This window comes from Corythoichthys intestinalis, chromosome 10, assembly GCF_030265065.1.
Source record: "Corythoichthys intestinalis isolate RoL2023-P3 chromosome 10, ASM3026506v1, whole genome shotgun sequence".
Taxonomy (NCBI): domain Eukaryota; kingdom Metazoa; phylum Chordata; class Actinopteri; order Syngnathiformes; family Syngnathidae; genus Corythoichthys; species Corythoichthys intestinalis.
The window spans coordinates 9,482,862-9,537,620 of NC_080404.1; the positions used below are offsets into that span (position 1 = coordinate 9,482,862).

At 39.0% G+C, this 54,759-nt stretch overlaps 1 protein-coding gene across 2 annotated transcripts; it reads left to right on the top strand.

Moving 5' to 3' along the window:
- Positions 1 to 8,010: 8,010 nt before the first annotated feature.
- fam83b (family with sequence similarity 83 member B) lies at positions 8,011 to 40,925 on the top strand. Of its 2 annotated transcripts, XM_057848975.1 has the most exons (5): positions 8,011 to 8,213; positions 14,083 to 14,556; positions 20,107 to 20,271; positions 29,986 to 30,110; positions 35,542 to 40,925. In XM_057848975.1, exons 1-5 carry the CDS (start codon positions 8,142 to 8,144, stop codon positions 37,439 to 37,441), a joined length of 2,736 nt encoding a protein of 911 aa, XP_057704958.1. In that variant the 5' UTR covers positions 8,011 to 8,141; the 3' UTR covers positions 37,442 to 40,925. The 2 variants fall into 2 exon arrangements, with proteins under 2 accessions (XP_057704958.1, XP_057704959.1); XM_057848976.1 differs by lacking the exon at positions 14,083 to 14,556.
- Positions 40,926 to 54,759: the final 13,834 nt, after the last annotated feature.

The following is a 54,759-nucleotide window of genomic DNA, read 5'->3' on the forward strand; positions in this document are numbered from 1 at the left end:
GATCTGGTGACTGTGGAGGCCATTTGAATACAGTGAACTCATTGTCATGTTCAAGAAACCAGTCTGAGATGATTCCAGCTTTATGACATGGCACATTATCCTGCTGAAAGTAGCCATCAGAAGGTGGGTACATTGTGGTCATAAAGGGATGGACATGGTCAGCAACAATACTCAGGTAGGCTGTGGCGTTCCAACGATGCTCAGTAGGTACCAAGGGGCCCAAAGAGTGCCAAGAAAATATTCCCCACACCATTACACCACCACCACCAGCCTGAACCGTGGATACAAGGTAGGATGGATCCATGCTTTCATGTTGTTGACGCCAAATTCTGACCCTACCATCCGAATGTCGCAGCAGAAATTGAGACTCATCAGACCAGGCAACAATTTTCCAATCTTCTATTGTCCAATTTCAATGAGCTTGTGCAAATTGTAGCCTCAGTTTCCTGTTCTTAGCTGAAAGGAGTGTTACCCGGCGTGGTCTTCTGCCGCTGTAGCCCATCTGCCTCAAAGTTCGACGTACTGTGCGTTCAGAGATGCTCTTCTGCCTACCTTGGTCGTAACGGGTGGTTATTTGAGTCACTGTTGCCTTTCTATCAGCTCGAACCAGTCTGGCCATTCTCCTCTGACCTCTGGCATTAACAAGGCATTTCCGCCCACAGAACTGCCGCTCACTGGATATTTTTTCTTTTTCGGACCATTCTCTGTAAAACCTAGAGATGGTTGTGCGTGAAAATCCCAGTAGATCAGCAGTTTCTGAAATACTCAGACCAGCCCTTCTGGCACCAACAACCATGCCACATTCAAAGTCACTCAAATCACCTTTCTTCCCCTTACTGATGCTCAGTTTGAACTGCAGGATATTGTCTTAAACCATGTCTACATGCCTAAATGCACTGAGTTGCCGCCATGTGATTGGCTGATTAGAAATTAAGTGTTAACGAGCAGTTGGACAGGTGTACCTAATAAAGTGGCCGGTGAGTGTATATATACATATACAGGTATATATCCTTTAATTTTTGTGATTTGGTAAGTTTTACAGCAAGGCTTTTTGTGCTGTCCAACAGCGAACTCTTGTGGTCGCTTTGCGACATGGTTTATTGTTTTCTTGCCAGTTCATTATGGCTGCATGACATCTCGGGCTGATAATGTTGTGCTTATATGATCCTTGGACAAGATTTGTCCGTAAGTATGGTTGTTGTAAAGAATGTACATATTATGTTAGTAAGCGAAATGTTATATTTTTTGTATGAGACGCTTTTTGTTTATGTTTAGTGAACCTGTATAGCGTGCTAAGCTAACGTTGTTGCTAATGCAATGCTTGTGTACTTTTTCTTTGTAGTTTTACGACGGTCTAAAGAGGCCATTTTATTAATAAATCAGATGAAAAAGGAAGAAGTCTGATTATTAAGGCGTCGTTCACTAGCTGTCTAGCTTTGGAAAAAGTAGACGCTTCGGAGTGAGGACAGCATAGACAGATTTAAATGACAGTAGAGTGAAATGCCCACTACAGTCCTTATGTACCGTATGTTGAATGTATATATATCCATCTTGTGTCTTATCTTTCCATTCCAACAATTTATTTTACAGAATATATATATAATTTACAGAAAAATATGGCATATTTTATAGATGGTTTGAATTGCGATTAATTGCGATTAATTCCGATTAATTAATTTGTAAGCTGTAAATAACTCGATTAAAAATTTTAATCGTTTGACAGCCCTAATATATATATATATATATATATATATATATATATATATATATATATATATATATATATATATACAATGCCTTGCAAAAGTATTCGGCCCCATTGAACCTTGCAACCTTTCGCCACATTTCAGGCTTCAAACATAAAGATATAAAATTTTAAGTGGAACAAAATTTATTGGATAATTTAAACTTTTTTAACAAATAAAAAACTGAAAAGTGGGGCGTGCAATATTATTCGGCCCCCTTGCGTTAATACTTTGTAGCGCCACCTTTTGCTCCAATTACAGCTGCAAGTCGCTTGGGGTATGTTTCTATCAGTTTTGCACATCGAGAGACTGACATTCTTGCCCATTCTTCCTTGCAAAACAGCTCGAGCTCAGTGAGGTTGGATGGAGACTGTTTGTGAACAGCAGTCTTCAGCTCTTTCCACAGATTCTCGATTGGATTCAGGTCTGGACTTTGACTTGGCCATTCTAACACCTGGATACTTTTTTTTTGAACCATTCCATTGTAGATTTGGCTTTATGTTTTGGATCATTGTCCTGTTGGAAGATAAATCTCCGTCCCAGTCTCAGGTCTTGTGCAGATACCAACAGGTTTTCTTCCAGAATGTTCCTGTATTTGGCTGCATCCATCTTCCCGTCAATTTTAACCATCTTCCCTGTCCCTGCTGAAGAAAAGCAGGCCCAAACCATGATGCTGCCACCACCATGTTTGACAGGGGGGATGGTGTGTTCAGGGTGATGAGCTGTGTTGCTTTTACGCCAAACATATCGTTTTGCATTGTGGCCAAAAAGTTCAATTTTGGTTTCATCTGACCAGAGCACCTTCTTCCACATGTTTGGTGTGTCTCCCAGGTGGCTTGTGGCAAACTTTAAACGAGACTTTTTATGGATATCTTTGAGAAATGGCTTTCTTCTTGCCACGCTTCCATAAAGGCCAGATTTGTGCAGTGTACCACTGATTGTTGTCCTATGGACAGACTCTCCCACCTCAGCTGTAGATCTCTGCAGTTCATCCAGAGTGATCATGGGCCTCTTGGCTGCATCTCTGATCAGTTTTCTCCTTGTTTGAGAAGAAAGTTTGGAAGGACGGCCGGGTCTTGGTAGATTTGCAGTGGTCTGTTGCTACTTCCATTTCAATATGATGGCTTGCACAGTGCTCCTTGAGATGTTTAAAGCTTGGGAAATCTTTTTGTATCCAAATCCGGCTTTAAACTTCTCCACAACAGTATCTCGGACCTGCCTGGTGTGTACCTTGGTTTTCATAATGCTCCTCTGCACTTTAAACAGAACCCTGAGACTATCACAGAGCAGGTGCATTTATACGGGGACTTGATTACACACAGGTGGATTCTATTTATCATCATCGGTCATTTAGGACAACATTGGATCATTCAGAGATCCTCACTGAACTTCTGGAGTGAGTTTGCTGCACTGAAAGTAAAGGGGCCGAATAATATTGCACGCCCCACTTTTCAGTTTTTTATTTGTTAAAAAAGTTTAAATTATCCAATAAATATTGTTCCACTTCACGATTGTGTCCCACTTGTTGTCGATTCTTGACAAAAAAATTAAATTTCATATCTTTATGTTTGAAGCCTGAAATGTGGCGAAAGGTTGCAAGATTCAAGGGGGCCGAATACTTTTGCAAGGCACTGTATATATATATATATATATATAGATATATATACTGTATATTGGTCCATCAGTTTGTACATTTTCTGGCCAGCAGTGGGTGAACTCATCTACCTACACAGCAACAATAAAACATATTAACATTTATTATTAGGAATTAATTAAAAACAGAAAAAGCACAAATCTTGCCTTTCAAAAAAAAGGCTGAAGGTTGAAGGCTCTTTATCACTGTATTATTTCACTATTTTTCTGTGTGAATTGGATGTCGAGCTCCGTCAATGCCACTGAGAGATGATCATCCATGGCTAGCCCTCCCAGTTTAAATGAATTTCTATCGCCGTCAGTAGCATGAAATACTATGAAAAAAATTCTACTTTGGCTTAGAGGAACATTGCATGTGAATCTTTGTGGCCACACATTTTGCAAATAGCAAAAACTAAAATCCTGTGTGGAGTTTGCATGTTGTCCCTATGAGCTCTGGTTATGTACCTTTGCTATATTCTCATACTTCGGTCAGATGGGAATGGGACAGAATTCTGTGCTCTGCAAACGAAAACAAGAAAATCACAACAATACTGGATAATTCCCATTTGATTTCTGCAGTTGGCAAGCAATGTGCTGACATTTTGCGTGGAAGAATTAGCGTTAGCATGTGGTCTAGGTATGTTGAAGCTATGACTAGTTGACATCATTATTTTCTGACTCCTTTGAACCCGAATCCCCAGCTGTTGTCTGTCTCTTTCTCCTCATTATAACAGCATTGTCTATCTGATGTTTGTATCTATGTTTTCCAGCACACGGTTCAACACCTCACTGTGTGACCCCTGTCTCAATCAGCCGAAAATGTCAAGATGTCCAGAAGGTGCTGAGAAAAAAATGCTTGACCATTGACTAAGGTGTAAATGCAATGTTTTAAATTGTTTTAGAATAAATATAAATAAACAGGTCAAGGTAAGTATTAAGCAGACATACAGTGGTATGAAAAAGTATCTGAACCTTTTGGAATTTCTCACATTTCTGCATAAACTCACCATCAAATGTGATCTGATCTATGTCAAAATCACACAGATGAAAAAAACTGCTTTAACCAAAACCTCCCAAACATTCATAGGTTTTCATATTTTAATGAGGATAGTATGCAAACAATGACAATGTCCGCCCCCCCCCCCCCCCCACCCTTTGGCAGCAATAACTTCAACCAGACCTTTCCTGTAGCTGCATATCAGTCCGGCACATCGATCAGGACTAATCTTAGCCCATTCTTCTCTACAAAACTGCTGCAGTCAGATTCCTGGGATGTCTGGCATGAATTGCCGTCTTTAGGTCATGCCACAGCATTTCAATGGGGTTCAGGTCTGGACATTGACTTGGCCACTCCAGAATGTGTATTTAGTTCTTCTGAAACCATCCTGAAGTTGATTCACTTCTGTGTTTTGGATCATTGCGTTGTTGCAGCATACATACTCTTTTTAGCTTCAACTGTCTGACCTACGGCCTCAGCTTTTCCTGCAAAACATCCTGATAAACTTTTGAAGTCATTCTTCCATCCATGATTGAAAGTTGTCCAGGCCCTGGGGCAGCAAAACAGCCCCAAATCATGATGCTGCCTCCACCATGCTTCATGATGGGGATGAGGTGTTGATGTTTGTGAGCTGTTCCATTATACCTCCACACATGACATTGTGTGTAACTCCCAAACAATTCAACTTTGCTTTCATTTGTCCACAAAACATTTTGCCAAAACTTCAGTGGCCTGTCCAAGTGCCTTTTTGCGAACATTAAATGATTAGACAGCAGTGGCTTCCACTGTGCCACTGATTTTTGTAAGTCTTTAGCAGACACTCTAGGGTTCTTTTTTACCTTTATGAGTATTCTGTGCTGAACTCTTGGCGTCATCTTTGGTGGACAGCCACTCCTTTGGAGAGAAGCAACAGTGCCAAACGCTCTCCATTTGTAGACAACTTCTCTGACTGTTGACTGATGAACATCCAGACTTTTAGAGATGTGTTGTGAGATTTGTTTTTTTTAAATCCTTTCCGGGCTTTATACAAATCAGCAATCCTTGATCGCAGGTCTTCATACAGCTCTTTTGACCGAGCTCTGATGCATATCAGACAATGCTTTCCTTCTAGACAATTCTTACCAAGTGTGTGTTTTATAGTGACCAGGGCAGCTTTAAACCACTCATCAGTGCTTGGGCACATACCTGACTTAAATTGTCTGGTAAACTTTGATTTCAATTGCTCTTTAAGTCTCCTTAGGCAGAGCTTTCACTTACATATTCCCCCCCTTCACTCATTGTTTGCATGTCGGCCTCATTAAACTATGCAGCTGCAGATAATGTGTCTAAATAGATATGTGCTTCAGAAAAATAACATAAAATGATGACATTTTAGTTACACTTCAATAAGAGATCACATTATGGTGACAGGAAGCTTGAGCCACGACATCAAGGTCAAGCTGCTTGTTTACAAACCATGGGGCAGGATGTCGCCATGTGCTACAATCCGGTTACGCCTGTTCTTAAATAAGCGTGTCCGCTGAGGGAAATCTGATCCAGTATTTACTTTTCAGTCTGTAATTTGATTGTGCGGACACCTCTAGTTTGAAATTGTAGATGACCTCTCAACAAGCTCCTCATCAGCTGTAAGGTATAGCTATCAAACTACCTGTGAGAATTTGCCAGCACGACGTTTGCCAAAGTATATAACAGGGAGTGTTAATGAAATGTTAGCCTATACGTATGTCTTTTGAATAATCTGTTTGAGCTGATTACCCATGTCGATTTCTTTTTTATGCCAGTGCACTCAGCAAACAAAACAAATTGTATCTTGCCCACTTTCCGAGCCAGTGATTTTTTTTTTTTTTTTTAATGAAAAGAAAACAAAAGGGCCAGCGTATGTGATGATGCAAAGATTAAGTGCTTGAAATGATGACTCAACGTGTCAGGAAATGAAACTCCCTGTGACTAAATGGACATCACTTGAACTCCTCACACCCAAATAAGCCTGCCCACGAGATGCTGCCTAACTATGGCACAAATATCTTCCTCTTCATGCTTCTTAAGTACAGAAGGTGTTTCATATTTATTAGAGTTGTGCTGTCTAGTGAGATACTAAAATACACATGGTGGAATATCAAAATCATTTCCTTTCCAGATGATATGAGATAGTATAATAATCATAGTAATAATACCCTTGCGCGCTCACTTAGAGAATGAAGTACTTAATTACACCCTGACAATGAGGACTTCAATTCCTGACCTTATTCTAATTAATCAGGTAAAATTCAAATATGTTGCCTAACGAAAGATAAAAATAATGATACTGATCATTTTCTAATTAAAAGACACTTTCGATATACAGTATTAAATTGTTTCTTCAGCTGTCTGAAGCTATTTTTTGTCAGCATTGACTATGCGTCAGCTACAGTATATATATTATATATATATATATATATATATATATATATATATATATATATATATATATATATATATGTGTGTGTGTGTGTGTGTTTTTATATATGTATGTATGTATGTATATATATATATATATATATATGTTTTTATATATATGTATGTATATATATATATGTTTTTATATATGTATGTACGTATGTATGTATGTATGTATATATATATATATATATATATATATATATGAGGAGAAAATACTTGTACTTTTTACTTGTAAAGTAAGCTTGTACTTTTAATTTTGTAATTTTTTGCTCCTGTACCTGTACTTTTACTTAACACTTAATACTTCATTCACCACTGCACTGAAGTTAAGAAATGCACCTTCGGTATTAGCCTGTTGGGGGGCTGCCATCATTTACCCAAATGTAATTAAATGCCTCTGAAAGTTGACATGCAAACTGTGACTGACCTGAGAAGTGCTGGAGGGCTGAATCGTGTACACGCACAGAAATTAGATAAGATCCAAACAAGAAAACAAACATTCCTGCAGGAACATTTGAGCCTTATGGGGACTTTTGACTCTTGTCATTTGGAACATGAGAGGCCTTTGGAACATATAGTATGTAATGCATATTCACCTAGCTTCTGAGTATATGTGTATCAGACAGCCATTTGACCTCTTAGTACATTGAGCCCTAAAGGGAGTACTTGCTTACAGTCTTAGGTAATTGAAGCGTTCACCCCTCCACGCGCACACGCCCCAATGCAAGAATGCAGAGGTTACACAATGGGACAGTTTCTCAAATGGCCTTGTCAGCTCTGACAACCCCCCCCTCCCCAGAGTTGTAAGGACAAGGACAGATGAGTGAATTCTCTTTTTGCATTTGTCTCATTTTTCTAAAGAAACATCGGTGACAACTCTCCTTTTGACGCCAACAGAATATAAAAACAGTTCTTGACCCTCGCATGTATCACACAGTATATTCATGAAAGCAATTACAAAATGGTAATTTTCCTCACAGTGAAGCAATTGAAAAGAATTTTAAACTTAACTTCCTCTGTTTTGACACAGTATCACCATGTTGTGATTTTTTTTGTATTTTTTACAGGGGGCTGAGCTTTGTTCCTAAAAAAAAAAAAAAAAAAAGGGAGAGAGAGCAAATGAGAGATGCAAGAGGAGTGGCTAAAAGTTTCAAACAGGTTTACGGTTGCCTGTGAACATGTTTCCAACCAAAGCGGCCATTTACATGTCAAAACTGGAACTCACACCCTCTGCCAGAACACAGCTTATCATGCTGAGACACCTCCTTGCTCTGTGCCTTCTAGCTGGGGGACAGTAGCGTCCTCAACAATTCAACACATTTAAAATGCAGTTGCCTTTGTATAAACCTCATTGGGATATGTTTGGAAGCAGTCAGAAGGATTTTCATAAGTCAAATGTAAGTTTCTGTCTTATTCTATAAACAATGTTCATATTCAGTATTGTAAATCCAATTGTTGTATTTTCAGGCTTTTATTTATGATGCTCAAATTATTTACCATTTACAGTATGTGTTTTAAGAAATAATGTTACCCCCCCCCCCCCCCCAAAAAAAAACATACAAATACAGTGTACAGTATATACATTATGACAGGAGTTTTTTTTTTTTTTTGTCTACGTGTGCCCAGTGATTGACTGGCAACCAGTTCAGGGTGTACCCAACTTCCTGCCCATAGTCAGCTGAGATAGGCTCCAGCACCCCCAAATCCCTCGTGAAGATAAGCACCATAGATAACGAAGGGATATAAATCCAGAATGATTTTTTTAATTGTTGCCTAAATTATTATTTGTACTCTATAATGATTTTACGATAGCGAGAAGTTAATGTTGAGACAAAAGAATCACATTTTAATGTGAAAGCTATTAAAAAAAAAAAAAATGCTCATCTGATAAAACATGAGTACACACCCTCAATTTTTGTGACATCATCAGGTTGTCCAGGTGGCTGGGCCACAAAGATTCCCTTCAAAAATAAAAAGTGGGTGAAACCACCACTGAAAACCTAATAGATGTTATGCAGAGATATACAGTAATGATAGATATACATACCAACCACCAATCAGGGCTGTCAACAGACTTGCAGGGGCCCGGGGACAAGAGACCATTATAGCCCCCCCCGCCACCGGCTTGTCACGACAACATACGCAGTACTTTAACACTTTACAAGCAATGACAGTGTAAATTTTCAAAATATTTAATTTGAGATGGACAGTCAAATTTAACAGACCGTAATGTGACGTCACACAATACAAACAATTTCCATCTATTGTCCCATGTAAGCTGCAATACAATACAACTGAGAGTACTATGCCTGCCTGCTCAGCGAAAAAAAGGAAAAAAAAATATATTTGAAATATTTAACATGTTTTTAAGTATATATCGAGTAGAACATAATATTTAATCAGACAATGATTAAAATAAAAAAAGCTATATGTGAATATAAAGTAAAATACATTAAGGGTCATTCAGGTTTCCCTATGGCCCTGAGGCCTGGGACAACATACCCGGTTGCCCCCCACCCCCACCCTCCTTCAACAGGCTTGCAACCAATAATAAACAAACAAACAACAACAACAAATACAATAAATATTCAATCTATGGTGCCCAAGTGGATTTTTTTTTTTTGTAAGTAGCCTACCTAGACAAATATTAGAGGTGGTGCATTTCTTTCCCGAAAAGTGGACGATTTGTTTCAGCCTTGTATGTAACCAACAGTAAACCTTCATTAACTGTATTAGCAATGTTTTAAAATGAATTGTTCAAACAGGATTCTGCCATACAAGTGTAAGAAGGGAATTAATCACTCATCATTGAGCTTTTTGGTTAATTTGGCTGTGGAGACAATTGTACACTCAGTAATGTTGTTGTTGTTATTTGATTTGGGATTGTCCACTGTACTTCTTACGCAATGTCTTCATAGCTCTTTCTGGAAATGCAAACAATTCAACTTCATTTGAAGAACTTCAACGATCCCATGTTTGTAAATTGTAGTTTGTTAGCACTAGCATCATCTGAAGAGATATCCAAACAGTGGAGCAAATTTCTACCCAATTTAGGGCGCATTCACGCCAGCACTGTTTGGTCAGTTTTAAAAGCACCAGAGTTCTTTTTCTCAGATAGTCCGCTTCTTTTTGTAAATGTGAACGCGCTTCTGAACTCCAGTTTGGACCAAACAAACGACAACAGACTCCACTTTAAGCGCACCCTGCTTCGCCTGTGAATGCAACCGGACCAGGGTCCGCGTTTGCCCCTTTATGTGCAGCCTCACAGAGTGGACCTGTGATGCTCCAGGCTGTGACGGGACACGCAAGGCATCCTTGGAAGTGGAAGTATAGCGCTCATGCTATTCAAAATCAACAATGGCAAGATGACAGACGATTAGCCATGGCAAAATGTTGTTGTGCTGCACTAAGCAGTTGGATTTGATAGACAGAATCAGGTTCTGAAGTGGCGACAATTTGACAGTCTAAAAACTATCAAAAGTGAGAGCAAACGGGCCTGTGTGACTTGGGGTGGTTTCCTTTCATGGTTTAATTTTCCCCTATACATTTTTTACATACTCCAGTTCATTTAGCATTGAGTCAGGAGGGCGCGACCCCGCCGCTGCCCGAGTGGCGACTTGCTAGGCTATGCTACATTATGTGCAGTGTCATAGCACCCCGCTGTGAGGTTTAAAGCTCCCTCCCCTCCCAGGAGGGAGGTATTTTCTCTTCTATTTGTCAATGAGTGCGCATTTTGTCCACGTGATGCTACTCAGAAAGTTCGGTTGGCGTAGTGTGAATGCAACTTACAATAAAGTATAACTTTGTTAACATTGTTTTGTTTGTAACAGAAAAGTCTTAAAGTCCATCAATTTGCCTGAATAAAAAAGTCACATCCAAACTGTAAAAATACACTCATGTTAAATTTTTTTGACCATTTGATAATAAAAATAAAATTTAATAAAATGAATAAATAATAAATTAAAATTGATTAGTGACATTAACTCATGAGGAAAATATGCCAGACAATTTGACCGAAAAAACAAAAATGAATAGAACAAAAACGACAGTGTCACATAGGAAGTTTTTATTTTTGCTGCTCGCATTATCAGCTCCTTTGCAATGGTGTGAGGTTTAGCACTGAGCATGCTCGCTGGTACTGATATAACACTGACCAAGCGGGACGATTCTTGGCAATATTCGGCACGTTTTCACTGAAAAACAACCAAGCGGCTTATCAATGAGATTAGGCTCTAATATCTTTAAGAGACGTCTTAATCGATTTGGCTTTCTGCCGCCCGCTACTAACTTTTTTAGACACAGTAACAGAGTGTTCTTTGCTCGTCCGTCTCCCACTGTATTAAAAGTCAAAGCCAAACGGCCCGAAAACAGCGCATTCCCGGCGGCCGGGGAAGAACCGGAGGTGAGTGCGATCGTTGTGACGCTCCTAATCAAACATGGCGCTTCTCGGGTGGATACGTGAGAACCGGCGAACAGCGGCTCGCTGCCCGAGCCTGGCCCAATAATGGCACGCAGCTCTTCATATCGCTTTGCTGAGTGCTCTTGTTTGGTTAAAAAATACTGCGCACACTCTGAAAATGAGAACGCCACTGCCACCCACTGAGTGGATGTCCAAGTACACTTCATTCTAGTACGGCAAAAAAAGTATTTTTCCCCGAGGTCACATGCACCACCCCCGGCATTGCTCTGTGCCCCGTCATATAAGACGTACTGGTCTAGTGTGAAAGTGCCCTAAGTCTGCTCTGTCACTGAAGCATGTAAAGATGGCTTTTTAATCACATAGTGTTCCATTGTCTTCTTTTTTTTTGTGTTTAAGTCAAACACAGTTTTCTTTCTTTATTGTATTTATTGAACCTGAGTGACTCACTTTAGACATGCACCTAATTAAATCGCTGAAGAAGTTTTCAATACTTTTTTTCCTTGACAACCAGAAGAGCCAAACATTGTTTGAGTCATGTAATTTGCTTTGCTGTACATGTATTGTGTCATCCATTGATTGAACATGATCTCGGTCCTGGCGGCACAGTGGAGAAAGCCATTAATTTTTGCCCCCAGGGCCCTATGTGTACGTCACCTGGTGAGCAGGTTCTGTGTGTCTTCATCGAGGGAGCTTCTGTGAGTCACATTTTCAACCCACATTAAGTACAACGTCATTACTTCCTCACCATTGGCGTCATTAGATCTAATCCAATACTGGAGCACAGAGAGCAAAAATTTTTTTAGCACTTATCATAAAATGTCAGAAATGGCGGTTTAAACTATACATAATCAAGACAAAATGCAAGTTTCTATATAAAAGTGCTGTTTTTTATTTTGTTTTATTTTCAGCCATCAGTATTCAAAATAAAAATTGGGATTGTCAATTCACCTTTGCTCATGCTCATCAACTTCCATCTTTCCTTCACCTCTTCCTACCCTTTCTTACTCTAATTTGTCTGGACAGAAATAGGGATATATCACTATAACCGTTATGCAATTATCAGTGTTTCTAAACTGGTAGGTTGTGACCTTAAAGTGGTTTATCTTGACTGGGTGGGTTACCTAGCTTACCTCTCTCATTCCTCCTTGCTGATTTATCCTAGCTGCGGGCAAATAACTTTTTGGTATACATTTGCAAGAGCAATTCTGTTTAAGTCAAATAGAAATAAGAAAATTCATTCATCCATTCATTTTCCATGCCGCTTATTCCTCACGAGGGTCGCGGAGGTGCTGGAGCCTATCCCAGCTAACTTCGGGCAGTGGGCAGGGGACACCCTGAATTGGTTGAAATAAGAAAATAAGACATCTTATTACAGATTACAGGGACTGCAGTAACAAAATGCTTTTTAAACAGTTGGAAAACATTATGAGCAGAGATAAAAAAAAGTTTGAGAGGTTATATCCCACACATAGGCAATAGATTCATACAGACTGATTCTATTCATTTTGGTCATATCAACAAATATCAATAAATAGCATCAGTATTGATACAGTACAAATACCACATTCATAATAACACAATATTAGACAAAGCTCTTGAATGAGAGCCTCTCACTCAAATCACATTTTACTGTCATTGTATTCATAGCCAGTTTGTTAAAAGATGGCAGCTAATCTGCTACTTCAGTTTGCAACCAGAGTATTTTACTGCAGTTAGCCGCCTAATACGTAAAGAGTAAAGTTGAACCATTTAAATTCACAGTTCATAAGAATAAGCGGCCAAACAAACATCAATACAGAGGTAAAAATGAACAACACAGTTCAGGTGGAAAAGTGTCATTTACACCATCGACTATGATTGAAAAAAAGATTCCCTATTACATGGTGTCTATACAAAGCCCCAAACAGTCACTCAACTTGTGATGTATCATTGTAGCATTAAAATAGGCTACTCTTATTTGTAGCAACCATGTTTTTATCCCACATTACGACTTTGCAACATATCAGAATGATTTTCCAACTTGGGAACTCATCTCCCGATGCATATGAACGCAACATAACTCCCGAAAATGCTTTGCGGAAGTATCAACTCATATTCCTGTCACAGCCGAAGTTACGTGCCTAAAGTACCATATTAAGGAATCATGTGCAGATTGTGTATATGGCCTCAATAGAGTAATATGACAGTATTAAATAGGTGCATTCTGTAGATTATACTATGTAGACTGAAAACTCCAAAGTATTTTATTTTAATTATTACTACTTTTATACCGCGGCACGTGCCCCAGTGAAATATGTCTGGCAACGCCCATGTTCCTCACAAAGGAGTAGTTGAATGACATATTCACATTGAATGTACTGTAGGTCATTTTTATCTATTAATCAAAACAATAATCAATAAACGTGGGGTTTTGTTCAAATACCGTAGTACACCAGCAGTGATTGTGATGTCTGTGAACGTAGATAACCCTCGTCCACATGTATTTCCTGTTCTGCTCCCTGGGAATTCTCAAACCATCAAACTTGTTTAGTTGTTTTCTGAAACCTGTGATTAAAGCGTAATTAGAGGCTCGTCATATTTACATTTGGATCACGAACAGAATAACGGCAGAGAAAAACTCCTGCTGTGTGCTCATGAATACTAAATGTACCAAATAAGAACTTTATCATTTGTAAAGGAAACAGGCTGGTTCTATATAAACTGTGATTACATTTGCCACTGAATGAATCATGCTGCTTGAGGGATTAAAAACCACATTATAATACCCACTGTACTGTACAGTATAAATCACAATTTATACTCTTCTTGATTCTTGTTTTTTTTTCCTCCTTGATTTTATGTAACAGATCCAAGGGAGGATGACTGAAACAATAGACTCGTCCCAATTTTCTTCGCTGTCATCTTTAAGGGGAGAACATGTATCAGGGGATTTTGTTCATGCCCACTACAAGGAGGCGTATCGTCTAGCCATTGATTGTCTGCTGAGCGGGGGCAGAGACAGTTACGCAGATTTCATCAAAGAAGAACACATTGGAAGTTTCCTGTCCGAGGAGGAGCTTCTCTTCATCACGTCAAATGCAAAAGAGTTACCACCCCAGACCCAGGCAGAGGAAATCAATACTCCTTCTGACAGCCAATCATCCTCCGGGACGTATTGGCCTGTCCTCTCAGATTTGGACGCTCCCACTTTGGAATTGGGATGGCCTGAAGTCATGCATGAACATCTCCAGACCAATATAGATCTTCTCTATCATCCCCCACGACAAAACAGCCCAACCATTAAAGACGTGATTGTGAAACACATCCGGGATGCGAGACAGGTAAAACAATGCTATTTGTGGAAGTATTTGACATGACAAGCTGGTTTTGTTCAAGAGTGCCAGGCTCGACTTGAGGCTCTGCGGACCTCCAGTTTGCAGTGTCAGGGAGTGTCTGCTGACATTTTCATGGCTCAGATCCAGTTTGACAACTTCTGTCAACAAGGCAGTGTGGGAACACTGTGCTGCTACTACGACTACTAGATTAACTCCTTGACATAATGAGGATGACTCATAAATGGTTACCAGTTTGTAATATTTTGCATAGACATGTTCTAGCTGCACCCACTTTTGACTCACAAAACCTTGAAAAAGAAACAACGGCTAGACTGCCTTGCTTCATGCATATACTTCATAATTATATTGACGGGGCCCGGGGCCGATTAATAGGGGGCCTGCATTGTTGGCGTGGCCATCAAAGCTGACTGAGTGGACTCACAGACAAAGAGCTTTTTTCGTTGAAAATTCTTGTGAATAAATGCTTAAATCCCTGAATTCTTTATAGATATGGAGTAAAACAGTCTCGATTCTTGGTTTAGAGAAAAAAAAAAACGTGCAGGTAGCATTTATTTTATGTAAATATTGCCAACTACGAGGCTAGTCAGTAAGGAAATTAGCGGCCCCGATATGTAAACAAAGAGATTTTCCGTTGAAAATTCATGGGAATAAATGCTTAAATCCCTGAATTCTTTATAGATATGGACGTAAAACAGTCTCGATTCTTGGTTAAAAGCAAAAAAAACATCGTGCAGGTAGCATTTGTTTTAAGTAAATATTGTGAAGTGTCATGCCAATGATGTAGCGACAAATTTCTCCCGTTGATTTTTTTTTTCACGTTTAATGCATGCATGGTACGAAAAATGTAATAATTACCTTGAATCCTCGATCAAATCACTCCTGAGACAATCCTTCCTGTTTTGTGCAGTACAGCTTTTGTACTTTTTCAACCTAAATCCGCCGTTGGGTCGCTGCACGTGTCGCTGCAACCAACGGCGAATAACTGAAGTGGATTGTGGGATGGCCCCCTACTTGAAGGCGTGGTGCACTGAAGGTGGAATTTGACCTGTCAATATCAATATGAGGTCTGTACTTCATGTTTAGAGTTTTGACAAACAAATAGAGGAAAATGAGTGACAGTGAAGCATATCCCATTTCAGTAAGGAAGGAGCTAATAAACCAAGGGCTTAGGTTTGCATGGAAACGATACGGACATACCACTACCAACATTTCAGGATGCTCAAATTGTCTTCACCAACTTTTAAGCAAACATATTTGCATTATATAATGCTTTCAGTTATATATGTAATTGATACTGTCTTCCCATATGTTGTGAGGATAGAATTGACCCTACCATTATTAAATGAATTATTTTCATTATGTTCAGACCAGTGTTGTCACCGATTACTTGAAAAAGTAATTAAATTGCTGATTACGCTTCAAAAAAAAGTAATCTCATTACTTTACTGATTACTTTGTTATCAAAGTAACTAAGTTACCTCCTTAAATGTCTGCCATGATTTCAGTATTTAACATAATACAAAACACGTACTTTACTCAGTTCCTCATAAGTCCCACAGTTGTCGGACTTCTTTTGGCCAATCTCTGCGGTGAACAGGAACTTTCTGAAACCCAAAAACTCTCACATGCCTCTCCCTGGTGCAGCAACAAAACCCTGCAGCACATTTGGCTGGCGTGATGTGAGAAATAAATGAATTAATCCGCAAAATCAGCTGAACCCGCAGTCCATCTGCATGCCATAGAGCAATGCTCTATTGTTAGACGCTGACCCGGGTAACGTCACATTCGCATTCCTCCTCAATCCAGGAAGTCACTCATTTTCATGGCGCGGGATTCAGAAAATTGAATATATATATTGATCGCTTCCACACACATCCAAGCGGTCCATTTCATTCAGGAGTAACCCTGAACAATATATTGCTTAAACATCGCCATCGCGACATGCGCATGCACAATAGTCCCATCGCAAGGATGTGCGATAGTTGTTTTTTTTTTTTTTTATTCCACAAACTTCATGCGCTCACACAGCCTCCCTCCCTCCCTCCCTCCCTCCCCTCTCCCAGCTCTTTGTTCCTTACTCACTGTGGCACTCGCTTATTAATGTTAACGATATTCACAGATGGTTGTCTTTGATCTTGCCAGAGAAGCGGACTTCACATGCGCCACATACGTCAATCATTATTTAACTTGTAAATTAGTTCGCAAGGAAGCGCACGCTGGAATGAATGTGTGTGTGTCGAGACGGTCGTGGCAGCCGGACATGTTGTGTCGTGGCAATAAACGCTCGAAGTGATCTTGAGGAGTTTGTAATTTCTACATGTCACTCCAGGATTCACAGCCAAGGTAGGTAAACAGAACCATTCAATAAAGCCAAGCGTTTTTCTACTACGGTACTTTATTCTTGTTTAAAAATGATTCGGTGGGACAGTAATGTTTAAAACCGATCATAATTATTACATTTGAAGTGCTTAAAAACAATTTATTAAAATATATAATAATATATACATTTTTTTCAAATCATACTTTGGGCAAAAAACGTGAATCTCTTTCCAATGCTAAATCTTAATAAATACGTTGATAACACACACAAAAAAAAAAAAAAAAAAAAAAATTGTGGGGGACGCGCTACTTTGCAGTTTTTCCACTTATCGCGGCGGGTTCTGGTCCCCACTAACCGCGAAAAACAAGGGAACACTGTACACTGTGGTCACTGTGAATCATCCAAATTTTTTCCAAACACCTATACAACTCATCAAGTGAAAATTTATTTAAAAAAAAAAAAAAAATATATATATATATATATATATACATATATATATTTATTTATATATATATACTGTATGTATATATATATATATATATATATACATACACACATATACATATATATTTGTTTTAATATCGCAATACAAAATCGCAATATATCGCAAACACCCAAAAAATTGCAACAATAGTTTTTTCCATTATCGTTCAGGGTCTTTGCTGTCATAGGCACTTTAAATGCAGATTCTAAAGCCCAATTTCAGACCTATATCCAGGTAAATTGCCTAGTGGCACCTCCAGAAATTTTTCATAGGGGTGACCAGATGGGGCCACTTAAACTCTTGGGACGGCACAACAAAACTAAAAGCCATAATTTCAGGTTTTTATTTTTTTGTTGCTGTAAAAAGGCCAGAAAATACCCATCAGAAAGACTTAAGGACACGCATGCTGATATATTTTGGTGTATTGTGTTATATTTAATGTTTCTAATAATTAATTAAAAAAATAAAATTAATAACATCTTTACTCCAGTTGTCTTCGGCTTGCTCGTAAGGGTCAACATTGTTCACATCCTTAAGTTTGATCACATATCTGTTCTTTGCCGTAGTAACAAGTTTGTCTCTTTATCGAACTGGCAAGTTAAAGTTTAATGTCCCGCGAGCCAGACCTGCTTCCAATATGGCTGCATTGTTGTCAAATGTCACGTGATCCCCCATTCTGTGAATAGCGCACGTACTTCAGACGTGTGTTTTCACACACAAACCGGAACAGCGCGTGCGGTAAACACACACCGGCAAACCAGATGCAGAGGGATATGATGGCAGAGCATTCAGAGGAAAATTGGTCCTTTACGAGGGGGAGATATAAACACTATTTCAAGTTAGTTGAAATTAAAGAAAAGAACGTGCATGTAAAGTGTAATTTGTGTCCCGGGGCAAAGCTTTTGTCGACATCTGTGGTAAGCGATTCAAATCTCTTTATTTTTGTTGCACTTCAAGTGTAAGATAAATCTGTTGCTGGTGAGGTGCAATAAATATTACAAGGTTCTATAACACAACTACCTATCTGTTCTTCTCTATTCAACTGACTCGAAAACTGCTCCGAAAATTTCAAATTCTTTGACATACAACAACTTATTTTTAAAGTAACAGAAATAGTTAATTTCCCTGGTAATTAGTTACTTTTACTATAGAGTAATTCAGTTATTAACTCAGTTACTTTTTGGAAGAAGTAGTGAGTAACTATAATTACTTTTTTAAAGTAACGTGCCCAACACTGGTGGGGGGAGCGGAGGGCTGGATTTTGTAACCCGGACATTGTTATCTTTGGTCAATGGACCTTTTTCCTCAGCTGAAAGATCCAGCAGCACTTTAATTTCGTTATGTGGATGTATATGAGGAAATGACGATCAACCCGCCATGATATTTACAGTACGTCATCAGCCTTCTCGCTGTGACTCTGGAATTAAATGGCTACTTTCCCACATGCCACGACCCGGGTAAATCCCGGACACTATACTACGACGCGACCCTGTTAATGTCGGTGTCATCGCCGTGTCAGCCGACCCGGGAAACTGCTTTCAGACATAAGGGCTACTTTGATAGCCATCTAAAGTCCGTCACTAAATCTGCTTATTACCACCTAAAAAATATAACCAGAATTAAGGAGCTTCTGACTCAACAAGACATGGAAAAACTTATGCATGCATTCATTTTCCGCAGATTGGACTATTGCAACGGTATATTTATGGGTCTTGATAAAAAATCAGTCAGGAAGCTGCAGCTAGTACAGAATGCTGCAGCCAGAGTCCTCACAAATACAAGGAAGCTGAACCACATTACACCGGTTTTGAAATCGCTACACTGTCTTCCAGTGAGTCAAAGGATAGACTATAAAATACTACTGCTCGTCTACAAAAAACTTAATGGCCTTGGACCAAAATACATGCTTGATTTGTTAGATTACTATAAGACAAATAGACCCGTAAGGTCGTCTGGAACTGGTCTCCTGCATGTTCCAAGAACAAGAACCAAGCAGGGTGAGGCAGCATTTAGTTACTATGCTCCTCACCTCTGGAACAAGTTACCTGAACGTCTGGAGTATGCTCAAACTGATAGCTCTTTTAAATCAGGGCTAAAAACGCTTTTGTTTAGTACTGCATATCCATAACTGTCTATATATTTCAATCTACTTGCTTTCTATTCCTCTTGTGCTTATCTCCATTGCTGATTTCAATTATTATTATTAGTAATAGTTTTTGTTTTATTTTTAGTTATTTATTTTTATTCTATTTGTGATTACATGCGATTTTTATGTCTAATTTTATTTCCGATTTTGATTGTCTCGGTTTTTACGTTGTATTGATTTAAATGTGATTTTTATGATCTTCATGTGATGTAAAGCACTTTGAATTGCCTTGTGTTGAATTGTGCTATATAAATAAATTTGCCTTGCCTACCCGTTTAAATTCTGGGATTTAAACAGAGTTCAGCAAATGTCTGAAACAGGCTTAACTTGCCTACAGGTGTGTTTGTGAATCTGTACGCTTGTTTTGTGTACTTGAACTTTGCAATTGACAGGTGGCTATTCCCAAGACAAATCAAGGCAGGTTCATGTAGACATTGATTTCCAACATCTGTTGTCACTATACACAGACAGTAGTATTTATTCATCTAACGAGGTCAGCTGCACGCGGACTACCTGAACTCTGTAAGGACCACACTTCTGACAAGTAACACGTGCTAATATTATTTATTCACTTTATCTTTACAGGTCATTGCCATAGTGATGGATATGTTCACAGATGTCGATATATTGAAAGAAACTGCTGACGCTTCCATTCGCGGAGTTCCTGTATATGTACTTTTGGATGATTACCACTTGAAAGATTTTCTCACAGCAGCTATGAATCAAGATGTAAATCTACAGCAACTCCGTGTAAGTGATTCCAAAACAACAGATTAGCAACATATATACAGTTTATTTTCTTACCTTCTTCTGACTTTTTTTCTAAGTAGCTCTGACATTTTTTCCTTCCTTGTTTTTGTTGAGTCTTTGTCAGAGCTTTTTATGTGTGACCTTGTCATTTGTTCTGCCCATGTTCTGGCCTTGTCATTATCCTCAAGTACTCTAAAGGGTGTAGCAATATAGCATACTAAGGCACCTACACAGGCTTTCTTTTTGTGCTGTTTAAAAATGCCTGTTAAAGGGTCTCTATAATGCAGCAAACATTGACACGTACCCAAGGGCGTGCATGCTAGCGCGCATGCTTGCGTACAAGGACCTAGGTTTGGTCTCAACATCGGTAGGGACGATATAACAACATTACCTGCATGTACTTTTTGCTGGGGACGGGACATTAATAAGACCAAAAAGATTATTGAACAGGGGTCAGGGCTACATTTCTCACGAATATGAACCTAATTCATTGATAGGCTAAATTAGGGTGACCAAACGTCCTCTTTTGCCCGGACAAGTCCTCTTATTACGTGCCCTCCGGAGTGTCCGGCCGGGTTTCATAAATTCATGAAAATGTATGGTTTTTATGATTTTTCACGGGACCAATTTGAAGAGAATCCCTCCAGCTGCAAGGGGGCAGGGCCTGCCTGCATTAACGTGGCTTCTACTAGTAGGGGTGGGAGAATGAGTAGGTCTTCTTTTTCTTTTTTGTTGGCAGTTTACCCTTTGTTTCATGGGGAATTACTAGTGATGGGATCTGTCGTTCACTTGGGGAAACGAATCCATTCCAGTTCGTTCAGTAGAAAGACTCGTTCAAACAAATCGTTCAACGAATCGTTCACCCTCCTCATCCCCTTCCCCGCCCAAATGAATCGTTCGGTTAGTGAACGGGAAGTGACGTTGCCGAACGAATCACCAAAGCCCGCTTCGCAGTATAACTGAATAGGAAGTGACATGACTTGGTCCCTCCCTCTCTTGCACACAGGCTCCTCATTGACCGCTCGTCGTTGTTTCAGAAATGAGTGACAGACGATATCATTCTGCTTTCCGAGCCTCGTCTCCCTCACGCTGCTGTAAAAGCGAGGGAGAACTTCCGCGTCGTCTGTCGTATTTCTATGGGATCAAAGTCATGGCTCGTGCTTGCATTTCAATTTAGGACACGGTTAAACATTTTCCTTTTGTGGTGGGAGTGGGGGTTTGGGGTCGGGGGCGCACGGACTTTCTTTAGCATGATCTTGATCATATATACAATGCTGCTAGTACCAGCCAACTTGCTTGCTGCCACGAAAATAAAAATAAATCGAGTTTTATTTTTAAGTTTAATTTCTAAATATGGAACGACCAATACATCATGTTTACCTCACGCGCTGTCGTATTTTTGTTTTTATGCTCATCATTATTATTTTTGGTAAATATTGTTAAAGCTAAAGTGTAAATAGCTAGTTGTCAAATGTGTTGCTGTGAAATGAAAACAATACTACATTTTGATATTAGACAGTTTCATTGCAAATCAGTATAAAGATGATCGTATTGAATTTTTGCACTGGTATTAATAAATAAAATAATCCGGTCAGCTCCCCTGTCGTCCGCTCATCTCAAATCGTCAAATGCTGACGAGAAGTAATTGTTTGCGCTTTACAAATTCGTCTTTCTACTCTCATTAGTCTGTTAAGAAAAATGTCGACATATTGCGAGATCTCCCGTGCCCGCGTGCGTTGTTTTTGGGTGCTTGAGTAGCACATGATGGACGGATGGACATAATTTGTCAAACCAACCAACACCCGCGATGCTCTGACACGAAAAAAAAAAAAAACACTCGGAAAAAAAAGACATGCGTATACTGTTTAATTGCAAATCAGTGTTATGGTGATCATACTAAATATTCATTTTCCTGTGCACAGATAAGGTAAATATCGCTGCCATGAAGCCTCCATAGATTGACAGTTCTCTCCCCCATGCGCTGCTGTGACGTGTCCGCTGCTCAGCTTTTGCTTGCCTGCGACTAGCGAAAGAGTTTTATACTACTGTAAATTTGATAGTATGTCGTCATATGTAGTCCCGAGTCTGTCGAAAAAAGTAGTACACTAAACCATGCTCGCTAGGTTTGCGTGGTGTTTTTGTCTGTTTGGGCAACATATGATTGGCTCCACATTAACAAAAATGTGACAAAGTCATTTCCTTTCATGTTTTGACTCGTTCACTGCGTGACTGGCAAGTCTAGTTGGCAACAAGCTCGGTCAGGAGTCGGAGGACCGAGTAAGTGAACGGGAAGTAACATAACTCAGTATTGCCCCCTGCGTGCACGCTGGCTGCTTATTGGCCACACGTGGAAGTGAGACAGACGCCCTGATTCTGTTTCCGTTCCCTCCCCTGCCCGCGATGAGGCTGGCGTCTGATTGGTCGTGTGCGATGTCAGAAGACGCTGCCGCTTAACGCCCTCCCATGCACACAACTAACAAGCACCAACTTCATAGAATGAATCAGTGCAGAAGGTGATTGGTTCGGTCTCGTTCACCCAAACACTTCGTTCAATAAGAACGAATCGTTCATGACCGATACAATACTAGGAATTACCACCATCTACTGACGGTTTGGCAAGAGATCAGACTACAGTAAGGAGTTCAATAAGGAGTTCTAAAAGACTTGGCTACATACACCTTTCTGTAAATTTATCTCCTGTTAATGTCGATCACGTGTCTTCTGTTGTATATAGGGTTATATGTGTATACAGAAATGCAGTATATTGTATGAGTCTTGTAATTATTCAGCGTTATTTTATTTGGTTGAATGCTAGTTAGATTCTAAATAGCTGTGTTCCTAATGATTTTTTTTTTTTTTAACGATAAATACGTACATAATGGCAACTGTTGTTTTCTGTCGGAGATTTGTACTGGTGTAATCTGTAAAATCCCGCATCTTTGCACTGCAGATGATTGTAAACTTTTATAACAAAGTCTGATTTTGCCTCGGTCCCGTACTCGCTAATAGGGTAACAATCAGTCAGGTCAGCAGCGCTAGGTATTATGGGCAATGTAGCTTTGAACTGCTGCGTGCGTTTGGAAACGTGCTGGTTGAATAGCTTGTCAGTTTATTTCGGTTATTGTTTGAGTACAGTCTACAACATTGAATGAGAATAAAAATTGAGTGGGAATAACAATTTGTCAACGACAATTGTCGTGATAGTAATTAAAAAAAATGTTGAGTTGGCACATAGCCTACTGTGTGTGTGTGTGGGGGGGTGTGGGGGTGTGTAATGACTGGACTACATTTCTGCATTATATTATTGTTTTATTCATTATTTTTTAATTTTTTAATTTTTCTTATTGTTTGATTTTTTTGTTTTAGGAAGAATAACGCCTGTTGAGTAACCAGTTGAGTAAAAAAAAAAAAAGTGGGTGATTACGCATCTTTGAGTAGTCTTCGAGTAAAATTCAAGTATCTCGAGGCTAGGCCGAGTGTCCTCTTTTTTGGAAATGAAAATATGGTCGCCCTAGGCTAAATGATAAATGAAGAATACGTCTTACCCTACTTTCACGTGTATTTGGTTCAGTTGATACAACATTTGATTCAAGCCTTTGTTTTAAAAAAATACTAAAGAAACATTTTGAAGTGCAATTTCCTGTATTAAAAAAACGGAGCGCTATCCAAGAATGGGTCCATTTCTGGGGAACACTGGAGCACCCCTAGATTCAAAGTGAAATATTGTAATATAAAAGTGATTTGGGAAAAAAAAAATAATGAAAAAAAAAAGAGATATCCAAGGACCGATCTACATCTGAGGTATACTAGACTGTGAAGCCACCGTGTTGCATTACTGTAATGCAAATAATGCAAACAATGATCTAAATGAGGGACGTTTAGCTTTACTTCGTTGTTCCTTCTGGATGCTGGCCTGATGGCAGTAGCTTTGCAGGTTCACACAGTTTATCGTTATGCCAACGCTTATGCAGCTTGGTCTTTCAGTAGAAAAGTTAGTGTTTTTTTCCCACACCTGCATAACATTAACGTCTTTTTACATTACTTACAGTGGCTACTATTAGCCGAAAAAAACTTCTAATAGCCCTCCTCTTCAAAGGGGGCAGAGGAGGCGGCATGTTGTCGACATAAATATGAGTGCTGCGTGAGTGTGCGTGTGTCTGTGTGGCGGCGGGTCCAAGTCATCATCAGCCAATCAAACTTGAATTTGAGGGGGGGGAAAAATGGACCGGAACATACAGCAAGGAAAAGGGATAAATGTAAGTCTGAACATAATGAAAATAATTTACTTAATAATGGTAGGGTGTATTCTATCCTTACAACATATGGGAAGGCAATCTAAATTACCAATATAACTGAACCCATTATGTAATGCAAATAAGATTTCTTAACATTTGATGGGGACAATTTGAGAATCCTGAAAACTTTGTAGTGTTATGTCCCTTCCGTCTCTATGCAAACCTACGCCCTTGCACGTATCGTATTTTATAGTGATGGACTTTAAAGTTTCTGTAGACAAAAAGGCTCCACCCCCCCCAAACAAGACTTATTATTGATTTTAGCTTGTTTTATCAGTATATATTCGCTGATTTTGGATTTCCCCCTTTCAGCTCGCGTACACATATATTCCGACAGTGTCAGCAGTAGAAGTCGCTAACTCATAACACATTCACCAATTACAAAATATTTTTCAACTGTAGACGTTATCTTTTTTTATTTTAAATGCAATATTAATTACCATAATTTTCGGACTATAAGCCACTACTTTTTTGAAACCTGCGGCTTATAGTACAGTGTGGCTTATTTGTTGATTTATTTGGGTTAATAGGCTACACATGCCTCCTAGGATGCATTACAGCACCACAGATGTAAATAACAATCAAAATTCATGTTCTGAGGTAATTATTTATTCAGTTTCTGTTCCAGTTTTTCATTAATTGCTTGTTATGGCATTTGGTAACACTTTAATTGACAGTGGCATCATAACATGTCATAAGAGGGTCATATATATGACATGACACCATCATGGGCATAACTGAATGCTTATGACCGATGTCATTAAGTGTCATCCAGCAAATTATGTTACAAACTCCAATTATGTCCAGTTCGAATCTTTTACATTCACTCAAAAGTGAGAACATTTGCCGAATAGCACTAAATGACATCTGTTATAATGCTCATGACAGTGTAATGTCATAGTTATGATTGTCTAATGACAGTCTTATGGCGCCACTACCAAATACCATAACTAGCGATTAATGAAACAACTTGAACAGTAACTGAACAAAGCATGCATTTTGATTGTTATTTACATCTGTAGTGCTGCAATGCATGCTAGAGGCATGTTGGACAACAACCGTGTTGACAGCAGTGGCAGAAGAGGTTGACTGTCTCCCCCAAGGGAGCAGTGATGGCCAAATGAAGCTTCGTGAAGCAATAAAGCTTTGCAGCCAAATGATCAAAGCTTCATGGTGGTTCATTTGGTTTTCTGGCACTCGTATGATCCCACTGTCAAATAAAGCGTTTTTGGTGGAAATATTCCATAATACAGTGAAGACAGCTGTGGCTTATAGTCCAGTGCGGCTTATCTATGAACAAATTCCGTTTTCGTGTCACATTTGGTGGGTGGCGGCGTATCGTCAGGTGCGCCTTATAGTGCGAAAATTACGGTAATTGAATTTTTTGGAAACTACTCAATTAATGCTCTTGAATTTTTGGTATTTGTGAACTTTGCCTCCTTCCTTGTTCCCCGGATTTGCAATTTTGGCAATTTGAAAGGGGCTTTAAACAAGCAATTGGTGTATTCGCACCACTATGGGATTATCATAAATACAAATGAATGTCAGTTTGTTTTTCTTGAGAAAAAATATTTAAAATGGTTTTGTTAGATAGGACGGTTTGACAGTTTAATTGTTCAGCTATTTCCAAAAAGATAAACCCTGGAGTGCTTCTTGCATTTTTACTCATCTTTCTAGGCCCACAGAATATCATGTGTTGTTGTAGTTGTATGTTTAACACAGAGGCTAACAATCATAAAACTGGATGCTCTCAGAAAAAAAAAAAAAAATCATGATTGTACCTCATTACTATTAAGAAGAAAAAAGGGAAAAAAGGTAATTTGAGTGAAACCAATATATGGTGAAAACAAGCTTTTTGCGATAAAAAAAAAAAAAAAATTCTGCATAAGACTGTTTTGTTGCTTAGATGAAGCCGCAAACATCTCAACAGTCCTTGCCATCTACAAAACCTTAAACAAAAATAATGAAAATGTGCTTCAAGTGGAAAAGGAAAAGACATAAAATATGTAGAAGTTTGTAATATAATTTGAAAATCCAAGTATAGAACTGCAAATATATATAGCAGATGAAAGAATTCTTACCCAATACATATCCTTTTTAGTCTACAGGCACTGTAAATAAGCGTTCCACTGATCAAAGGATGGACCCCTCCCAAGCATATTGCTTGAATCACAATCTGTCATATCAAATCTCAAACTGAGACTGTTGATACTGCACCACTACTCGACATAATGTGCTTCGCCACTGCAGATAACACTACTATTGTTATCCTGCAGAGAGAAAGGATGACTCTCTGCATGTAAACATAGACGTAAACAAAACCTTCATTGATAACACATCCTTGTTACCACTCCATGTACTTTCTTTCTATAAGGGTATGCCATTGGAAATACATTAGACTTCCATTCTCTGTGTCAAACAGCTGAACAGGACAGGTTTTTAAAAAAAAAAAAAAAAAAAAAAAAAGGAAATACATTGAATCTACTGTACTGTGTGCTGTATTAGCTGGTCCAGAGGCGTCAAACGCGCGACCTGGGGGTCAGAAATGGGCCACCAGGGGGTCAAATCCGGCCTGTGGGGTTGTTCTGCCTCAGGCATGTTGCAGCTCAGTCATACTGTCCATACAGAATCACATTCTTTTATTTTAACATTGGATGTGTGTGTGCATTACTGCACTTGAAATTGATGTCTCGCACTGTCAATGGCAGACAATGAATTAACAAAGAAGTAACCCAAAAACTCAATAGAAAGTCACCTATGAATGTCACCAAATATACAGGAAGTGACCAATGAACAGGAAGTGGCCCAAAAAAGCCTTAAAATAAACAGGAAATGATCCAAAATGTAAAGCAAGTGATATTGAGGAAACTCAATATGTACAGGAAATGATCTGTAAGTACCCTAAAATTACAAGAAAGTGACCCAAAATGAACTCTGGCTCCACTGACAACAATAGACGTCCAGTTGACTTGAATTGGGAGGACTGGCGGTGAACGCTAAACTGGTCCTGCCCACATGAGATAATTGGCATGCATGTGGCCAACTAACCAAAATGAGTTTCACACCCCTGAGCTAGTGGACTACAACTAACTAACTAACTAACTAACTAACTAAATATACCTTACTAACATTATAACCCTGCGGAAAATGGCAATTTTTAAAATATACATACCTGTCAAGTTGTACGGTTTCAGCGTAATTTGTACAAATGAGCACTGATTTTTAAATGTGTACGTCCTACGTTCAAAATCTGTATGTTTTTCGTGCATTATGTTTTTTTTTCTCCGTTCGGACTTTGTCACCGTTTCGGCAACGAGACAACGCACACCAAGCAACAGTGGTAAAAAGAAAAGAACCTCACATGAAATTGCTGGAAAAAAATATGCAAGATTAGTAAATACCACTCTTGGTTCAGAAACAAACTATCATTCAGAATTTATACAATGGTGTAAATATTACATTTAATTTGAAACCAAATTAAATCAAACTGAACTAGTGCTCCACATCTATGAGCATGTGTTGTGGACTCTTCCGTTAGTTACAAGTGTTTGTTTGTTTGCCTAAATTACATTAAATGAAACAAGCTTGATACATCCAAATAATATTCTAACAGCTGATGACCAGTATTATCTACTCTCAATGTGTTTTCTTCAGTCAGAAAAGTAAGAGTTAAAAAAAAATTAATCACGATAAAAAGTGCACTAATTAGGGGTGTAATAAATTTTAAAAAAGGACACCACTAATTGTAATGTTAGTTATTTGTTCATTGTGTTTCTTCATGTGTAATGTTTGTTTTGTTTTTCAGTTTTGCTAAACGCAGAAGTGCACTTAGTGCACTTTTTATCGTCGCTTTTGGTTACGTAACAACTGGCCAAACGGACTTATGACGCACGTGAGTGTGACGGGGTGTCCCAATTCGTAGGGCTGACGTTTCAAGCCCTACCCCTTATTGCTCCGTTTGAAGGGCCAAGGGGTAGGGGGAGAAAAATATAAATGCGATGCGGCCGGCGGTGCATCAGTAATGGCCCCATTTACAAAACAAAGGCTAGGCTAGGCTTGGGGGTGATCCCAGGGTGTCCCAAAAACCCTCGGTAAGATTAGGGAGCACCAAAACCCCGGGTACTTCTAGTGTTATTAAATGACTTCCAAACATAGCTAAGGTTACAATGTTTTTTATTTATTTATTTTTTTTTTGAAAAACAAACAACAACAAAAAACAAAGATGAAAGGTAACACCAGTTACTTTGCCAAGTGACTAATTACTCTTACATTCAGGTAACTGAGTTACTCAATTACTTTTTGGAAGAAGTAATTTGTAACTGTAACTGTTTACTTTTTAAAAGTAAGATTAACAACACTGGTGTGTTGGTGGTGAAGTGTGCAGAATGAAAAGTGACAGAAGCTGAGATTCTGCTCTGCCAATTTGTTGCCGAACACAATTTGCCCGCAAATATTGCTGATCACTTCTCAGAATTAGCCAAAGAAATGTTCCCTGACTCAAATATTGCATCGGTAAGTTAATTCTATTAATTGACTTTTTAAATTTATAATTGGTCACACTATCGAACTACCTTCAAGTCAAATTGAATTGCGAGTTGAAGTGCAGCCATCAAGACATGATCGAAATTGCCAAAAGTGCTACATACAATTATAACAAAAGTCACTGTTAAATTTTAGTAATCATGATGTAGCTGAAGACATTGATTGTTCTTTGATTGCACCAGGTTATTTGTTACAATATTACCAATAAATTCATATTATTTTAAAAATTTAGTTTTATTTTTGTTTCATATTACACACTATATACAACATTGTAAGATTAGTCACCAATTTGTAAGGACATACGTCACTAGTTGTAAGATTGCCAACGGCCTCGGGTTGACAGGTATGAATATACACTATATACTGTATACATACACAGCCAAATCTGTCAGGTATTGTGGGCATCACTTGTCAGGCTCTGCACATTTTAGTATGAATCACTTTCTTATAGAGCCATGTTTTATTGATTTCAATGCCTTTATGATTAATGCCGGTGCTGAATTGAAAAGTACAAATTATCCTTGTCTCTTTATTTTCTCCTTCAAGGTCTGCATTTGTGCTTAAATTGCCTAGCAGCTTCCTGCTGCCTTTTTAATGTATACTTATTGTTATTGTTTTGTTAGACCTAAAGTATAACTAGTAGTAGTATTTAAATGAATATTTATCATAATAATTATAAAACTGATAATAATGATGAAAATAATAACAAAAGAAATAGCCTTTATCGTAAACATTTCCCCCACGTGGTTATTAAACACTCGAAACTCAAACAATATTGTCACACCACCTACAGGTGCGTAGCCAGGGATTTAAGTGTGAGTGATGATGTCTATTGTGATGGCAAGTTGACTCATTGTTTTCATTTCTTTCCCCCCAGAACATGAGGGTTCGCACTGTGAAAGGTGAAGATTATCTGTGTCGTTCTGGGACTAAATTTCATGGAGCAATGGAGCAGAAATTTATCTTGGTCGACTGCCACACAGTGATTTATGGCTCCTACAGGTGAATACAATGGTTGCTTGTGACACAAATCAGACAATGCAGCCCTAAAATACATCACTAAGGTACAACAACTAGCAAAGTAGTTCTACTTTAACATGAGACAATAATCATAATAATAAATTCTGTTGTATGTTGTTTTCAAAGAATTCATCCATCTCCAGTCCAAGTCCGTCTGATGCGATCTCCTTTGCTTTTTCCGGGCAAATGTAACAAGTAGGGCTGTCAAACGATTAAACTTTTTAATCGAGTTAATCACAGCTTAATTAATCGCAAATCAAAACCATCTCTAAAATACAGTGCCTTGCAAAAGTATTCGGCCCCCTTGAATCTTGCAACCTTTCGCCACATTTCAGGCTTCAAACTTAAAGATATGAAATTTAATTTTTTTGTCAAGAATCAACAACAAGTGGGACACAATCGTGAAGTGGAACAACATTTATTGGATAATTTAAACTTTTTTAACAAATAAAAAACTGAAAAGTGGGGCGTGCAATATTATTCGGCCCCTTTACTTTCAGTGCAGCAAACTCACTCCAGAAGTTCAGTGAGGATCTCTGAATGATCCAATGTTGTCCTAAATGACTGATGATGATAAATAGAATCCACCTGTGTGTAATCAAGTCTCCGTATAAATGCACCTGCTCTGTGATAGTCTCAGGGTTCTGTTTAAAGAGCAGAGAGCATTATGAAAACCAAGGAACACATCAGGCAGGTCCGAGATACTGTTGTGGAGAAGTTTAAAGCCGGATTTGGATACAAAAAGATTTCCCAAGCTTTAAACATCTCAAGGAGCACTGTGCAAGCCATCAAATTGAAATGGAAGGAGCATCAGACCACTGCAAATCTACCAAGACCCTGCCGTCCTTCCAAACTTTCTTCTCAAACAAGGAGAAAACTGATCAGAGATGCAGCCAAGAGGCCCATGATCACTCTGGATGAACTTCAGAGATCTACAGCTGAGGTGGGAGAGTCTGTCCATAGGACAACAATCAGTCGTACACTGCACAAATCTGGCCTTTATAGAAGAATGGCAAGAAGAAAGCCATTTCTCAAAGATATCCGTAAAAAGTCTCGTTTAAAGTTTGCCACAAGCCACCTGGGAGACACACCAAACATGTGGAAGAAGGTGCTCTGGTCAGATGAAACCAAAATTGAACTTTTTGGCCACAATGCAAAACGATATGTTTGGCGTAAAAGCAACACAGCTCATCACCCTGAACACACCATCCCCACTGTCAAACATGGTGGTGGCAGCATCATGGTTTGGGCCTGCTTTTCTTCAGCAGGGACAGGGAAGATGGTTAAAATTGACGGGAAGATGGATGCAGCCAAATACAAGAACATTCTGGAAGAAAACCTGTTGGTATCTGCACAAGACCTGAGACTGGGACAGAGATTTATCTTTCAACAGGACAATGATCCAAAACATAAAGCCAAATCTACAATGGAATGGTTAAAAAATAAACGTATCCAGGTGTTAGAATGGCCAAGTCAAAGTCCAGACCTGAATCCAATCGAGAATCTGTGGAAAGAGCTGAAGACTGCTGTTCACAAACACTCTCCATCCAACCTCACTGAGCTCGAGCTGTTTTGCAAGGAAGAATGGGCAAGAATGTCAGTCTCTCGATGTGCAAAACTGATAGAAACATACCCCAAGCGACTTGCAGCTGTAATTGGAGCAAAAGGTGGCGCTACAAAGTATTAACGCAAGGGGGCCGCATAATATTGCACGCCCCACTTTTCAGTTTTTTATTTGTTAAAAAAGTTTAAATTATCCACTAAATTTTGTTCCACTTCACGATTGTGTCCCACTTGTTGTTGATTCTTGACAAAAAATTAAAATTTTATATCTTTATGTTTGAAGCCTGAAATGTGGTGAAAGGTTGCAAGGTTCAAGGGGGCCGAATACTTTTGCAAGGCACTGTATGCCAGATTTTTCTGTAAAATATTGTTGGAATGGAAAGATAAGACAAGACGGATGTATACATTGAACATACTGTACATAAGTACTGTATTTGTTTATAATAACAATAAATCCACAAGATGGCATTAACATTATAAACATTCTTTCTGTGAAAGGGATGCACGGATAGAAAGACTTGTAAGTCTTAAAAGATAAATGTGAGTACAATTTATAGTAATTTTGATAGTTTGTATATTGTGACTAAATATTGCCATTTAGAGTATTTGTTGACCTAAACGAAGAATAGAGTTTGACCAAACTGAGTATTATTTTGCATAGCTATTTTGATTGGGAATGCCAGTTCTCTGGATTGAGCGCTTTTCTTTTTGTGAACATTATTATCATTTTTTTTTTTTTTTGGAGAGAGATAGGAATATTATTTTTGTTGTGCTTTCACTGAATAATATTTTAGCGACTTAACTGTTCCTAACTGTCCAAATGCATGATGGGATGTTGTGCAACCATGACTGTCAGTGGTGGCTGCAAATGGTATATCTTCTGTTCAATACAGGGTGTTAAGAAAAAGCTCATTTCCTGTCATCTTCCCCGCATCGCTCGCCACAACAGTTATAATTGTTGTGGAAGAGATGTCACAGCTCCGTTCTTCTTTGTGTGTAAATGTGCTCTTACTCGCATGCATACTACCTGGTCTATGCTTCCTGCGCCAAGCATCACAAAACAAAAGTAAACATTATAATCAAATACACATTTCGCCAAAGGGCAGTGTGGTCATATCAATAAAATAAAGTAAAAAAATAAGATACCGTGAAGTACAATAAGATACTGTTTACGTGAAAAAAAAAAACCAACAACAACAACAAAAAAACGGGAGACAAAAAGGCGGACGAAACTCCAGCGTCATAAATTCGAAATCACACAAGTCTGGTATGTCTTAATCCGGGGATCTGTAACATACAAACACAATTATGGAGCACAGAGTAGATTGTTTTTGCTCAATACATTTTTCTGTGCTCAAAATCTATTGCTCATTCAGAATTGTGGCACAAATTAAATTCCATAAACTATTACTGTATTGTCCGCCATAGGTGGAGCTTGACTTTTGGGGCAGGGGGGACACAGCATGTTGATGACCCCGAAACCCAGTGTCAGCAATGAAATTAATTTACAAGAATATTTATAATAATAAGTTGAAAATGAGTGTTTTTTGTTTCCCATCATTCTTGAGGGGAATTCTAAATCAGGCTGCTTAGGACAGCTATATTTTTCGCCAAGATCGTCATCCATTGAATATGGCATGCCTGCCGGTGTCGTGCCAATGTAGTTACCCCTGTCAAAAATTGTATCCCCTGGGCGGAGCCACTGCGCTGCACTGATTTGCAATGTTTTACCGTTTTCCTCGTAAGATGAAATATAACTGTTATTACTGTAATTCAAGTCCTGTATGGAGTTTCTCCAGTTTAATAAACGTCAATGTCCAAAAAGATATAACTGTGGTTCTTTTCTGGCTTCAATTAATTATTCATACATACATAGACATACAGTAACTCATAGCTAATGTGTGTGTGCATGTGTGTGCGCTCCCGCGGCCAGGGGATACAATTTTTCACGGGGGTAACTACATTGGCAGGACACTGGTGGTGGTTCTGTTGTACAATAAGCGTATTTAGAGGGGCAAATTTATACTCCGCTCACCATTTTGGCGGTGCTCTCTGGCATTTCATGGTCCACATTTTCAATCCTTGGTTCTTGTTCAGTAGTTGTTGTTGCTTGTAAAAGCTTAGGTTTGACAAAAATATGTATATCCATTAGGGGTGTGCCATCTTAGGCACCCAATGTTTCGATTCAATTATTATTCAGGGTGCTACGATTCGATTATTGAAAGATTATCACGGTATTGACGATGATCACGGTTATCACGATTGTCACGATTATCGATGCATCGTACACTACTAATTAATAAAGTAGACCAAAAAATGTATGTCCATTATTTATTTAAAATATCCTAATAATTCAACAGGAACGATGGAAACATGCCCATACAACAAAAAGCTGCCCTTAAGCTGTTTTTTAAAAAAAATATTTTTTACAAGAAAGTGCAAAAACATTAACCATTTTAAAGGGAGCACTTATTCCTCTCAACAATACAATAAGATGTACACAGGTGGAATAAATTATACATTTTCTGGAAACAAAGTGTCCTTAGAAATAAGACTTCTTTTAACCAATATACTTTGTTTTCACAGATTTCTGTACTATTTCACATGTTTGTAGTGTTACCGCTGTATTTAATCATGTTTTTATACTTTCTGCATATAAAATACATGTTAGCGAATTAGCTAATTAGATTAGCGCTCAGCGCTAACTGTTAACATCTCAAAAACAACAACAATAAAGGCTAAACAGTACAAGAAGGTTCGTGTACTCAACTCTTATAGATGCACACGGGTCTTAGCAACACACTCAAGACATTTTTCAATTGACATGACTCGAAACTACTGCTGGACATCTGAAAGACAAGGAAAACGAACTATCTCTCGTCCCCTCTCGCTCTAAAAAATAACTTGCGCACAGAAGCGCGACCGCCGGGTCTGCCTGTCTCATACACAAATTTATTTTGCAGTTGTTTGAAAAGGAGTAAATCTCTCGCTCGGTAACAGGCAGCATCCATCATTACGTTGTGCGTGTGTCCGTTAAAAGTGTCCGGGCGGCAGACGTGTCTTGAATTTCCTTCCGCTATGAGCGGCTGTAATAAAGTTATTAGGGAGAATCATTGTTTTTGAACCTTTATGAATGGTATTCAAATTGTCACGTGTTGAATCGCGATGCATCTAGTAATCGATTTCTTGGAACTCCCTTAACATCCATTTTGCTTCTTCGGTCCTCAGTTGGTTTTTGCTAAGCAAAGCAAATGACCGTCCAAGGAGCTAGTCACATAATCTGTTCGATAAATTATTTTGACCCATTATAAATTTAAAAAAATTTTTTTCATTTCATTCATTTTTGTCTTTGTTTTATTGCTTTACAACTTTTTTAGACAATATGTTTTACCGGAAAACTTAATTTTAAAATCATATATAGGAAAGTCAATTACATGCAATGACACGTTTCTGCCACCAGGGTGCCCCCTTAAACTCCGCGTATGTTGGCCGCACTATAAGGCGAACCTAAAAGCCTTCAACTTTTTTAAAAAGCGGACAATGCGCCTTATAATCCAATGTGCCTTATTTATTGATCAATATTGATTAAGCATAGCATGACATTCCCTTTAGTGCAGCACCATCTAGACGATGTATAATGCAACCCCAACCACTACTACCACTGCTATGACTGCGCCTTATAATGCCATGTTCCCTATATTTAAAAACAGTTTTGAAACAGGCCATTCAGTGAAGGTGCGCCTTATAGTGCGAAAAAAATATTATATAGAGTAATAAAACTGAAAGGAATCTAAAAGCACTTTTTGATTCACATTAAAGCCTGAACCATGTTTGCTTTGTCTTTTTGCAGATTTACATGGTCATGTACAAAGATCAATTTGAGCATGGTGCAGGTTATCACCGGCCATTTGGTGAGGACTTACGATGAGGAGTTCCGAACACTGTACGCCAGGTCGACTGTGCCAGCCGAGTTGAGCCAACCAGATAATCCTCTCCCCTCTAATGGGCCACACAAATTGCTGGGCTGGCCAAAATATTCGCTTCATTCCACGCAAACGATTGATCGTCGTGATCAGTTGAGGCACACGTTGGACTCGGTCTACAGGAAGACTTGTGAGAGGAATCTATATGCCAGAGATTACAATGATAATCATTTTGTGCCTTTGAGTGAGCATGAGATTGGTTTGCAGAACCACATGTCCAAATTTCAGTCGTCAGAGTCGACTAACTACTTAAAAAGGCACAGCTATGCTGGGGAAAGACATGATGAAAATATTCCACAAAATGTCAGAGCCAGAGCAAGCAACTGGAATATTTGCCGGGAAACAGGACTTGGGAAAAACAACTATCCAATGGATAATAATTACTTAGTGCCACAGATCTACAGAAGTCAAAAGCTTCGTCAAACATATAATGGCAATGACAAACAAATTCTGTCCATGCAGCAAAACATGCCAACGCTGGAAAAAACATCCAAGTCCTTCATGCGTACATGGAGGATCGAGTCGTACCTCCAAAACCCTGACATGCCGTCTAACGACCCGTCTGACTATTTGGACCAGTTTGAGCCACCTAACAGCTTCATGCCGGGAAGAATGAGGTCTTCTCTTGTTTTTAGGCCGACCGTACCGCCCACCAACACGCCCTCAGTTGGCAGCCGCTCATCAGCACTTCATAACCCAATGCGCTACTCCTCAATGCAATGGAATCCAACGTTAGCGCAAGAGAGCAACAGGCTACAAATGGAAGAATTTATGTTAAAGAGAAAAAGCCTGCAGATTTTGGAGGATTACAACACTTCAAAAAACTCATTACCATCTTCATATTCCAGTTTGGGGAGAGTCAAACGTGGGCAGGTGATTACAAATCCAGACATGCAAACTGACAACTGGCACAAAAGGCACAGCGTAGCAGATCCAAGATCCAACACTGTAAACACACAGGATTCCTCAGGTGCTATGTACGGAGCTTTTGCTAGGATGCAAATAGATAGAGGCTCTGCCGCAATCAGCATGAAGAATAGTGGCTATGGTTCCAATCTTAATGAGGATAAGCGATCTGTGTCTCAATATGATGTCAAGAGCATGACAGATACAAAGAGCCCCCGCACTTCCAGTTGGCGGGAGCCTCCGTCCAGAACTCTGTCTGCTGCAAGCCTGAGTGTAGACGCTCCCGATTTGACGGCTAAATCCAGCAGAACAGGCTCTCAGCATTTTCTAAAGAAAAGTACCAAGAGGATAAAGTCATTTTTGAACATACCAGACAAGAAAGAGAATCGAGTCAGAAGAGAAGAAACACCAAGTGTGACGTCAGAGGACAGCACCGACACTATCACAGCTGAGGATGAGAGTGGGGCAGAACATCAAAATAGCAACTCATCCGTCGGGCATCAGCAGGGCCACGCGGCCGGAGAAAAGTACTCCGAACCAAGATTCAAGACTGAGGAGCACCGGGACACACCGCCACATTCTTCCTCTGAAACAACATCGCAACGTAAGCTCGACGTCGATGACAAAAAGCCGAGGCCTGACGTTGACGTACTGGGCTGGAGTAAAGACAGAAAAGCTGACAATCGTCTTTACAGTAGATTTGAGCCGTTTTGTTCAATACAAAAGAAACACTCTTCGTACTCTCTGGAGAAAACAAAAAACTCACCTACTGACCACAGCAGAATGGGAAGAGGCCTTCATGAAAACAAGTTTGAGAAATTCTTTCATAGAGTGGGAAACCTAATTCATAAGTCTAAATAGTGTAGTTCCGCACATTTCTTATTGTTTATGGCACATTTGAACTGGTATCAATTTCACGATGGTTAAAGTGCTTAGCAGATGCACCTCAAATCTGGGTTCTAATGGGGTTTGCATGTGTGGGTGGTTACCAAATAATCCGCTTTCCTCCCATATTCTTGAAAAGGCATAATCAAAGGTCCATAATTTTTCTGTAAGTGTGGATATGAGTGTGAACGTTATTTTTCCTTTGCCGCAATGGACCTATCGCAAAGCCCCACCCCTTGTAAAACTCGGTCAACCCAAGGCTCTGTCAAATTCTCTCAGTGACAGTGATTAAGTAAACAAATGATTTAGGAATGCAGTGGAGCGATATGTCCATGGTATTAAACTTTACAGAGAGCAGACCTTTAACTATAATCGAGACAAAATGCTACCACTCGCAACTTAAAAATGAGATCCACACAGCCTCAGTGTTTTTCAACCGGTGTGCCGCGGCACACTAGTGTGCCGTGAGAGATCGTCAGGTATGCCGCGAGAAATGATCCGTTATCGCATTTTTATTTTATTTTTTTTAACGTCATTGGGTAGAGTTACAGTAGGAAGGAAGGAGGAGGTTGAAAGTTGCGGTTGTGTGCAGATAGCGAGAAATTGCATTTGTAGCGTTCAATAACTGCTCGGATTTCTAGCCATCAGCTACCTTGCTGTCTGGTGTGGACCCCAGCATGTCTACTGTGCACCATTTGATTAGACTCGTCAAGAGTCAGTATTCACAAAAGTGTCCTTTTCATTTTATCCAAATGTGATGACAGTCAATCCTCCCCTTGTGTTTTATTCCCACACATTGTCAAGGGCAGCAAGGTGGCTGACGGCTAGAAATCAGAGCAGTTCTTGAACGCGACACGAGCAGCTAAACGTCATCCCCAAATGAAACACCCGTCGCTTCAAATAAGTCGGACTATTTGACTATTTTGTTTGCCTTTGTGAAAAGTTACCTTGTTGCTAAACTTGTTGCTGAATCCAAAGTCCAACACTGTGGCAGAGACCTTAATACTACCTGCCTGCAAAGCTACTGTCAGCAAGCAGCTCTTGCCCTCCTGATGCGGTTAAAGACATTGCTAAAGTCCCCATGTATGATATTTCTGAGCTTTTCAACCCTAACTGCTATAAAAAATAAAAACAGAGACTGAGAGGTGTTGATGAACATTCCTGCCTGGATATCAGCTTTGGGTTCATCTGAACAGCTCAAGTTTCACACTGAGTATGTATAAATATTGAGGAACTATTATATACATAAATATACTGTACATACCCTGTAAAGTAATTTTGGAACGCTTTTGGTTTGTGGTGTGCCGCCAGATTTTTTCCGATGTAAAAATGTGCCTTGACTCAGAAAAGGTTGAAAAACACTGATCTAGCTATAACATTATCTACTTAGTAACGTTATGTCATGTGTCCTGTCAGATTTTTCTCGCGAAGCTTTTGTGGTGATGAATAAGCAGTCTTTTACATTCAGTTGGATTCTCAATATTATCCCAAGGTGCTAAATAAAGAACTTACATCATAAACATACATGTGCAACATGAATACGACGTAGGTAAATGCTCAATGTTGAGAGAGCGGTGTGCATTCAAGTGATGCAGAAGTTTCCTTCGTGTGCATCCGTGAGGAAATGTAAGTACATCTTCCTTTTTTATTGAAAGTTTGTGGTGTTTACTTTCGACTTTCAGTGCTAGGGTCTTGTCAGTTTAGATTAGCTATATTTTATTCTATTTGTGTAGTGACAGGCTAGTAAACAAGTAGGCAGTCAATGTTAGTAAACTAATGTTAATAGGTAAGTCTACGTTTTTACTACATCCTGTATACAATTTTTAATAATAATAAGTAATAATACTTTTTTTTTTTTCTTCAACAAATCAATCATTAACTTACCTTTGAGCAAGCATAGGTGTCCTTGGGTGACTGTCCTGACATTCAGTTGTTTATGTGGTTGACTACAAGGCCTTATCCATATCATGCATTTGGAGAGCCTTCTTTTAAGCTTTGATTGGGTGACCAAACGCCCTCTTTTGCCCGGACGAGTCCTCGTTTCACATCCTCTCCGTAGCGTCCGGCCGGGTTTTATAAATTCATTAAAATGTTCGGTTTTCATGATTTTTCACGGGACCAATTTGAAGAGAATCCCTCCGGCCGCTGGAGGGGCAACGCCTGTCTGCGTTGATGTGGCTCCTACTAGTAGGGAGGGAAGGTTCTTTTTGTTTTTGTTGGCAGTTTACCCCTTGTATCCTGGCGCATTACCGCCATCTACTGGGTTGACGGTTTGGCAAGAGATCAGGCAGTTAGTTGCCTGTGACCTGTTCCCAGAGTGCCTGCCCAGTTATTAATTTTTTTACGATTAATACGGAGCTTTGGAGTTTTGTCGGAGCTTTGTACTGGCGCTATTTGTAAAATCCCATTTGGTGTAGCATCGTTGTGCTTCCGATGATTGTAAACTTTTATAGCAAAGTTTGATTTTGCCGCGGCACTTACTAATTGGGTAGCCATCAGTGAGCTAAGCCGCACTAGGCATTATAAGAAATGTAGTTATGAACTGCTGCGTTTGGAAACATGCTGGTTAATTAGTTTGTCAGTTTATTTCGGTTATTGTTTGCGTGCACTCTAGAACATTGAATGAAATTAACAATTGAGTGGGAATAACAATTTGTCAGTGACAATTGTCGTGATAATAATTTATAAAAATGTTTAGTTGGCACAGAGCCCACTGTGTGTGTGTATTGACTGGACTACATTTCCATGGGTCTGCATTGTATCATTATTATTTTTCAATCATTATTATTATTTTTATAAAGCAGAATTTTTCTACCCAGACGGAGGAGGCACACTTTAAATATATTAAAGTGATATAGGTCTCTTTGAGTGAACTTCGAGTAAAATTCAAGTATCTTGAGGACGGGCCGAGTGTCCTCTTTCTTGGAAATCAAAATATGGTCACCCTAAGCTATGAAAAAGACACAAAAAAATTCCTCCCCCCTAATCTTTCAGGGTCGAAATTACAGGTACCCCTTGCACAGCATTAAACCATCAGGTTTTTGCTGTTTTAAGGTTAGAAAAAAGATGTTTTAAGTCACGACCACATAGTATTCCTATGCAACAATACGGCTTGATGACCGACTTTTGTGATTGAAGGGCGTGGTTTTGCGATTGGTCCATTGGTTGGTGACCATATCAATCTGATGTCAATTGAGATTGGCTTCAGTTAACCTGTAACTGTAATGAGGCTCAGGGGAATCAAAAACGGATGGATGAATTGGCATTTTATCGCCAGACAGACTGATCAACGCTCACAATTACTGTGTACATGATGCAAAAGTGTTCACATTCAAGTAATTGCATCAAAATGTGCACATCACACAGACACAGCAGTTTCACCCTCGCTATAACAACGTCACCTTTTTTTTTTTTTTTTTTTTAAATTAAGGTCTTTACTTTGTTTACATTGCCCACACAAGCTTCCAGCCAACTGTTTACATTTGGACCATAATGTTGTGCACTTATGCACTTTGATCAAGTATTTACAGTATAATCTGAAAATAGAAGGAAAACATATACAGCATATCACAAAAGTGAGTACACCCCTCGCATTTCTGCAGATATTCAAGAATGTCTTTTCATGGGACAACACTGACAAAAGCGGTGGGGGGTCAGCCTGTTAGTGCTCAGACCATGCGCCACACTCTACAACAAATTGGTGTGCATGGCTGTCACCCCAGGAGGAAGCTCCTAAAGACGATACAAAAGAAAGCCCACCCGTTTCATCAGACCATAGGACATGGTTCCAGTAATCCATGTGCTTTGTTGACATGTCTTCAGTGAACTGTTTGCGGGTTTTCTTGCGTACAGTCTTCAGAAGAGGCTTCCTCCTGGGGTGAGAGCCATGTACACCAATTTGATGTAGAGTGCGGCGCATGGTTCTGAGCACTAACAGGCTGCCCCCGCCCCACCTCTTCAATCTCTGCAGCAATGCTGACAGCACTGCACAGTCACATGACATTTTGGAGGGAAAATGACAAGCAGTACTCGATTTGGACATTTAGGGATGTACGTTTTTTCAAAGGGGTGTACTCACTTTTGTTGAGTTTGGATATTAATGGCCATATTTTGAGTTATTTTGAGGGGGGAAAAATTAACTACTATATAAGCTGCACACAGACTACTTCTCATTGCGTCAAAGTGTCATTTTGTCAGTGTTGTCCCATGAAAAGATATGCTTAAATATCTGCAGAAATGCGAGGGGTGTACTCACTTTTGTTATACACTGTAGTACCTGTAAGAAAAAGTAAGAAATACACCTATAGCGATCAAATTTGGGTCAGACCGAGGTGATGAATCGCCCACTGCTGCGTAGCCATTAAGTTTGGGTTGTGCCAAAACATCAATCCTTTAGTTTGCAAAAAAGTGCTTTTTTTTTTCTTTATAAATACTACATATCATAGCACTCAGGATGTCAACCATCTGCACTGTGTTTTTTTTTGTACAGTATTTTGAAAAATACATTTTTTTCTGATGTTTGTCTACTGCTTTCAATGCAGTAAAAATGTCTTGTAACATCTGTCATTAGATAGTAATTCCACAAATTAAAGGCCATGTCAGGTTTGATGACGCTAGTTTTCATGATTGGATTCAATGAACAGAGCATTTGGCATCGGAAATGAAATTGCAATAAAAGTAGTACATTCTGCCTTTTGCGCGAAGTTGGCTAGGACAGTCTACAGCAACTCTTCACTTTGACAAAGATATTGTTAGTGGATGCAGAAAGTGAATGTACAGCACATACAGTGTACATACTTAGCAGTGGCCAACAGTGTTGTTAATCTTACTTAAAAAAGTATTTATTTACAGTTACAAATTAGTTCTCCCTAAACGTAATTGAGTTAGTAACTCAGTTACTCACTGTAAGAGTAATTAGTTTACTCAACACAGTAACTGATATACTTTTCATGTTCTACATTATACATTATATTACATCTTTCACATAAGAGATTTTCAACAACAGCACCAACAACAAAAAAACACACATAGGTCAAACTTTTTACATGATTTTCTTTCAAATACTGAAAAAAGCCTTTTTGTTTTTCCTGTTTGAGGGTTAGGTTTAGGGTTACTGAGGTATGTCCTGAACCGTGACTTGTGTGTAACGTCACACCCCTGATATACAGTACAGACCAAAAGGTGGGATGCACCTTCTCATTCATGCGTTTTCTTTATTTTCATGATTATTTACATTGTAAATACTAAACTAAAAACATGTATAATATTCTCGTATCTTCAAAGTAGCCAGTCACCCTTTGTTCTGATTACTTTTTCGCAATCTTGCCATTCTCTTGATGACCTTCAAGAGGGAGTCACCTAAAATGGTTTTTGATTTCACAGGTATGCCTTTTCAGGGTTAATTAGTAGAACTTAGGGCTTTATAAATGGGTTGGCACCTTTAGTTGTGTTGCATTGAATGAGATGTCTCCAAAGATGTGTCCAAACTTTTGGCCTGTACTGTATAGGGATGGGAATTGATACGATTTTTAAGATTCCGATTCCATTATCAATATTGCTTAACGATTCGACTCTATCGATTCTCTTATCGATTCTAATTTGGGGAAAAAGTAGAACAAACATTTGGATTGGCATCGAGTTTGTTTAATCAGAAGTCACAACCTTACAATCTCACAACGAGGTCAAAAGAGACCCAAAGCCTCGATGTTAACTGTGGCAATTACACAGGAATGTGTAACATTTTACTGAAACATTTTTCTAATAGAAGTAAAAAAATCCTCCTTTTTAAAAGGACATGTTAGCTGATAGCATTCAAAAATAATAAAGAAAAGATAAATACTATCAAATACAAAAGAACAGGCAGCACGGTAGCTGAGTGGTTAGCACGTCTGCCTCACAGTTCTGAGATCAAGGGTTCAATCCCGGGCTTCGGCCTTCCTGTGTGGAGTTTGGATGTTCTCCCCGTGCCTGAGTGGGTTTCCTCCGGGAACTCCGGTTTCCTCCCAAAAACATGCATGGTAGGCTGATTGAACACTCTAAATTGTCCGTAGGTATGAGTGTGTGCGTGAATGGTTGTATGTCTCCTTGTGCCCTGCGATTGGCTGGCAACCAGTTCAGGGTGTCCCCTGCCTACTGCCTGTAGTTAGCTGGGATAGGCTCCAGCACCTCCGCGACCCTCGTGAGGAAAAGCGGCATGGAAGATGAATGAATGAAAGAATACAAAAGAACAGTGCGTAGTGCAAATGTGCAAAATTAGCAATTCTTTTGCAGAAAAATAAGCATGTCTGCTTTTTCAGGAAGGATACGTGATCTTACTGGACTCATGGTGTCTCCAGCAGTGGAGAACACCCTCTCAAATGGGGTGGAGAAAGCCTGCACACACAGACAGTGTTCAACCAGCCCAGACAACAGGGGCAGAGTATCTCTTTTGTTCCACCACCATAGTGTGGCACTTTCCTTGGAGGAGATGGAGGGCATGCTAGGGAAGCAAGCGAGGGGAAGCGTAACCTAATCACGTAGTCGCACTTGCTGACTCGAGCGTGCATAACATGCGTAAGTTACATGACAAGCGCTGGTTGGAATCTATAAGAGAATCATTAGGTAAACTGCTAAACGAATCCATGGAATTGAAAACACATGGAACCGATTCTGTACGAACTATATATATATATATATATATATATATATATATATATATATATATATATATATAGTACTCTATGTAGATATTTTTTTCAATATGCAGGTTTAGGGCATGTGAATATTTTTTGTAATAAAAATAATTATACACATATATTATTATTATATTGTAGAGCAGGGGTCGGGAACCTATGGCTCGCGAGCCAGATATGGCTCTTTTGACGGCTGCATCAGGCTCGCAGACAAATAATCAATTATTTTAAAAAATACATAAATAAATTAAATAACAACAACAACAAAAAAAAGTTTTGTTGTGTAATTGGAAGGGCGCTAGGACCTCGGGGAAAACCTGGCTGGCATAAGGGCCACAGCAGAAGCGTTAAAAAGAGCAACCAGTAAGGGGCACTCACATTTTTTCCTTTGGCAAGCCAGTGATCAGGCATCATTCCGGACAGGTGCGGCAGTGAAGAATGCAAAAGTCTGATGATGCGTGTGGCATTTGGTTGAAATAATAGCTATGCATCTGTAACATGGGGCAGACAGAGATTAAATGCTACAGTCAGTTGCTACACATTTAATTTTATTTTCTTGTATAGCTGAAACACGAAAAAAACAACAACGTCCGTTTTGCATGGCTGCACACAGACGGCTCATTTCTTATTCGCTCTAAAATGCGAATTGTTATATAATTATATTAATAAACACATACAAGTTTTTTGACCAAACATTTAACTTCTGCATTTTAGACACTACTAGCATTCACTCGTCGTCCGCTCGCTATTACGAACACATCTGCAGTCATAAATAAACATACTAAACGATTAACATACTGTATTTGTATATCAACACACTGTACACATCACAATCATCCTAAAATAAAGCAATCCGCTAATACACACAGTCAAATTAGACTCTTTTTCTCACCTGAAACAACAAAAAATACTTTAAACAACAACGTCTGTCTGGCATTGCTGCACAGACGGCTCATTTCTTATTTGCTCTAAAATGCGAATACTTATTGCCCATGCACGACAAGAAGCGAACGCTGCCCCCTGCTGGTTCAAAACCGTAAGTAAAACAGTCTTTTCAGGCTGAAACTTGAGTGTATATTTTACACAAACAAACACAACGAAATAAGATGAAATATTTAAAACATAGGGTTAATCTATCTGTCGACACAACAAAATATTGAAATAACTGTTTTAATATTATTCAATTATTATCTATTATTTAATTTAATTATTATTTTATATAAGTTATTAAAAAGAATTCAGAGACTTATTGTACTTTAAAAGTGTTGAAATTACATAAAATGCACATATTGCTTGTACTGTATTTTTAATTTTAAACATATTGTGAGGCTCTCACAGAATAACATTTACAAATATGTGGTGTTCATGGCTCTCTCAGCCAAAAAGGTTCCTGTCCCCTGTTGTAGAGTGTACAAAGACAATGCCAAATTGGTGATGATAACGCATACTCAGCAGGAAAACAGTACCATATTTTTAATTGATTGTCCCCACCTGAACGCCACAAACTGTATGTAAAAAAAAAAAAAAAGTTCAAACCCCACACAGCCCTGCCCAAACTGGGATCGCACCCTCGTCTTGTTTTGATTTTTATTTTATTAAACAAAGGTGTGTGAACTGAAAAGCCTCGTCAAGCCACGTCTTGCTGTGCCTCAGGGCCGGAACTAATCTCCGTGTTGTTACATAAATTCCGTGCAGTTTGTCAGTTATTTGTTAGTTTCAGGGCTCTTAAGTGGCTCAGCTAGTGTGAGTCAATGGTTTCATCTTAGCATGCCAATAATAAAACGGCATATACACGCATGAGAATCACTGATGACCCATGCAATCAATAGTGTTAGCTATGTTTTCAGGATACATTTATGAAAACATACCATTGCATGTCAATAATTGTAGTATGAACAGCAACATTTGTGTAACCCTGAAGCTTCATAGGGAATTCGTGGAAACTTTCATTTGCCAATTCTGATTCCACAGCCTCTAAATCAGGAGTCTCCAAACCGGTCCTTTAGGGCCGCTTTGGGTCCTGGTTTTTGTTCCAACCGATCGAGTACCGACAGTTTAACCAATGAAGTTTCTGCTAAAACAAGCAGCACCTGACTGCTAGCAACTGATTACACTTGTAAGACACCAGATTGGTGCATAGTTGTTGTCTTGTTTTGTTGGAATGAAATCTGGAATAGCTTGTAGACCACCGCTCTAAATGCACATTTCACCATGTTGCTGTTCTTCAATCAAGACTCAGTAGACTGATGCTGCATTTGAGGAAGTTGGAAAGTCGGAGTTTTCCAACCTATGACCAGGAAAAATATCATTGGAAGGCCAGTCGAACTGAGAGGCTCAAGTTGCAAAGTAGGACAAAAAAAAAAAAACACCCTAACTTCATGAGTTGTTTCAATCTGACATCACTCGACAAATTGGCGTTGCCCATCGAAAAGCAGACCGTCAATAGTAAAACTAAAAAGGGCAGTTTACAGTGCGTTCTATTTACTTTAGCCGTCGTTTTATTCTCTACTATTAGATCGCTTACGAGAAAGCAGGTTTGCCGGAGGTCAAAATGTCTTTTGAAGGCCAAAAATAAAAAACAACTTCAGCCATCTTGCTGTTTGCATTCGCGTTGAACGCCTTGAGGTCGCAACTGGTACCATCCGAGTGGGATAAGTCCAACTTCCCACCTTCCTTGAATGTGTCTGCAGCACGAGTGGCCGAAGCACTCCTCTCTATTGTGGTCGCATTACACAGCTAAAAAATAGTCCTCAGAATAAAATTAATTATGGCAGTTTGGTGTGACATTGTTTTAGCCACATTGATATTTGGAACAATGATCGGCATTTTGACATTTTATATGACTGTTACATCTGTTAATATCGTTTTTTTATTGACATGCTAGGATGGGACCATTGTCTTGCACTAGCTTAACCACTCCAGAGCCATGACACTAACATATAACTGACAAACTGTACGGAATTTATTGAAATCAATTCCACTGACTAATTAAACCCCCGCTAACTTGAAGATTAAGCCTAATGTAAAAAATCTGAATTTCCACTTTATGTGCAGTGCCAGTTCAGAAACTTGCTCTCTGCCCCTTTTAAATGGTCATGGGCTAAAGATCAAAGCAGTAAACGTCATCTTGGAAGAAAAAAACAACCACTCTACCACTTGAGGCAAGAAACCGTACGTAACTAAATATTCTTTGTATTCTCTATTCACTGCACACTCTCAACAACTGGCAGGCTGTCAGAGTCCTTGCCCACAAGATGCTTGTGCCCTCCATTTTAGGCATGGATCTTTAAAAACATGTTTTTATATCGATTTGTTTATTTTTTATTATAACTCCTTTTTTTTGTTCAATACTAAAGTTTTTTTCATCACTAAAACACGGAAAATATGAAGCAAGAGCAATGTGATTTTGAATACTTCAAAAGTTGGCACACAACAGTCCTGCAAAATTTTCAAAGAGAATCTGCAAATTTTCTCTACCACTGGGCTATATGTTTGATCGATCATGAATTATAGATAGTCTACACCCAAATGGTTAGAAACACCAGCAACACTGTGTGTTGTGCCAAACCGCACTCTAAACAGATGCTTCCTCATGCTGTCATTGGAGAGTCCCTGGATGACAATCTTAGCAGGGGCGTAGGTTTGCATAGGGACGGTAGGGACATAACACTACCCACTTTTCAGGATGCTCAAATTGTCCCTACCAACTTTTAAGCAACCTCATTTGCATATCATAATGAGTTCAGTTATATCGGTAATTTAGATTGCCTTCCCATTTGTTGTAAGGATACAATTGATCCTATCATTATTAAGTGAATTATTGTCATTAAGTTCAGACTTATATTTACCCCTTTTTCACTTGCTGAATGTGCTAGGCCATCCCCCCTCAAACTCACGTTTGATTGGTTGATGACTTGACCTCCCCACACACACACGCGCTGACCCGACGAAAATACAACATGCCGCCTCATCTGCCCCCTTCAAAGAGGGCGGGATATTAAATGTTTTTTCCAGCCAGCAGCAGCCACTGTAATTAATGTAAAAGGACGTCAATGTTATGGAGGTGGGGAAGACACCACTAATTTTGGTACTGAAATTTTGCTACAACCTGCATCAGAGTTTGCATAACATTAAACTGTGTGAATTTGCTAACCTGCAAAACTCATGTACAGTGCCTTGCAAAAGTATTCGGCCCCCTTGAACCTTGCAACCTTTCGCCACATTTCAGGCTTCAAACATAAAGATATAAAATTTTATTTTTTTGTCAAGAATCAACAACAAGTGGTACACAATCGTGAAGTGGAACAAAATTTATTGGATAATTTAAACTTTTTTAGCAAATAAAAAACTGAAAAGTGGGGCGTGCAATATTATTTGGCCCCCTTGCGTTAATACTTTGTAGCGCCACCTTTTGCTCCAATTACAGCTGCAAGTCGCTTGGGGTATGTTTCTATCAGTTTTGCACATCGAGAGACTGACATCCTTGCCCATTCTTCCTTGCAAAACAGCTCGAGCTCAGTGAGGTTGGATGGAGAGTGTTTGTGAACAGCAGTCTTCAGCTCTTTCCACAGATTCTCGATTGGATTCAGGTCTGGACTTTGACTTGGTCATTCTAACACCTGGATACGTTTATTTTTTAACCATTCCACTGTAGATTTGGCTTTATGTTTTGGATCATTGTCCTGTTGGAAGATAAATCTCCGTCCCAGTCTCAGGTCTTGTGCAGATACAAACAGGTTTTCTTCCAGAATGTTCCTGTATTTGGCTGCATCCATCTTCCCGTCAATTTTAACCATCTTCCCTGTCCCTGCTGAAGAAAAGCAGGCCCAAACCATGATGCTGCCACCACCATATTTGACAGTGGGGATGGTGTGTTCAGGGTGATGAGCTGTGTTGCTTTTACGCCAAACATATCGTTTTGCATTGTAGCCAGAAAGTTCAATTTTGGTTTCATCTGACCAGAGCACCTTCTTCCACATGTTTGGTGTGTCTCCCAGGTGGCTTGTGGCAAACTTTAAACAAGACTTTTTATGGATATCTTTGAGAAATGGCTTTCTTCTTGCCACTCTTCCATAAAGGCCAGATTTGTGCAGTGTACGACTGATTGTTGTCCTATGGACAGACTCTCCCACCTCAGCTGTAGATCTCTGCAGTTCATCCAGAGTGATCATGGGCCTCTTGGCTGCATCTCTGATCAGTTTTCTCCTTGTTTGAGAAGAAAGTTTGGAAGGACGGCCGGGTCTTGGTAGATTTGCAGTGGTCTGATGCTCCTTCCATTTCAATATGATGGCTTGCACAGTGCTCCTTGAGATGTTTAAAGCTTGGGAAATCTTTTTGTATCCAAATCCGGCTTTAAACTTCTCCACAACAGTATCTCGGACCTGCCTGGTGTGTTCCTTGGTTTTCATAATGCTCTCTGCACTTTAAACAGAACCCTGAGACTATCACAGAGCAGGTGCATTTATACAGGGACTTGATTACACACAGGTGGATTCTATTTATCATCATTGGTCATTTAGGACAACATTGGATCATTCAGAGATCCTCACTGAACTTCTGGAGTGAGTTTGCTGCACTAAAAGTAAAGGGGCCGAATGATATTGCACGCCCCACTTTTCAGTTTTTTATTTGTTAAAAAAGTTTAAATAATCCAATAAATGTTGTTCCACTTCACGATTGTGTCCCACTTGTTGTTGATTCTTGACAAAAATAAATAAATTTCATACCTTTATGTTTGAAGCCTGAAATGTGGCGAAAGGTTGCAAGATTCAAGGGGGCCGAATACTTTTGCAAGGCACTGTAGGAAGCTGCTTAGAGAGAAGTGTCCTCTACTTTTGAATATATTTTCTGCTGTTAACGTTAATCAAACTGTGAGAAATGTAGTGAACCGAGATTTACCCCCTTCTGCCCAATATTCTTTTTTTTTTTTTTTTTTTTTCTTTAATGTGGTCCTAAAGCAACACTTAATAACTTTCAGTTTTGGTCGAGTTTAGTGACACTGGAGGACAAAAGCGGTAGTTTTTTGAAGACTGCATTTCTCGTGAAGACCAGCGCATGAGCGCATAGTGTCTTTCTATGAGGGGCTTAACAGAAAATAATTGAGAAGCACTGGTATAACTCAATACAGATTTATTTTGCAATGATCAGTTAGCCCAGGGGTCGGGAACCTGTGGCTCGCGAGCCAGATATGGCTCTTTTGACAGCTGCATCTGGCTCGCAGTCAAATAATCAATTATTATACAAAAAAAATAAATAAAAGGTTTCGTTGTGTAATAGGAAGGGTGCTAGGTCCTCGGGGAAAACCTGGTGGGCATAAGGGCCACAGGAGAAGCGTTAAAAAGAGCAACCAGTAAGGGGCACTCACATTTTTTCCTTTGGCAAGCCAGTGATCAAGCGACATTCAGGACAGGTGCAGCAGTGGAGAATGCAAAAGTCTGATGATGCGTGTGGCAGTTGGTTGAAATAATAGCCATGCATCTGTAGTGTGGTGCAGACAGAGATTAAATGCTCCAGTCAGTTGCTACACATTTATTTTTATTTTCATTTTTCTTGTATAGCTGAAACAAGAAAAAAAACAACAATGTCCGTTTCGCATGGCTGCGCACAGACGGCTCATTTCTTGTTCGCTCTAAAATGCGAATTCTTACATAATTATATTAATAAACACATACAAGTTTTTGTGACCAAACATTTAACTTCTGCATTTTAGACACTACTAGCATTCACTCGTCGTCCACTCGCCATTACGAACACATCTGCAGTCATAAACAAACATACTAAACGATTAACATATTTCTGAACTATATTAACACGCAGTACACATCACAATCATCCTAAAATAAAGCAATTCGCTGATATACACAGTCAAATTAGACTCTTTTTGTCACCTGAAACAACAAAAAAATACTTTTAACAACAACGTCCGTCTCGCATTGCTGCACAGAAGGCTAATTTGTTATTCGCTCTAAAATGCGAACACTTATTGCCCATGCACGCCAAGAAGCGAACGCTTCCCCCTGCTGGTTCAAACCGTAAGTACAACAGTCTTTCTAGGCTGAAACTTGAGTGTATATTTTACACAAACAGAACGAAATAAGATGAAATATTTTAAACATAGGGTTAATCTATCTGTGGACACAACAAAATATTGAAATAACTGTTTTATTATTATTTAATTATTATTTATTATTTAATTTAATTATTTTTTTAAAAGATAAGTTATTAAAAAGAATTCAGAGACTTATTTTACTTTAAAAGTGTTGAAATTACATAAAATGCACATATTACTTGTATTTTTAGTTTTAAACACATTGTATGGCTCTCACAGAATAACAATTACAAATATGTGGTGTCCATGGCTCTCTCAGCCAAAAAGGTTCCCGAGCCCTGAGTTAGCATATCCATTAATTAGGTTCATAATCGTGAGAAATGTAGCCCTGTCCCCCGTTAACCCAATCTGTTTGGTCTTATTAATGTCCCGTCCCCAGCAAAAAGTGTACTGTACATGCATGTTATGCTGTTATATCGTCCCTACCAATGTTGAGCCCAAACCAACACCCTTGAATCTAAGCCAGAGTTTTTAGCATTAAGTCAATTTCAGACCTCAGTGGTGCAGTATTTGAGCACTTTAGTGACTAGCGGGCTGATTGGCGTGTTGGCTGCTTTGAATGGAAATATATGAAAAACTCCCTTTCCACACTTAGAAACGAGCGAGGACAGCAGTATGACAGCACTATTTGCACTCAAGTAGGTTCAAGGCGTGTGTAAGTGCAGGGAAGCTGAGAGAAAAGGGAGTACATACACACAAACGTATTCTCAAAACACAAAGAGGAAAAAAATGCATTAATTAAAAAAAAAAAAAAAAAAACTAAATTAACAGTTGTTGTGTATTTGTCTGGAGCCTGTTGGGGCTTCTTAGAGACTCTCCAGCCAGTTGCCAAAGGGAGTTGTTGTAGAAATGAAAAGAGAACACGATCGTTCTAGTTGAACAAGTGGAGGCTTGATTTACACAGAAATTTGTCTCCTAATAAACCCTAATCAAACAGCTGTATCATCCTAGGGTGAGGAGAGAAGAGGAGAGCATCTCCCACCCAAACTTCATTTATCTACCACCCATGAACATTTTTTTACTATTAGGCCTGTAGAATGGCCATGCAACCAAAGGTGTTGCCGGCTGGATGACCCTTTGCAGTGTCTCGCTACGTAAAGTCACGTGTTTACAATAGGAAGACCATATTTTAATTTCCAAAAAAGAGAACACTTGGCTCGGCTTCCAAAAACTTAAATTTTACTTGAAGTTCACTCAAAGATGCCTTATCACTTCAATATATTTAAAGTGTTCCTCCTCCGTCTAGATAGAAAAATTAAGTTTTATATAAAAAAAAAAAAATAAATAAATAAATAATAATAATAGCTAAATAACCAAATACACAAATTCAAATACGCAGACCTTACCAGACAGGCGTTGTTCTTCATAAAATAATAACGCAAAAAAAAAAAAAAAAAAAAAAAAAAAAAAAAAAAAAAAAACACTAGAATTAATTCGTGATTTAAAAAAAAAGTCTCTTCTGTATTGGCGAATCCTTGAACAAAATAGCTGTCTTTTCATTTCTTACTGTTCGAATAAAAAACCTGAAACAATGTTCTAAATAATACCTTTTCTGTAGAAAATCCAGCATTAACAAACAGGTCATTTCTCTTTCCAGTGAAATAATGTAAATTAAACCGTAGTCTCAAGACTATTACTGACAAATTGTTATTCCCACTCAATTATTATACTCAATTACTATTCTCATTCAATGTTCTAGATTACATGCAAACAATAACCGAAATAAACAGACAAACAATTCAATCAGCATGTTTCCAAAGGCAGCACTTCAAAACCACATATCGCATAAGGTAGGATGACCAAATGTTCTCTTTTGCCCGGACAAGTCCTCGTTTCAAATCCTCTCCATAGCGTCCGGCCGGGTTTTATAAGTTCATGAAAATGTCCGTTTTTTTATGATTTTTCACGGGACCAAATTGATGACAATCCCTCTGGCCGCTGGGGGGCAGCGCCTGCCGTCGTTGACGTGGCTCCTACTAGTTGCATAAATTATAAGGACATGACACAGTGAAAGTATATCTGAGAATTCCACTATTGCATTGAGGATTCACACTGAAGACCAGGGGTCTCCAAGTCCGGTCCTCGAGAGCCGCTATCCAGCTTGTTTTCCATGTGTCCTTCCTTTAACACACCTATTATTCCCTATCTTTCCAGATGCTTGTTATATGCAATGAGCCCTCATTTTTCAGGGTTAATGGGGAACAGTGCAAATCGAAAATACGCAAAGTAGAGGAAGCGCTTATTTACTTAGAAAAATACGTATATATACAGTATATATATATATATTTGGGTGTGTTCAATGTATTGGAAAGAGATACACAAAGACATGTTTAAAAAAAAAAAAAAACTTAAATGTATATGGCGGGAAACACAAACAAGGCTAATAGATAAGTAATCAATCCAAACAAAGAACAATTGGAGGAAAAAAAAACATTTAAGAGTGTAAATATTTCAAAAATAAAATCTCAACCACTCCTTGATGTCTGCGATTTCTGTATCGCAACCCTTGTTATATTACCGTGTTTCTCCCATAAAATCCCTACAAAGTCTGGCTGTGGCCATTCATAGCTGTGTCTTGACACTCAGTGAGACATGCTAGAAATGTTCCCTCTAATTTTTCATGTGTCTGAGCAAACATACAAGCTCGATGAGCACACTGCGGCCCACGGTGAGCCAAAAAATGCGCCATGAAAAGGGGAAAACAAAACAAAACATATAGGTCGCGCCGGCGTATAAGTCACATTTTGGGGGGAAATTTATTTGATAGAATCCAGCACCAAGAACAGACATGTAATCTTGAAAGGCAATTTAAAATAAAAATACATTAGAGAACAACAGTCTGAGTTTACATTGAGATTTTAGACAGCTTTCTTATCCTGTCAATTGAAAATATGTTTGTCATTTTCCAAGATGACAATGCATCTTGCCATTGAACTAAAACTGTTAAAGCATTTCTACTCGTAGGAGAAAGACTCATCCAGTCAATGTCATGGCCTGCAAATAGCCCAGATCTCAACCCTATTGAAAACCTGTGGTGGAAATTGAAAAAAGAAATGGTCCACAAGGCTCTGACGTGCAAGGATGATCTGGCAACTGCAATCAAAGAGAGTTGGCACCAAATTGATGAAGAATACTTATCAAGTCCATGCCTCAGAGACTGCAAGCTGTCATAAAAGCCAGAGGTGTTGCTACTAAATACTAGAGATGTGTTTTGATTGTTATATCTTTGTTTACCATGATTCCATATTTCTTTCCTCAGAATGGAGTGATTCCATCTATATTTCCCTGCACTTGCTCTATTAAAGTAACATTTACTGACCACCATAATGTTTTTTTATTCATTTCTTTTAGTGTTTCTGAATGCTAAAGAGTTGCACTTTTGAACTAATTCATCATTTTTTTCAAGCTTTTTATCTGAGTTTGTTCTAAATGATAAAATGTCTGAGTGAGTGCTCGTCCGAGACTGGTGATTCCATACTTTTTGCCAGGGGTTGTATATAGATATAGCAAGGGAT

Coding starts and splice junctions, on each gene's coding strand:
- fam83b (XM_057848975.1), top strand. CDS start 8,142: ATGCAGTTGCCTTTGTATAAACCTCATTGGGATATGTTTGGAAGCAGT. Junction 8,214..14,082: donor AGGATTTTCATAAGTCAAAT/GTAAGTTTCTGT, acceptor TTTATGTAACAG/ATCCAAGGGAGGATGACTGA. Junction 14,557..20,106: donor ACATCCGGGATGCGAGACAG/GTAAAACAATGC, acceptor TTATCTTTACAG/GTCATTGCCATAGTGATGGA.